At 32.6% G+C, this 52,014-nt stretch overlaps 4 protein-coding genes across 10 annotated transcripts; 1 reads left to right on the plus strand and 3 right to left on the minus strand.

Moving 5' to 3' along the window:
- Positions 1-1,703: 1,703 nt before the first annotated feature.
- On the minus strand, positions 1,704-2,746 carry LOC105778748 (uncharacterized). 2 transcript variants are annotated; one of them, XM_012602507.2, is made up of 4 exons: positions 2,481-2,746; positions 2,216-2,321; positions 2,045-2,097; positions 1,704-1,945 (listed from the first exon to the last, which is right to left on the minus strand). In XM_012602507.2, the coding sequence occupies exons 1-4, from the start codon at positions 2,538-2,540 to the stop codon at positions 1,925-1,927; spliced, it is 240 nt and encodes a 79-aa protein (XP_012457961.1). In that variant the 5' UTR covers positions 2,541-2,746; the 3' UTR covers positions 1,704-1,924. The 2 variants fall into 2 exon arrangements, with proteins under 2 accessions (XP_012457961.1, XP_012457959.1); XM_012602505.2 differs by having other exon boundaries at positions 1,704-1,949; positions 2,481-2,734.
- Positions 2,747-20,183: 17,437 nt separating this feature from the next.
- On the plus strand, positions 20,184-23,062 carry LOC105779643 (phosphoenolpyruvate/phosphate translocator 2, chloroplastic). Of its 2 annotated transcripts, XM_012603488.2 has the most exons (10): positions 20,188-20,682; positions 20,930-21,052; positions 21,131-21,283; positions 21,585-21,670; positions 21,945-22,029; positions 22,128-22,247; positions 22,351-22,428; positions 22,501-22,630; positions 22,717-22,784; positions 22,884-23,062. In XM_012603488.2, exons 1-10 carry the CDS (start codon positions 20,305-20,307, stop codon positions 22,911-22,913), a joined length of 1,251 nt encoding a protein of 416 aa, XP_012458942.1. In that variant the 5' UTR covers positions 20,188-20,304; the 3' UTR covers positions 22,914-23,062. The 2 variants fall into 2 exon arrangements, with proteins under 2 accessions (XP_012458943.1, XP_012458942.1); XM_012603489.2 differs by lacking the exon at positions 21,131-21,283 and having other exon boundaries at positions 20,184-20,682.
- A 603-nt stretch (positions 23,063-23,665) lies between these two features.
- LOC105779642 (DEAD-box ATP-dependent RNA helicase 46) lies at positions 23,666-28,726 on the minus strand. Of its 2 annotated transcripts, XM_012603485.2 has the most exons (10): positions 28,539-28,726; positions 28,080-28,174; positions 27,416-27,762; positions 26,936-27,091; positions 26,718-26,786; positions 25,907-26,176; positions 25,400-25,750; positions 24,994-25,271; positions 24,477-24,866; positions 23,666-24,337 (listed from the first exon to the last, which is right to left on the minus strand). In XM_012603485.2, the coding sequence occupies exons 3-10, from the start codon at positions 27,734-27,736 to the stop codon at positions 24,106-24,108; spliced, it is 2,067 nt and encodes a 688-aa protein (XP_012458939.1). In that variant the 5' UTR covers positions 27,737-27,762; positions 28,080-28,174; positions 28,539-28,726; the 3' UTR covers positions 23,666-24,105. The 2 variants fall into 2 exon arrangements, with proteins under 2 accessions (XP_012458939.1, XP_012458938.1); XM_012603484.2 differs by lacking the exon at positions 28,080-28,174.
- A 10,383-nt stretch (positions 28,727-39,109) lies between these two features.
- Positions 39,110-43,579, minus strand: LOC105780446 (DNA (cytosine-5)-methyltransferase DRM1). Of its 4 annotated transcripts, none has more exons than XM_012604788.2 (12): positions 43,362-43,579; positions 42,932-42,974; positions 42,688-42,825; positions 42,511-42,610; positions 42,381-42,427; positions 42,109-42,208; positions 41,981-42,027; positions 41,665-41,781; positions 41,193-41,409; positions 40,760-40,851; positions 39,870-40,598; positions 39,110-39,667 (listed from the first exon to the last, which is right to left on the minus strand). In XM_012604788.2, coding segments are annotated over exons 1-12 (2,079 nt in total). In that variant the 5' UTR covers positions 43,364-43,579; the 3' UTR covers positions 39,110-39,220. The 4 variants fall into 4 exon arrangements, with proteins under 4 accessions (XP_012460242.1, XP_012460241.1, XP_012460245.1 ...); XM_012604787.2 differs by having other exon boundaries at positions 39,870-40,601; positions 43,362-43,574; XM_012604791.2 differs by having other exon boundaries at positions 41,310-41,409; positions 43,362-43,571.
- Between the last annotated feature and the right edge of the window lie 8,435 nt (positions 43,580-52,014).

A 52,014-nucleotide genomic window follows, 5' to 3' on the forward strand; every position in this document is an offset into this window, starting at 1 on the left:
TCAAATAATTCAATGACCATATTATAATTTTCTAAAGTCGAATGATCAAAACGTAAACTTACTAATAGTTAAATGAATTTAAATATAATTTAAGCAAAATTTTTATTTTTCAACTACAACAATAATACTAAAATTGACATTAAAAGTAAGCACTTGATTAAGCAATAATACAATAAATTCCATGCCTCTATTTAAACATGTATGCTTTAAAATTATAACTTTTATGTTAAGTTTGGTGGAAGTATTATTTCTTATCTATGTTTTAGTACATGAGTGAGTAATAATTCATTTAACTGGTAATATTTAATCATTTTTATAATTTATTTTTAGTAAAAGAAGGAAAAATTTTCGTTATTTTGAAAAGATCTTAATATTTACAATTTTTACTCATATTTCTAATTTCAAGTTTAAAATTGTACTATCTATTTTTTATTTTATATCTCATAAGTAATATATTACATTAATAACCTAAGAAGGCATTGATGGAACCAATCCTTTATAATTCAGGGTGTGTAGTGAGGGGCTGGCCGGAATCCAACTCTTTCTAATCTTTTAAACTTTTATTTTCTTTTACTTTGAAAATTAGTAAAAAATTATAATGGCAAATTTATTTTATCTTCACTCTTCCTTATATAACTTTTGCCTTTGCCTTAGGGGCTGCACTCATCGAGGGAAAGTAGGCATTCCCAACAATTTTTATTTAATCCGTTTAAAATTATAAAATTTTAAATTAATATAATATTATTATTATTGCACAGACTGGTCCGGCTGGTCGGACCAGGAAATGATCAGAATACTTATTCAAAAAAAGACATTAAACTAGTTAACTCAGAAATTGGTAAGGACTGATTGAGTGGTTGAAACGATTAAACCAATTTTTTAATATTTTCATTAAAAATCTATTTTTAAAATTTTTTTACAACTGAATTGAATTAAACTTTATATAGACATGGATATTATAGTATAAATAATAACAACAATGTTATCTTCCAAAATTATAAAAAAAATCTAAAACATTAACTCTTTTCAATAATATTAAGAAATCTGAATACTATTTGAGACCAAAATTGTAGAACATTATAACCTAAATTGTTGACAAATATATACTATATTAGCATTATACATGTAAAAAACTTGGCTCAATTAGATTTGATTTCTATGAAACCCCTATAAAAGGAAGACATTAGACCGATTGGTCAAACAACTTGGATTGAAATCGGTAGAGGTACTAGTTTGAAATAAAGGGTCAGATTAGTTGACTCGTGAACCGATCGGGCCAGCCGAACCGAATTTATCTATTTTTAATAATGTATTCAATTGAACCTGTCGGATTGATCAAATTGGTTGAATCGGGTACCAGTGATCTGATCAGTTTCCCTACCGATCGATTCTGAAAACCTTGAACTTCATTGATGATATATTATAAGTAGAAGGAAGTGTGAAAAAAGAGAGAATAAAAAAATTCTCATGTTTTTTTAATCAATATTGCATTTTGAAAATTCCAAATTTTAAAATGGATTTTGAAATCTAAAATTTAACTCCTATGAAATTGGACTTAGATTTGTGAATTTTTTTTTTTTGTTATCCCAATAAAAATATAAAATTTCTTGACCCAAATCAAGATTTCCAAACAATTATTTATTGAATCATATAGAAATTCCGACCGTAATTTGGAATCCTAGACAAACTTGGAAGATAGTTGGTAAGATTAAGGGAACTTAGCATATTATATATAAAAGGATAAGATATTACAATCTTTATCTGGGTCTAAAATCATTAAAGAAAAAAAGACCCAGTTATATTTTGCAATCTGAAGGCTGAAATAGAGGTCTGTCAAGTTCTTGATCACTTCTATTTAGTTTCTAAGTGATCTTCAGTCATAGAGATTTTGGATCATCTTTCTCAATACTTTCTTCTTCTGAAATTAGCCCTCCTTTGAGTTGAGCTATCTTCATCACACAAAAAAGATTCAGTTAAGTTCACGCCAAAGAACAAATCAAAAACAGAATTTGATTTTAGACTTATTGTTCAAGTACTGCCTTGCCTGGAAATAGTCACGAAAGAAGGCTTTGTTCTCTTTAAGCAACTCTTTCCAAACTGCAAATTAAAGCATCAGCTTAAGCTGGTTCAAAGCAATAACAATTTTGGTCCGCGGTTTCACATTTAAGAGGTGACAATCCCCAAATTCGGGATATTTGTAAAGATACCCTTTTACCTGTTAGGCTGATGATTGGTTCAATCTTAGCATGCTTAGCCAGTGCTTTGACACAGTCATCTCTGCTCATCTGAAGGAGCAAACACCTCTCAATCATATGTTGAACCTACAAAAACAAAATCAACTCGAAGCTTCAAAAACCTGAAATTTTATACTTTTTAAACACAAAAAAGAGGGTCAGAAACAATATGCAAACAAAGCAGAAGATTCTACGAATCCCAAGATGTTGGAGAGAAGGTTACATAATATTGAAAGGTGTTATTACCATTCTAATGTAGTCATGTGGTTGGCAATGCAAACAAGGGAGTTGATGTTTAAGGTACATTTTTTAGAGAGGAGAAAAAAGGCGAAAAAGTGTTAGGTTTTGGGATATTTGTGTTAGATATTCAGGTTAATTTCTACGAGGAAACAAAGGAATAGTAAGAGAAAAAGTGGAGGGAAAAAGTGAAGAAAAAAATGAGAGAAAAAAAGGGTTATATATTATCCATATATAAGTGAAGGGCCAAAAGAGGTTGAGAAATCTTTGAAGGCATAGGGCTCACCTCATCTACAAAGTGATAAGACTTCACACTATTTGAATGGCAGGAATAATTAGATTTGAGTTGGTAAATTTTTATTTTTTACTTCTTGACGTGAACCCATACCAACACTCATAAATCCTCTTGATATTTAACCAATCACCTACTATTTCATTTATATATATATATTCACAACACTCTTCCTATAAAATTTTAAATGATTTATATTTTTATAATTTCATCATTATATTTCTTACTTTTTTTAGATAAAAGTTCTATATTAAGGGTCAAATTGCATCTTACTCTTTTTACCAAGAGTTCTAGTATGATCGACTTACCATGATTGAAAAGACATGGTTTGAACAAAAGACCAAGTATTAAAGATCTCTACTTATTTTATGCCTTATCAAGGACAAATCGGTAAGCAATTTTAATAGTTTATTTTGGTCATACTAACTATAACAGTCTGTTTTTAGTGGAATCGAAACAGTGGTTTCGGAATCACAAATTCGAGTCCGGAAGAAAATTTATTTTAATACTATTTTATGGTCTATCGTTTGATAGGAATATCGTATAAAAATTTTGTTAAGAAAATTTTACCGATTACATGTTTAATTGATAAAAGGACCAAATTGTATAACATGCAAAAGTTAAATTCTAGTAGCTAAAAGGATCAAATAGCTATGGAATTCAAAATTTGAGCTCCTTATATGACAAATAGACCATTAAGAGGAGTTATTAGATAAGTATGATGATTCATCCATAGAAAATTAAATAAAGAAAAGGACTAAATTGGAAAGAGAAATAATAAAAGATGATAAATGATTAAATAATGAAAATATCATCATATTTTATCATCTTTCCCAAATTAAAAAAATGGAAACCCTAGCCATGAGAACTTGAGTTCTAGCAAACTTATTTGGCTCAAATAGGTATGTATTATTGTCCCGTTTTTAATGATTTTTATATTTTCGAGATCATAATAGCTTAATTTAGCTATCTAGGGGACTAATTTGTAAAGTTATCAAAGTACTAGGGTTTTTCCATGGGTGAATATAGTTGAATTATGAAGTTTTATGGTAGAAAATGAAAGGTTGTTGATAGATAAACAACTTTTGTAAAGTGAATTTTGATGATTTAGGGACTAAAATGTAAAGATGGAAAATTTATGGAAAATTTCTAAATTTTGTGAAATACATGGTCTGCTAATGTTATATGTAAAAATCGGTTAGGCTTGGAATAAGGATTAAATTGCATGAATTTCATTTTCTAAGCCTAGGGACGAAATCATAATTAATTAAAAGTATAGGGGAAAAATAGTAATTTTCCAAAGATGTGAATTGGACTGAATTGAATATGAATTGTATTAAATTGATGTTAAATTCATTTTTATATATTCGGATAGATCAAATGCGGAGTTAGATCGTGGAAAAGAGAAAGTAACGGATTAGTAGCTTTTGTGTACACGAACATTGTCGAGGTAAGTTCGTGTAACTAAATTGTATATTTATATGCTTGAATTTAATTGTATGTATGTGATTGTATTATTGCCATGTATATGAAATTAATCACATATCTGACGGTGACTGACAAGTATTAAGTCCCGTTTGAATAAATGAAATTCGATGGATACAGGGTTCCCGAATTGGTTATGGTCCTGCATGTGTTACGGACACACCACAGCTCGAAAAAGCGTCTCGTTATTAGCTCTTATGAGCTTCCCGTTATATGGTTGTTGCGAGCTTCTCGTTAATAACTCTTCGGATCATCCCGATTGGTTGTGATCATGCATGTGTTGTGGACACACCATAGCTTTTATGAGATTCCCGATTAATGGCTCTCCGGAGCTTTCCGATATTGGCTCGCTTGAACTTCCCGATTAAAGGCTCTTTCATGAGCTTCCCGATTAATGTCTTTCCGGAGCTTCCCGATATTGGCTCGTATGAGCTTCCCGTTTACAGCTCTTAGGAGCTTCCTGTTACAAGACTCACTTGAGCTTCTCGTTATATGGCTCGAAAGAGCTTCCCGATTACATGCTCGTATGGGCATACATGAATATGAATTGACGGATTACCGTTTTGTACACTTTTTGTGTACCATTCGTGTATTCATCGAAATTTTAAATGATTCAACGGACAAAATTTTGATATGAAACAATTTAAATTCGAGATGACTTATTACGGAAATATATTTGAAATACATGGATATAATTTATACATGATATCCGAATACATGATGTGAAAAGTACATGTATATGGAAATTTGATTAATGTTGAGCTCATATGTGTTGCTTGATGTTTATATGAAATACATGTCTAACATGGTTGATGAGGATATGTGCTAGGACTTTTGGCCAATTTGCTTTAAGTATGCCTTGAATGTTATTTTTAATGTGATTAAATAGTAAGTTAAATTCCATGTTGTACGAACTTACTAAGCATTAAATGCTTACTTTGTTTTATTTTCCTGTTTTATAGTAATTCGGAAGCTCGTTAGATTGGAAACTTGACGGAGATATCTCACACTATCCATCAGCTCATTTCGGTACATATAGAAAACTAAATTTTGGTTATAATGGCATGTATAGGCTAAATTGAGCCAATGATGGCAGGTATGTATGCTTGGTTGTATCTAGCCATAGGAATGGCTTGAGATGGACATGTTTTTATGTGTATACAAGACCTTAACATGTTTGATATGTGTTTGAAATGGTTGAATGATGGAAGCACGTGGGCATATTGATAAATGGTTTGAGATAGCTTAATCGGTAAAAATATGCATATATGTCAGTATGGTTATTTTGGTAAGCTAGGATACTTGAACATATATGATGTATAAAGCTTGATTTTTGGCTTGAATTGAAAGTCTTGTTATGGCTCATAAGTGTGCAAATTAATACTTTACGTTGAAATAAAAAAAAAGGTAATGAATGTGGCTTGTAATTAGCCTATTTTCGTCCACACCGGCAGAGACATGGACGTGTGTCTATGCCGTGTGTGACACACGGCCTAGCACATGGGTGTGTGATTTGGCTGTGTGTCCCCTGCATCTTCAAAATTTCAAAACAGAATACTCAAAATTTCTCACACGGCCTAGCACACACTCGTATGGATTGACCGTGTGACCCCTGCACCTATTTAATGAAAGTTATTATGTTCACACGGCCTAGCACACGGGCGTGTGACTTGGCTATGTGACCTAAGTCAGAGAGTTACATGGGTACGGATACGGGCTAAGACACGACTGTGTGTCCTATTTTGAATGCCCAGACGGCCTAAGACACGAGCTTGTCTCTTGACCATATGAGACACACGGCCTGGCCACACGGGCGTGTGTCCCGTGCACCTTTGAAAAATTTTGACATTTTGCGAAAAATTCTCTGAGTACCTGGTTTAGTCCCGACTTGTTTCTAATACATATTTTGGGCCTTGAGGGCTCATGTAAAGGACAATATGATTAAATTTGATTAATTTCTGATATGGATGTTAAACGATATGATATGTCTGTAATTGATCTGTAAATCTCGATAATGCTCTGTAACCCTGTTTCGGCGACGGATAAGGATTAGGAATGTTACACTAACCATTAAATTATAAGTCTAAAAAGCCGACTTGTTTAGCAAGTTCATGGATGAATTAAAGAGAGCATTTATTTTGTTAATTAGAGGAAGTTGATTTAGTGAAAAGTTATTTGTAAACAAAATGTTTTCGTGTTTTATTCATAACTAAGCTTTCAAGGGGAAAGACTTAATGAAGAATGATTTTAGTTGACTGTATAAGAGTGGGGTGTCAACTTGGTGAGTAAGTTGAACTTAAATCATGACTTTTATTATTGATTCATAGTGAATTACTCTCTAGGCAAGACCCTCATAGATGTAGGAAAGTGTTTTAATCTATATAATCAAATCTCTTTTGTATTGTTGTTACTTTCCTTTTTCAATTGTTTCTTTTGTTGCAACTTAATTTATAATTGACAAGAAACTTAATACTAACAATTGGTATAAGAGAGAGACACCTAACATATTAGGTGAGGATCATGTTGTTAATTTTTTTAGAGATGGAAGCCAGCTCTATTTCAAGATCTATTATGCTTGATAGCTTAAACTATGCCTACATGAAAGCTTGATGAGGGCATTTATCAAGTTTTTGGATAGAAAGCTTGGAGAGCAGTGCTAACTAGTTAGAAGGCTCCAACTACGGAAGTGTAAAAACTCCCAAGCTAGAAACCAAATGGACTACAAAGGAAGAAAATCAAGCTAATGTTGATTCGAAGGCTCTTAAGGCCATCTTCAATAGTGTAAACTCCCATGAGTTTAAAAGGATATTCAAATGCATTACTACTTATGAAGCTTGGATAATTTTGGAAATAGATCATGAAGGCACAACCATTGTCACACAATCCAAACTTTAGATAATAACGGTAATGTATGAAACTCTCAGAATGCTTGATGGTGAGTCATTATCTGAATTCTATGCAAAACTATTTGATATTTTCTAGCCAGGCTTTTGCTCTTGGTGAAGAGTATTTGGATTCCAAGTTGGTTTACAAGGTTTTGAGGTCTCTCTCTAAATGTTTTGTAATCTAGGTAACTATTATAAAGGAGGCCAAAGACATTGACACAATGAGGACAAATGAACTCATTGGAACCTTACAAACCTTTGAGATTATTTTCTTGGTACAGAATTTCGATGAGGAAAATCTCGAACACACAAATGGAACACGAACAATAACTCAGACAAAAAATGAATCAATAGGACAAGGCTCTAAGGCATGTATCAAGCCATTATCTTTAAGGTTTTATTCGCCCCCACTATGCTCGATGTGCAAATGAGTTTCAAACAAATTAACCTTGAGGATACAATGAAGTATTTGCGTTTTGCACTGACAAAAATAGTTCACTAAGCATTAATCAAAGTATAACAAGAAAATCAATTTCTATTAAGAATTTTTACAGAAATTCCTTATAAAACAATCTAAGAATAGTAGAAGATGGAGGATGTAACAACCCGGTTTTGACCCTAATCGGAACAGTGGTTTCGGGACCAAAAATCTGAATTAGAAAAATATTATTAATATTATTATGTGTGTTTATTTTGTGTGTATGTGATTGTGTGAAATTTTCGTGTTTTAATTTCGTCGTTTAAGTGTCCGATTTAATAAAAGGGCTTAATCGCGTAAAATGAAAATTTAGGGGTTAATTATAAAAGCACCTAATTGTTGTTGTCTTTATAACTTAGAGGTTTTATAATGCAAATAGTCCACTATGTAAGTTAGTGGGTGGCAAAGGACTAATATAACCTTATTATATATGTTTTGTTTATTAATTATTAAAGGTTAAATAAGTAAATTAATAAATAATGTATAGTATAATAAAACAAAACATAAACAAGCCATTATCATCTCTTTTGTTGGCGAATGTTGCAAAGAAAGAAAACATCTATGGCATTTAGGGTTTCGCACTTTTCTAGCTTGATTAAGGTATGAAATTGTTTTGGTTTTGATAATTTTACGTTTTGAGATTGTTGCTTTGAATACTTGAACCCATGTATTAATTTTGTGAATTGTTGATGATTTTGAAATGTGCCATTGATGAATATTTGTGTTTTGTGATGTTTGATGATGAATAATGGAAGATATGTCTTAGATTAACATGTTTTGTCTTGGGATTTTGATGAATTTGAGTATTTAGGGCTAAATTGTGAAAATAAATTTTGAGGGACTAAAATGGGAAATAAATGAAATACATGGACTTGTATGAATACAATGAAGATTCGGCCTAACTATAGTGTTGTGAGATTTTGTGTAATTTGTGTTTTACGCAATAGGGACTAAATTGCAAAAGTGTAAATGTCCGGGGCAAAATGGTAATTTGCCCATTTATGTGTTTTTGGATAAAATTGAATGATTTGATGAATAAGAGGTTAAATTTGAATATGTTTAGATCATGAATGAAGAAAATGTAATTAGATCGGGAAAGTCAAAAGTAATCGAATAGTCGATCGAGTCCGCGGATATCCGAGGTAAGTCTATTAGCTATTTAATGTCATAAAATCAGTATATAGGTATGTATATGTGCTGTATTTTGATGAATTATAATTGAAAATATGTTGGTTGAAATAATTAAAAGTATGAGTGAATTATATGCATTATTGTTACATGTTCGAATCATAGGTATATACTTATATAGTCATTTGAATTTAGTTAAAGTATGAAGGTATATAAGTATATACATGTATAAATTATTAGATTAATCAAAGGTATGTATAAGGTATATGTATATATATAAAAGGGTTCGAATGATTATAAAAGTATATATATATATATAAACTCTTTGATTTGATTTGTGATATGTATGTTATAATTGTATATATATATATATATAGATTCGAATAAGCATGCAAAAATACGTGCATGTGTTGTGTATTGAATTTAGATATGTCATTATATATGTATATACGTGTATAAACCTTTGGAATTAATTTAAGACATGTAATTCATGAGTATATATGTGGTATTGAAAAGTATGTTTATGTGTGAGATGAAAATATATGTATATGCAATATTTGATTGGATATGTTTACATACATGAATAGGTACTTAATCCGAATTTAGGTAGGATATATGTGTAAGATATTATGAAATGCGATGAATCAAGTATATGCGTATATGTTCTTGAAATGAATTTAGGTATGGAACTTATATATGTTTAAGAAAGTTTCGATTATGTGAATTTATTCATGCAAAAGTCTCGAATGGAAATGAATATATGAGGTTGTTAGTTTGAATGACTAATATAAAGTGATCGAATGTAAATCGATTTATTGTCTAGCGTGTGGATGCCGGTGATATAATTCAAAGCTATGTGCCTAGCGTGCTTAATGCTTGGTGAATTAATTCAGACTTTACGTCTAGCATGCTTAATGCCGGTGATACATTTCGGACTATAGGTCTAGCAGGCTATAAGCCGGTGTATCGAATCAGGTTTTAAAACCTAGCAGGCTAAGTGCCGGTGAATCTATTTAAACTATGTGAGAATATGCAATTGATATATCTATGATTTTGGTTATATGAAATCGATGTATACATAAATATTAGGTTTTTATATGCTTGGTGAGTATACATCTACATTCGGTTTTTGCATTTGATTAAACATAATTGTATGCATTTGGTGTATACAAATGATAAAGGCATATGTATATCAGGTATATGCGGTTGTTGAATTTATAAATGCACATGGGGATATGCAGTTGTTAAATATATACATGGAGCCTATGTGTTTGATAATTATTTATGGATGCAATTGGGATATATATATAAATGTACTCATTAATTTGTATATGATGAATATGTATATATATATATCTATTGAATGTATGTATTAGCGATGTACTCGGTATAAATTCATAATGAGTCTATATATATATATAAGTGAATATAATATGTGATTGGTATATATATATATATATATATATACATGTGTATGATCAATTTTATGCACATGATAAGTACATATGTGAATTTGAAAGTATGCAAGTAATAAAGTGTATATACATTCGGTTTTTAATTGTTGATAAATATGTATGCATTTGTCTATAAGTATTTGTTAATTTATATATATTTTTGTTGTTATGCTATAGACTTACTAAGCTATAAAAGCTTACTTTGTTTGTTTTCTATCCATTTGTTTTTTTTTAGATTTTGGAGACGCGTTACGAGCTCGGGGATCATCAGCATAGTCCATCACACTATCGACTTCTTTTGGTATTTTGTTAAATGTTTGAACTCAATCTTATGGCATGTATAGGTTGAGCACGATATTAATTACATTTTGATTGTAAATTATAATAGCTATGCGAAAGTAATTAAATTTTCATGTTGTGATCAGTTTAGTTGCAAAAAAAAAATGGTTGTGTTTGTTCGGTAATGCCTCGTAACCCTAATTCGGTGACGGATACGGGTTAGGGGTGTTACAGAGGAAGAATAGAAAGAACTTTTTGAGAACTTTTTTGGTATATCATCCAAATGAAATCTCACTCTTATTTATAAAAATTTTCATGTCTCTTCATAGAGACTTAACTTTTCAATAGGTGTCTTTTCTAAATAATCACATCTCTTAAATAGATATAACCATTCAAGTAAGACCTTATAAATAAATATAACTATTCAATTAAAATTACTTAAATAGTTATAACTCTTTGTTAAAATAATAAATGATATAACTCTTAATATTTAAGGGACATAGCTCATTACTATGAATAGTCATAGCTCTTGATTAATAACCAAAGGTTATAACTTTTGATTATTTACACCCTTTCATTTATAAGTATTGGAACACTATAAATTTTTGAAAATCTTCCAACAACTCCCTTCATTTTTTGTCTGCATAAGGCCAAATAGATCAATGTGCAAGAGCTCAAATGTTGCTTTGGTCTGAATATGAGTCATCTTTTAATGCTTTTCTTGATGTTGTTTTCCTTTCATACAATTACTACACACTTTAGGAATGATTCCTGAAAGTTTTGGGGTTCTTCGAACTACCTCGTATCTAACTGGTCTCTATAAACCCTCAAAGTGGATATAGCCAAGCTTCTCATGCCATAGCTCCAATTCCGATGTTGCAGCACTATTACAACTAACAAATAGCATCATTTTGTAACAATTATTGGAAGTACGGCCACCCTCCATGATCATTTTATCAGAATCATTAGTAACTATTCATTTTTCTTAATGAAATTCACAAGCATACCTTGGTCACACAATTAAGTCAAGAGGTATCGATACTAAGCATGAAGTATCGATACCTACCTTTAGGTACCGATACCTTCACTTAGTATTGATATTATTTTAGCATTTTTTGTAACATTTTTAAAAGAAAACTTCAATAATATCGATACCCTTGTAAAGCATCGGTACTTTGATATAAAATATCGATACTTCAGTCCAGTATTGATACCATTTTGGAATTTTGTTTTCGAAAACTTGCTTGAAAAACACTTAAGTACCAATACGTTTACCTATGGAATCGATAACTTGAAGCCAAAAAAGTCAAAATCTTGTATTTTTGGACCCCTTTCATGCCCAACTCACCTTAAACACGATTGGTGCTTAAGAGCACCCTATAACCTGCACAAAATCAATACGTATCATACCAAAACACCTTCATTCAACAATTCCCAAATTAATCACCTTTCAAACGTCAATATATCCCATAAACATATCATTTCTAACTTGTAACATTCTCAATCATTCTCATTTTTATAATCATCCAAAATAACCAACTCAATAAAGCACAATTTAGCATTAACCATACCATTTCAATCCATCTACTCAATTATTCATTCAACCTATCATATAAAACATGTCTAAAACATACACCAATAACCATATGCATTCTACCTATCAACTTTAACATTCAATCCTACAATTCCTTATTAAGAATGTAAGTCATACTTTAACCAACTACCAAATGGTTCCATACCAATTCACTTATCATATTACCAATTCACCTATATAAGTATTCCAAACATGGTTAAAACATATCTAAAGCAACAAGGCAGTAGTCATTTATGCCACATTTCCATTCCAAACTTATATAATTCTAACATATCATCTACTAACACTAAAAATATAATCAATTTATACCTACTTCCATGTACCTATTCATATTTGCCATACAATTCATATTTTACGATTTATTCTATTATAAGTCAATATCATCAAAATTATAATTAATCTAAACTAATAGACATTAAATATAATCAAACATACCACAAAATTTACATAGTAGTTCCTTATGAACTTACCTAGCAAAAACAACAACAGTCAAGGTGTTAGGGACTACTCCACAATTTTTTTTTCCGCGAGTATATTCCGGTTTATGTAAATCTCAATTTATACGAAAATTCAACTCAATTTATTAATATCAAATACTTTATAACATCTAATTGTATGTATAGGAAATTTTAATTTTATTTACAAAATTTTCCTAAAATTTCATATTTTATTCAATTTAGTCCCTAAATCGAAATTGTCATAACTTTCACATTTGAGCATCTATTTCGAAACTGATTTCAATTTTATCCTTTTACATATCTATAATATCTATATTCACATAAATTTCATAAAAATTTTGAAATATTTACAATTTAGTCTCTATGTTCAAAACTAACAGTTTTCACTTTACAAACTAGTCCTTTTTCATATCTAAGCATCAAATCTAACCAAATAACACCAATTTCATCAAGAATTCATCAATGGAAACATTTGAAAATTGTAACAGTTTTAAAAATTAATACATGGGTTAACTAAACCAAGCTTCCATGATCACAAAAATATAAAAATTACAAGAAAAAAACGAATCTAAGCTTACCATGCAAAGGTGATTGTAAAAAGCTTGAAATGGCTTCTCTTAATGTTTTCTTTGTTGTTTCGATTTGAAGAAGGAAAGATGAAGACAATCATGTCTTTCTTTTTCACTTTTATTTGTTTATTTGCTTTATAATTTATAATTTATTATATTTTAATTAAAATTATTACATTATTATATAAAACATGCACCTAACCGTCCACTAACTTTCTAAAATGGTTTAATTTTCATTTTAGACTATGATTTAATTACCATTTTAATCCCTTAGCAATTAAAATTCATAGTGATTAACTTTTATACTTTTACAATTTAATCCTTGTTCCTTAATTAAATATTTAAATGCCAAAATTAATGAAACAAACTTCAATAAACCTTTATATTCATCTCGTAAATATTAAATAATAATATTTACAGACTCGATTACCAAAAATGGGGTTTCAAAACCACCGTTTCGACATCACTTATGTTTTAATTAACTTAAACATAACATAGTTAATCTAATCATATTATTAATCAAACTTTGTGGAAGATGTCATCATCATCCACCAACATTCATTGTATAATGATTTATTTACCACTTTAGTCCTTTGGTAATTTAAAAGTTTATAGTGATTGAACTTTTATTATTTAATCTCTATTCCTCAATTAAACCCCAATTCAGTTAAATTGCTTATCAAAATTTTTATTCATCTATACATTAACTCCATAAATATTTCATTAAATATTTACGAACTCGCTTTTATGGAAATAGGGTCACAAAACCATATTTCCAACACCATTGACTTTTGGATCATTACACTTGTACCTTAATTAACTACCAATTAAACAAAATTAATAGACCAAAATTTAATATATTTTTATACTAGCCTCATAAATATTAAATAATATTTACGAATACGGTTTACGAAAATGACATTTCGGAACTGTAATTTCTGACATCACTGGAAACCAGGTCATTGAACTATGTTTATAGACTTGGTATGTAAAATGGCATGGAATGAAGTTGAGATGATATGTTTGATTGGTAAGCTTGAAATATGTATTAATGAATATATGAATTGGTTCAATTTTAAGACATATGAACCATTAAAGTGCAAAATGAACATAAATGTATGAATATAAGGTGAAATGGCATGTTTCTAATTGGTTTGACATAGATAAGGTTTGGTATTTAAATCATTAAATGTTAAAATTAAATGTCATTTGAAATGTTGAGTACAATATTATGTATTGAATTTTTGTTTAAGATTGGATTGAATACTTGTTTAAAGGTTGGATTGAATTTTTGAGTTGTTTAGCATGATTTGGTAAGTTTGAGATCAAGTAAAAGTTATATTTTGTTGATAAAATTGATAGGTATGTTTGGAAGCATTGAAATAGGTATCAAATGGTTCATTTTTACCAAAAACTGAGTCCACATCCCGACAAGCAACCTACCTCATCGCTACATCGACAGACAATGAGTCACGTTGTGTCGTCGAGTGGCTTAAGTACGCAACGTGACAAATTGTTTGGCGACGTCACAACTTGGAGAAGGTGACGTCACAATGTCAACCCTATAAAACTTTACAATTTGGTCTTATTTCAAGCTCGGGTTGACAAAAGCACTTTCATAAGCTCGATTAAGACTTGATTTTGATTATTTAACAACAAAAGAATGTGTTTGACATTAAATTGCATGTGAGTATGAATATTTTACTGTAAATTGATTGTATTTGCTCCTACATCAAATGTAGTATCTTGTAGCTCGGACCCGGCGATCGGGTTGGGCGAGGGATGTTACAATACTTCAAATCAATCTTTTACCTACACGTTAGAAAATAATGCATTAAGCTTGCAAAAGCTTAGTAAGTACAACTAAAATTAATCTTACCTTTACATTAAATAAATATAAACAATATACATTAATATTGTATCAATTAGGTTTAGAATATATTAACATTAGAACTTTCCGTATTATAACTTATTCAATATAACTTAGTTCACTACCATTTCCTTTCAATAATACATAAACTTGTCATATTGTTCATAACTTTATTTTGTCCTTTAATTTTTATTTGATGCCTAATGTAGATTTAACAGAACATGTAGGATATACAAAAATAATACAAGGATGCACCGAAGTGTAATAACAAAAAAAAGTAGCACCGAAGTGCAATACCAAAACAAAATGGCCCAAAAGTGCGTCATCAAAATAGAGTGCACCGAAGTGCATTAACAGAACAGAGTAGCACCAAAGTGCATTAATAGAATAGAGAGCACGCCAAAAGTTTCCTTAATGGCATGTTATCTATATCTTACTTGTTCATATATTGTCTACATGAGCAAATATAACAAAATTAGTCATTGTTATAAAAATTCAATAAACACTATAATAATATAACACACTTTCTTATAATGCTTCATTTCCAACATCAAAATAGTAATTTATCTTACTTTCTATTTTGCATATTTTACAATTTAGTCCTTTTCATTAGTCATATATCACTACATTTAGATATGTTATTTCAAAATTTTAGTACACTTAAACACATTTTGAATATTTTACAATTTAGTTTTTAGCAAACGGAATTTAATAACCACTATAATATCTCTTCAATATCTATTTGTATTTAACTCACTAACACTTAACACTTCATTTATGCTCTTTATCATATTATTTCATTCCACACATAGAATTTTTACACTTTTCAATTTAGTCCTTTTACTTTAATTTCACTGCACTTAATCTATTCACTTTGTTGTTAAGGTTAAATTCATATATTCACTTCTTTCTAATTAATTTCATAATAAACATTAATATTTTCCTATATATATATAATTAAATATTAAAACATTAATATAACTATTTAAATATAAATCACACATAATTTTACTTTTGTAAGGTAAGATTCTTGAAGTACTTACCTCTTTTTTGTTAGAATTTCACTATTTTTGCTTTAGTTTTCTTCCTTCCTCACTTCTTTTACCACATTCATTGTGTTTTCAACGCTTTTATCATTTCCTCTCTTTTTCTACTTCATGAACACATCAAATACATAATCAAAACTCACACTAAAATCACCTTATTATATCTCTCCTTCAATTAAACATGAATTCTATAATTAAAAAAAACTTAAATTTCTTACATTTTCTCTTGATATCAAGCCTTAGCTTGATTTACCCTCTCCTCCAATTTCTATTTTTCTTGAATCCAAATTGATATTCATTTTCACCACAGTCTTATCAAATTTCCCTCTTTGTGGTTATGGAAATTCTTTTAATTTCTAGCTGAAAGGTGAATTTTGATGGAAAGGACCAAATTGCAAAGAAATAAAATTTTTCTTTTCTTCAAGAATGATGGACGTGAGAATGATAGAAAGATGAGTGAATTCCATCATTCTTTTATCCCTTTTACTTAACCATTAATTAAATAATAAAATATCTTATACTAAAATAATAATTTAATAATATTAAATAGTCTTAACCAATCAAAATCCAACACCAAATAGTCCATAATTACCATGATACTACACGATAATTATCCTAATTGGGAAATGACTATTTTACCCATAAAATTTTCTAGAATTTCTTCCTTGAGCCACCACTTGATTTGGTAACATTACAATTTAGTCCCTTATATTTCTCCACTTATTCAACTTAACCTCTGCTTATAAATTTATTTTACACTTCATCTTTTCAATATTTAGAATATTTTCACTTTTGGTCCTTTAAATTTTTGAAATTATACTTTAACCCCTCAATTTTTTCTTAATTCTACTTTGTCCCTATCGCTTTTCACTTCTTTACAATTTAGTCAAAATCTCGGATTTATTTCTCTCAATACACAAGTCTTTTCAATTTCTTCTAATATCCAATTCCCTTCTCTATTAACACTAATAGTTCTTATTTTATTTCCTTCAAAAATTCTAACATATATCATCTTGTACTAGCATTATTCTTAATTTAGGGGGTGTTAGGGATGTTACAAGATTACTGTAGTTTCAAGGTCTATAGCTCAAGAGATGATCATTTTCATAAAGCAATGCAGTTTACTACGGGAAGTTTGAGATTAATTGTTGGGTTTCGTAAAAGTAACTTTGACTTGACTTCCTGAGACCTTTCGACCACCTTTTTGGGTGATTCTCATACCTAAATCATAGACCTTCTGGTCCTCATTGAAAAGATTTTTAAGTCACCAGATTTTGAGGTCTGTAGCCTGAGATATTATCATTTTCGTAAAAGAATGTAGTTCCCTGCAGGCAGTTTGAGTTCAATTGCAAATCAACTTGTCAAAGTTGATCAAAGCACATCCAGATACTAGATTATTGATGTTCTATTTTTCTTAACTATTCGATATGATCCTAGATGCATGAAAAACTTTAAAATTTTGATGCCCAACACACCACATTTTTTCCAACAGATACAAGTCCAAGTATATAGTAAGTTGCAATTAGGCTAAGCCACTATGATTCGTCGTGAAACTAACTAAAAATCTTACTAAGGCAAGTGCACTTATCAATTAATAATATAACTACGGTGAGTAAAGATATCATTCCCACAAAGTCTAGAAGTACTAGTAATTATCGTCATTCTATTATTTAACTAATAAATTTGAGTGATTAATTAAAACTAAAATTAACTAAATTAATTAACTAACAAACACCACAAAGAACAAATTAGGAAAATAAACGATTGATAACCAAGAAGCGAAACAATACCGAGGAAAAAATTCACCTAGGTTTCATCTGTCATTATCAATCTAAATTACTCAAATTCTTTACTTAGTAACTTGATTCGTAGAAATCCCAAAATTATGCTAATATCTCTTTCGAGAGTTAGAGCAATTGAATCTAAATTGATTAATTGAAATTTCTTTCTAATTAAAACTTATATTATCACATTAACTTGTGTTATGGATTCCCCTATTAGATTTGACTCTAATCCAGTAGATTTATGTTGTCCTATTTCTAAGATTGCATGCAACTCCACTCAATTACGCAAGATCTACTCTTAAACACGATCTATTCCTCCCCTGATTTAAGCATATCAAACATGGTTCACTAATCTAGAAATATCAAACCAAGAATTAAGCACACATAATTGAGAATAAGAAACTAAGTCTCTATTGTGTAAAATAAAAATCAAAAGACAGAATCCATCATAGGGTTCATCTCCCTAGGTATTAAAAAATTAATCCATGCTTGAAATGAAAAACATCTAAGATACAATATAACTAAAAGAAATAAACAAGCTCATGATAATCTTCTAAGAAATCAAATGCGAATCTTTAGTCTTGATGGAAGTATGCTTCAGAGTCGGCTTTAATGGTGTTTTTCGAGTTATTTTCTTGAGTACTTTATGATGATTCACTCCTATCTTCTTATTTTTTTCGTAGATACATCTTAGAATGCCCAAAAACCTAAAAAATATGATTTCCTGCAGTTTAGGGTGCAATTTCACAAAATCAGCACGGCCTACCACATGGTCGTGTGGCAGGCCGTATGGAATGGGCCAGCCCATGTAGCTCCTGTAGTTTGCTCTGATTTTTCAGTTTTTGCTCATTTTTTTTGCTCATTTTGCTCTCAAATGCTCTATTAAGCATAAAAACATGAATTTAAAGGATTAGGAGCATGAAATTCACAATTAACATCGAATAATCACCCAAAAATGCATTAAGAATTAGATTAAAACATGTTACTTTTAGCACTTATCACACTACTACAGGTAAAATAACGATGGATACCAAAATTTTGTTTGTGAAGTTCGAAAACTTCCTACTTTACAAGGCCTTACCCAAAGTGTTAATTCACTATACTTCAACAAGTACAAGTTGTGATTTAAGTCTGTCTCACTCACTCACAAAGCAGCAACCTTGCTGCTACTTTCTAGATAGGATCACTTTCCCTTTAAAACTTTAAGCAACCTCAATCCTATACTCTAGATAGAATCACTGTCCCTCTGAGACTTTTCCTTTGAAAACTTATATTAACTTACAATTTTGCACTCAATGAAATATTCCCTATATGAACAAGAAAAGTGCTCCCTATTTATCCAACCAAACTTAAACAAGTCAATCATAAATAAAAGTTAAAGGGGATTGTTGAGTTACAAAATTACAATCACTTATTCCACATAAATAGTCACATATAAAGGTTTTAAATTATCTTCATAATATCATAAATCTTCTCAACGTTTAACTCTAATTATAAGTCGATCTTCTATACAAGGAAACTTGGATTGTATTGAAAGTCTTGGATTTGATCCCTAGTTTGATATTAAAACTAGTATATTAGAATCTCATAAAAATCAAATACTTAGTACATGACATTGAAATATATATACTTAATGTTGAACATACAAGACTTTACAAAATTTGCTTATTTCTCATCATTATATGTAGTCGGCAAGGAAAGTTGTGAGAATGGCTTAGGCTCTTATTATTTTCCATGTTTTCAACTAACCATATTTTACATATATTTGGATGACAATGATCTTTCTTTGAACGCTTGTGAATACGTGAAAAATTCTTTTGATGTGGACTTTATGGAGTCAATTCAAGCAATCCGTTCATACATGTCATAATGTGTTTGAGTTCTATATATAAATATGAACTCAAAAAACATATTTTTCTGAGAAAATATATCAAAATCTTAACAATATATCGTATACTTTTCTGAAGGAGTTCGTACAAAGGTTGAAAATATCATGGGAAATGGATTGTAGGAGATAAATATTGTTGGCAAAAATATGAGGTCCATGTTTAGAGCTCCCTTTCGAGAAACGAGCCCCCATCGCCACATCTTTGTCAAAGCAACTTCAATACACACATACTTTAGGATTCATACCATCCATGCATTTCCTAGCGCCAGCTAATAACACCCACCAAATGAAATCTGAAAAATAAAGAAAACGTTGGATTGGATCTTTACATCTCTCCTCTGTTTTAGTCTACAATTCGACATTATCCCATAATTAATATGAATAACTGAGACATTAAACATGAACCTCGTCTTAAATTTGTGGTGGAAAGTCATCATTTTCAAGTCCTTTGCTGTCATAAATTTTACTCGTAAACATAACTACATGAACTAATGGACTGTGAACAGCAAGACTGGTTAACCTAATTACTTGTCAATTCATGCCCCTTATATTTTGTATTCATATGCAAAGCTTAAAGTCCCCCCAACAACTATGACCTTGCCTTCACTATTGCAACATTCAAGATGCAGAGCACTGCACTTACTCTTTCTCCTTTAACTCCATTGCTGAGACCTTTAAATAAGAACCCAAACCACAGATATGGTTCACTCTGGAACTTGTCTTCATTAAAGCCATTAGTTCTCCTCAGATCCATCAATGGACTTTCATTTCAAAAAGCTTCTCATCTTTCTTCTTGTTCCCGCTTCAATGCTCGTCGAATCAACGAGCCATTCCTCATTTCAGATGGAAGATGTGATGGCTTCAAGGTCAGGGCTACACCGGTTCCTGGAAACGTAGGCGACACAAATGACTCTAGTGGTTTAGCTACGAGCATGCAACTTGGAGCCATGTTTGCCATTTGGTATATTTTGAATATCTACTTCAACATTTTCAACAAGCAGGTTATAAATCCATTTTCATCTCTTTCTGTTTGTGTAATAATGAACTGGGTCTTTCGTTAGACCACTAGTCACTTCTTGAAGCTAAAGATGTAGCTTTTTTTCATTTTCCTCTAGTCCTGTCTGTTTTCTTGGAAACCAAGCTCCCATTGAGATTAAAATGCAATTTAAAGCACTGGGTAGATCTTGAATTTAGCTTTTGATGGTTAAAAGTGGTAGAATATCAAGTGCATTCTTGTTGTTTATGAAGGTTTTAAAGGTGTATACGTTTCCAGCAACAGTTACAGCTTTCCACTTTGGGTGTGGGACTTTGATGATCCTTATAATGTGGGCTTCAAATATTTACCATCGACCAAAGCTTACTCGTTCTCAGGTATTTTTCATAAATTTCAATCACATAGTTCTGTTTCAATTCTGAAAGTAAAGTGCTTTTTTACGAAGCAATTTTCAGCTTGCAGTAATCATTCCATTGGCTATAGTTCACACTCTTGGCAACCTTTTGACAAATGTTAGTATTGGGAGAGTTAATGTCTCCTTCACTCACACCATTAAAGCAATGGAGCCCTTTTTCACAGTCTTATTCTCTGTTCTTTTTCTTGGAGAGGTATGAGTTGTACTGTTTGATTTGATTACTGTTTGAAACCAACAAGTATTTTTTTTCTTTTTCTGAATGTTTGAGGTTCCAATTCTTTCAGCTCTCCAGTTTTTATAGAAATGAGGAGCTTGTTTGTAATTATATTTCAAATATGAATATGGAGATATGATGCTTAAGATTTCTTAAAATATATGGAACAAAATTTTAATAACGCAAATATACTTGTGTGTCATCAACGCTTGACTCTGAAATCTGATAAATTAATACTATCATGTCATTGACTTTGTTTTTAACAATTTCATTTTTGCAGTGGCCTACATTTTGGATAGTGTTCTCCCTCATACCAGTTGTTGGTGGAGTGGCATTAGCATCCTTCACTGAGTCATCTTTTAATTGGTAAGAACTAGGAAGGATTCTCTTAATAACAAAACCCGTAACCCGGGTCTAAGTAAGTGTGCGTTAAATTTTTCGAGTTTTCCCATATAATTGGAGAACTATATCTCTATGCCTATACTTGGACACAAATGTATGATACAACTATTTTGTGAAACTAAAGAGTTGAGGTAACATACATGTTTCTTCATCCCATTCATTAGAGGAACATAGAACTCGGTCTTGGTTGATGTTTGTTTCTTAAACTTGACTAACTGTTCTGTCTGTTCTGAAACAGGATTGGTTTCTGCAGTGCAATGGCTTCCAATGTGACTAACCAATCGCGTAATGTTCTCAGTAAAAAATTCATGGTTAAAAATGAGGTAAAAAAATTGAAACATACCGGCAGGGAATATATACACCTGAATCAGAGTAATACTAACATGTTTTATAATAATAATAATATTAATAATATAAACAGGAGACATTGGACAATATCAATCTTTTCTCAATAATAACCATAATTTCGTTTATGCTATTGGTTCCTGCTGCCATTTTATTGGAAGGGGTCAAGTTCAGTCCTTCATACCTGCAATCTGCTGTAAGTAGTTATATTATATAACATGTGTATAAAGAAGACATGTTGATGTAATCTTAAGAGCTTGACATGATGCTGTTTTTTCTTTCCTTTTACTTGGATTAAGGCAAACCAAGGTTTGAATATTAGAGAGCTATGCATAAGATCTCTTCTGGCTGGATTCTGTTTACACAGTTATCAACAGGTACGTGTATTTTCTGAATGATATGTTATTCAAATTTGGATTTTTTTTTTTCAATATATTGCAAATGAACAGGTGTCGTACATGATATTGCAAATGGTGTCACCAGTGACACATTCAGTGGGGAACTGTGTGAAGAGAGTTGTGGTCATAATTGCATCAGTTATCTTCTTCCAAACGCCTGTTTCACCCATTAACTCCCTAGGTAAAAACTTGGTCATTAGTGCAGTAAACAAAATTTATCTTTATACTTGTAAAATGCTAAGTTTTGACTGGTGGGCATGCATGCAGGCACTACACTGGCTCTTACTGGAGTCTTCTTGTACTCGAAAGCAAAACAGCTGAAGCCAAAGCCCAAGGTTGCATCATAAATCATTGTATCTTTTTTATATCGAGTCATTCAAAAACACAACCTTAAAACTCAATCAACTGAATGTCTTTTTGGTGATGGAGATTAGGGTGGTGAAACTCTTAAGGTTGCAGAATAGAACATGTAGAAGATACAACTGAATAATGTGTTTCCATAGATGAAGAAGATTGATCTACCAATACATCTTTTCTTTAAATGTAAAAATATTACTTCACGCATTAAACAGAATTAGACAAGGACAAAAAATAAGCATCCTTGAATAGTTCATCTTGGCGTTTGGTTACAGTGTACTGTCCATTCAAGATTATCATAACGTAACCCTTCAAGCACTTTATCATCCTTTTTAATTATACAAATTTTACTATAATTTTTATATAATTATGTAAGAGTAAATTTCGCCTAACATTACTACACTATTAATAAATTTATGACTCAACTTCAATAGATTTTAATATGATTTCTGAACAATTCAAAATAAATTTCATTGTTTATATAACCATTTTTTTGCATTGTTTGCACTAACAGACAACTCTCCCCTCTTCTCTTCTACATTTAAATAGCAGACATTTATAATTACATAAAACAGCGAAACAATAATACAAGAACATACAAAATGTTGCAAATTTTACGACTTATTTTTTCAAAAAGTCAAGTCCACCTAACAAATTTGTATTCAATTTCTGCCAAAAAAAGTTTTGAAGAGAAGAGAATACATGATGACATTCAGGTGAAAATCAAGGGGGCAAAACAACTAATAGATTACTTTTCAAATTCAGTAAAAAAAAAAAAAAAAAGAAGACCTAGAACTTAAAATAATCCTGTCTATAAACACTGATTTATAAGACCTTAAACGCATTTTAGTAGAAGAGATTTCACACAACTAATACATTAAAAGATTAAAAGAGATGAAGGTTTGTATCCTTGATACATTACAAACTTTTATTTTACCTTTAAAACTTCTAAAATTTTCCTCCATTCATCTAAAATACTACAAAGTCTAACCCAAAAATCCATCAAATAATCCCTTGTAATTTCAACTTCTGAAACTATATATATATATATATAACTAGAATCGAACTGAGAAAGAAGACGGTACCAGAAAAGCATTACATAACCAACAAATTACTAAATCCAAAGGTCAAAAGAGATCAATGACAGGAGGTACCATGCCTTCCACCTGAGGTCCATTAGCATATACTCGTCTTCCCCTCTCTTGCTGAGTCACCACACCATCTTCCCCGATCACCAGCATAAGGTGACCTTGACCTCTCAAGAATTGGGCTACATGAATTTCAGTGTTCGATTGAATTCTAATTATTTTGAAGTGGCCCACGCTGTTGGGATGGAGACAACCGGTCCCGTTTCATCCCCACCTCAAGAAAACTGCGCGTTGGGGAACGTTGACGTCCAGCACCACTATCATACCTTTCAGCACTACGACTCCAGCTGCGGTCACGGACACCAGTTTTATGGCGATCACCCCAACCTGCAGGACTTCGACTGCGACTTCTTCCCTTGTCATAACTATCACGGAAACCACGACTGCGCCGAATGCATACATAACAAAGGGGTTAATAAACATGGCAGAACGTGAACATACTCCATAGTATCAAGCATACAATAATTCTAAACTCACTAATCAGAAAACCAAAAAATTAAAAAGATAAAGAACACCACATACCTGTCGCGAGACTCACGATCATATCCGCGTCCTCCACTTCTCTCATGCCAGCTAGAGGAAGATGTGGAAATTCCTCGACCACCTCTTCCACCTTCCCTACCACCATATCCTGAACCAGCACGTCCACCACGCCCCTCATCACGGCCACCAGAACTGGGAGCCCAACGTCTAGGCATTCCCCTCCCACCACCACGTGAAGCCATATCACGAAGTTCTGCAGGCACCCGCTGGTTTGCTCCTTCAAGAACCTTGATGAGATCTGACGCATGCTTTGAATCCTGATCACCAAAGAATGTATATGCCAATCCGGTCGCACCTGCCCTCCCTGTCCTCCCAATCCTGTGAACATAATCTTCAACTCCAGTAGGGAAGTCATAGTTGATTACCACCCTGCAATATATATATATTTATAAATGTAACCAAGAAAACATGAAAGACGAAAAGCTTCCTGCAACATAACTCGCTCCTTTGTGCTATAAAAACAATGAAACTGTGTATAAGAAATCCCAACTCCTACCTTATGTCTTTAATGTCTAATCCCCGAGCAGCAACATCGGTTGCAACAAGCACTGGTGACCTCCCGGTGCGAAACTGACTCAGCACGAAGTCTCTGTCAGCCTGAGATTTGTCTCCATGTATAGCAGCAGCTCCAAACTGCCGAGTGAGGTTACGAGCAAGTTGATCACACATCTTCTTAGTTGAGCAAAAAACAATAATCTTGGATCCTGGTTCTTGCGAACGCAGTATCTGCTCCAATCTTCTGTGCTTTTCCATAGGTGATAATACTTCAACATACTGCAACATACCATCAGAACGGTAAATTTCTCAGCAACTAAATGATAGAAGTAACTATTCATTCACAACAAAAACTATTAACTGTCATATTCCCAAAGAAGCTTTAATAGCAATAATTGAGTTCAAACCTGGGTAATAGACTTGTTTGCCACAAGTTCATCAATATTGCCAATATTGACCTGAACAGGATTTACCAGTAGATCTGCTGCAATTTTCCGGACCTCCTTTGGCCATGTTGCTGTGAACATTAGAGTCTGCCTCCGTGTAGGCACTTCTTTCACAATCTTCCGTATTTGAGGTTCAAAACCCATGTCTAACATGCGATCAGCCTCATCTAACACAAGGTAAGAAACTTGATGGAGGCTGATTCTCTTCATCTCCAGAATATCATTTAACCGGCCTGGGGTGGCAACCACAATATCCACTCCTCTCTCAATCTCTCTCAACTGAGGACCCTTTGGTGCCCCCCCATATAAACACTGCGCATACATATGACAATTCACATCAGTAAAACATCACAATTCTACCTTCACCTTCAAAAGGCTTCTATGTCAATATATAATCAGGGGAGCATCATTTCAAAAATTTTGAACATTCTATTGAAATTGGAACATGATAAAAGAATGGCAACATACCGTGCAACTAATTCTTGAAGACTTCCCAAATTTGTGTGCCTCGTCTTGTATCTGTGTAGCCAACTCCCTAGTTGGTGATAAAACTAACACAGTTGGACCCATTTGAGGATCGTTATGGCAACGCTTGAGATGCATAAATCCAGGAAGTAGGTAACCCAATGTTTTCCCAGAACCAGTTTTCGCAATGGCCACTATGTCTCTACCTTGTAGTGCAATAGGCCATGACTGAGCCTGAATGGGAGTCGGAGCAGAAAACCCAGCATTGTGCACCTGTTTAAAGAAAAAAATCCAGCAATCTCTGTGAGCAGAAGTACTGCCCTGAAGACTTATGGTTTTCTTTTAGGAGTTATAGAGCAGTGGCTTATGTCAGAAGAAGCATCATCCCCCATATGCAAGCGGAAAGTGCTTGCTGATGCAAGCTGGAACAGGAGGAGGCCTCTTCTTCTGTTCGGACCGAGTGGCGGAATTAACCATCAGCTACAGCAGTCCAGGCCACGAACTTGGGTCATTCAGTAAGCCCTTCCGAAAAATCGGTCCACCATACAAGGGCGCCCCAAATTATAAGCAAGCCCCCCGCAGAGGGCACCACAGCGTACGACATTAGCCCCTCCAAGGAGCAAATATCGCACCTGCGACAAAAAAGTAAGATGGCAAAAGAATCAACATGTGTCTAATGCTCAACATTGGGACCTTCGCAATCACAGAACTTTCATCAAGAAACATTCAACTTGCATGGTTCAACTACTTACCATATGCAATTTTCAGATCCACCTATGTTACAAAGATTAAAAGGAGAAGCAGAAATGCATACCTCTCTAAGTATCTCAGGAGGGAAACCAGTAGATTCAAATGATGAAAAAGGCGGTGGCACTTCACCTCCCTTGCAAGATTTAAGAGAAAAAAAAAAACAATTTGTCATAAGGGAGAGCAATGCCCCAAGAAAACAGAGATTTTCAGAAGCTAAATTGTCTGAAAGAACAGAAATTACTAAAATGGTTAATAAACCATAATTATCACTTAGATACTCACAGATACTGTTATCTCATGCTGACGACAATAAGCATCACCAAACAAATTACTTTCCCCAGCTGCTGATCCTTGTCCTCTAGCAAAAGATCCCCCAATCACACAGCTGGAAGTCCCATTAGGTGCATTAAGGGAATGAAATGGTCCGCCTCTTGAATTCTATGAAGAATTAAGAACATTAAACTAATTCTAGGAAGGAAAAAATAAATACCATAAATTCCCACTTTGGAGGCTAGAACTTCTCTGTAGTTTTGAGATAGCCAAATAACAAGAATAAATGCAAGGAGCTAGGTATGAAAACATGAACCCAAGTCGTAGAATCAAATGTGACAAAATGAACTGTTTAGCCACCACAAAGATGGACATACATACTACTCAATTCAGTGCTAAACAAGTTAACACAAATGCAGTATTTTGTTAAGACTGACAAGAAAAAACATATCAACAGAAACCTTATCTAGAGGACAGAAGTGGAACCAATACCTGATTACCCCCTAATATTGACTCAAGTTTTGATACAGCATTGCAGCCTCTTCCACGCCGGTCATTTTCCTTCTCAGAGCTATACCTATAACGCCCTTCAGAAGATTGTTGAACCAGAACTGAAGAACCCATAGGCACTGAAGAAGATTTTGGGACAGAATCTATCCCTCTAGGCCTCTCATATTGCGTGACATTTGTTAGCGGATTCCAAAAGTAGAGATAACCAGTTTTTCCATCAACCAGGCCTTTCCATGGTTCGGGAAGAGTAGGGTCAGGCGGAGCATATCGTGGACCACCAGAGGCAGTCGCAGCAGCAGCCATGGCAACAAAAGCAACCTGAAAAAAATCTGCAAGCTCCAAAATTTCCAAATGGCACAAATGAGAAATGCATAAGGAAAGCTTCTTGGATAACCCAATACCATGAGTTTATTTGGGTTTTAGTCTTTTCTATCATTTTAATCATTCATTATTTTTTAATTTTACCAATTACTTTTTCCCTTCTAGCTACAAATTTAGGAAGCGAAAAAGCAAATATATACATATAAAAAATGTAGCAAAAGGAGCAGCACAAAAAGGCATATATATATTCTAAGAAGCATATGAAAGCCTACGCAAAAATAACTTCTGCGCCAAACCAAAGAAAAGAATATAAGAAGCAAGATACCTAATTGTTTAAACAGCCTCTTCCAATAACCAAAACACAGATAGAAAATTAATTCAAAATCTCAAAATTTTCTAATACTGAAATCGAAAAATGTCCTGCAAAAGCATAAAACTGAGATCAATAAATCTTAAAAGTTCAAAAATAATTTAAAAAAAAAATAATTCCAACATCCAGATTCTCATTCAATCAGATCCCAGATTCAGAACAAAGAAGAAAACCCCAATTATTCTAATCATATTTTTATCAGGAAACAATTAAAAGATTCAAAACCCTAACGATAACTAAATCATTTTAACTACAAGAAAATCATTAAAATATTTAAAAAGTGACCAATTAGAATTTAGAACCCTAAAAAATCAAATTTCCCAAAATTTTGAAGGAGATCCAGATCGGAATCTAAAAACTTAAAAGCGAAATTCAGATCCAATAAACTCAGAGAAAATTTAAGAAAATTAGTACCTGACGAAGTCGTTTCGGGGAAGATGAAGCGATAATCGCTCTTCTAATTGAGGTTTTTTAGGAAAAAAAAAGTTCAATTTTTTTGCAGTTCTTTTGTTCCCCTTTTATCTCTCTCACCCTTCTCCCTATTCGCAATGTTTTTCTTAAAACAGCAAAGAAAAAGGGTAGAGAGAGAAAATGGGAAGATGAGGAATAGGAGGAACAGCAAAAGCGTATATTTATAGCCAAATAACAACAATTTTTTCCATTTTAATCTTTATTTTTCGATTCTTTTGACTTGATTAGTTGATTTTCATGATTTTCTTGGGCATTTTACCCAAAAATTTTTTTTTTTTAAATTACCGAAATGGGCCTATTATTTAATTATTTATTGAAATGGTCTATTTTTCGAGAAATTGCGTCTACGTCAGCGTGATGTCAGAGTACGCGTCAGGAAATTGCGGTCACGTCAGCGCGAGTTACTAACGCCACGTAGCGCGTTCCGGGGGACGCGATTTTGCCGTTTTTCCCACATTAGGTTTTTTCGGCTTTTAGGGCTTAGGGTTCAGCTTTTTAGGGGTTTTAGGTCCGAGAAGAAATAATTTTGAGTTGACATTTCTGATCAAATAGTATAAAATCGCTTCTAACAAGATGCTATTTGAGAAGAATTTATGAAATCGCGCCCTCATGAACATGCTTTTGCTACAGTAGGTCATGGATGAAATATTTTTTTTGACGTTTCTGAGCAAATAGTATAAAATCGCTTCTAGCAGGATGCTATTTGAGAATAATTTGTAAAATCGCGCCCTCGTGGACGTGCTTTTGCTACAGTAGGTCATGGATGAAATAATTTTTTTTTTGCCGTTTCTGAGCAAATAGTATAAAATCGCTTCTAGCAGGATGCTATTTGAGAAGAATTTAGAAAATCGCGCCTCGTGGACGCGCTTTTGCTCTGAGAGCATGTTTAATGAGGCTATAAATTAGCGTAAAATGTTCTCGTAATGCATAAGTCACAGCAGAAACAATTTAGAGAGGCTAAAAAGGTTAGAGTTTCAAATATGAGTGAACGTATTAGTGCTGTTATTTACTACGATGGTGAAGTTTGCCACACCGAGAATGGTGTTGTTTTTTTGTCAGAGAATATGGTGCGACTGGTTATTAACCAGAACATAGATTTGATAGAACTTCGTAAAAGAATTAAGCGTAAAATTTTCGGAACGACGCCAATGAAAGTTCTGTCTATCACGTATCGATTTTGTTCTTCTGTTGATCCGGTGACATATGACTCGTTCGACATAAAAGGTACTCGTAGCTTGGAGGCAATGGTGCAGACTCATCTTGCTAGTGGAGCACCTTATATTGAGTTATATATACAATTTACATCGCCAACTGATGTACTTACGACCGGTGTTCGAGATGTATACACGAACCCTGGCTGACACTCGGTTAGCGAGTTACAAAATACTGAACAACCCATGTTCGGTAGCAATGTCAAATGCACATCCCCCGCAAGACACTCTGTCAGTGGATGGGACATGTACGTTGGTGGCTCGATGTTTGATGCTGGAAATACGTACTGGGGAACGGCATCAAGTTCTAGTGGGTGGCAATCTACATCCAATTAGGGACGTTATCAAATGCCTAAAAGAAGGGATGACGTACTCCCTACGACGTCAACCGGTGAGGGGACCTCTTACGCTGCAGATGATTGTGGGTTAGAAGATGACTCCGATGTGGATTCACCTCGAGAGCCCGAGCCGGATGGTGCGGTTGGCTTATTTTTCAACCAAGCCTATTCCAATGTAACTCAAGATGCTTTGGAAGGAGTTCGATGAAGAAGAAAATCCATTATTCGAGCATACTCACCTCCAAATTCACATGCATAATGTCGATCCGTCTGCAGATGATGCTTTAGAGTTTCCAGATCTACCACACCGGTTGCGTGATAGTACAAGTTCGGGGGTAGATTCTGGTGAATTTGAAGTTGGTAATCAGTTTACCAACAATGATAGTTTTATTGGTGCTTTGAAACAACATAGCATCAAAAACGGCGTTAACTACCACGTCGTTAAATCCAAATCTGATAAGTTTGAGGCGAAGTGTGCGGTCCAAGACGGCACATATTCATGGAAAATCTACGCCTCGTTAAGGAAAAGGATAGGGTTGTGGGAGATTAAAAAGTACAAAGGTCCACATACATGTGCTGCAAGTATAGTATTGACGGTTTCTGAACAATACTTTTATTATGCAATGTTGCATTATTTAATGTACTCAGTTTATAGGTGTTTCACAAGATCATCCCAAGATGGATTCAGCTATGTTGGCTAGCTTGATACTGCCCACGGTAAAAGCAGATCCCAGGACTTCAGTGCCGGTGTTAATTGCCAATACACGCCCTCTTACTGCAAGGCTTGGATAGCTAAGCAAAAGGCGTTGGAGAAGATGCATAGTGGGTGAGACGCCTCATATAATGAAATATGGCAGTGGTGTCAGGTGCTAGAGAGATACGTCCCAGGTGCCATCACAGACCTTGAAACGGAACATGCGTACTACAACGGCTGATTGCTACGTGGATGCCAAGTGTTCAAACGCCTGTTTTGGACCTTTAAGCAATGCCGAGACGCATTTCCATATTGTAAGCCGTTGGTACAAATTAACGGTACCTTTATGTTCGGGAGGTATACTCATCGGCTATTGCTTCCAGTGGCACAAGATGGCGGTAGGAGAATTCTTCCAATTGCATTTGCAATAACACCGGGGGAGTCGTCTGATGACTGGGATTTCTTTCTCTCTAGGTTAAGGAGGTATGTGTGCCCCCAACCTGATATCTGTGTTATTTCAGATCGGGGCGCCGGTATACTAGCTGCATTTGATCGACAGGGAAGCTTATGGCAGCGCACACACCATAGATAGCGAACGACGACAAGTGACCAACATGGGTATTTAGTCTATATCTGTGTTATTTCGTTTGTCAATTTGAATTAGTTTTATTGGTAGAAGTGGTATAAATTATTCCTTATGATCTTATATTGGTAGGGTATGAAATAAATAAAGATCGTTTTCACGAGATGTTGGCAATTTTACATTCAATTAACGCAGAAGGGGCAGACTACCTTTGTAACATACGTTTCGAACAGTGGGCACAAGCATACGACAGCGGCCTACGATATGGTCATATGACATCGAACCTGGCTGAATGCATAAATTCTGTTCTTAAAAGAATGTGTCATCTACCGATAACATCGGTTGTGCAAGAGACATATTTTCGTTTGGCGGCGCTATTTCCAAAGCGAGCAGCAAGTTATGCAGGCCAGATGGAGGGAGGCCATGTATGTTGCAGTAAGGTAGTTCAAGAAATTAACAAGGCCAAGGCGAGGGCAAACATCATGTACACAGTGTGTCAAGATCGAGACAATTTATGGTTTCGCGTAACAGAGTTTGACAGACCGCACCAATGTGTTGTTGGCGGGCAATATCGTATACACTCTCGAAATAGGACTTGTGACTGAGGGATGTTTGATGCACTTTGTTATCCATGCGCTCATGTTATTGCAGCTTGTCAGGATCTCCGTCTGGATCCGATGAGTTATGTGGACGAAGTGTACAAGTTAGAAAACATGTTTTCCCACCGGTCCCAGATGAACGTAAGTGGTTGCCCGTATCTATTGCTCCTTTTAAGCTGTTACCGGATAGAGAATTACGTCGCAAACCAAAGGGTCGACCTTGCTCGACTAGAATACGTAACAATATGGATATCCGAGAAACAGCCAGTCAAACGAAGTTGTGCGGATGGCGTAGGAATCCAGGCCATACAAGTCGATCATGCCCTAATCGTAGTAGTTGAATGTAATTGTAAAAAAATTAAGTTTGTGAAATTATTAATTGATAAATTGTATTAATGGTTAGTAAAAATTTCAATTTATATAAAATTATTATTTGTTAGTACGAGTGAAAACATTTTTCCAAATCTAACATTATGTGAATGTAAAATTATTATCCGATAAATTGTATTAATTGTTAGTAAAATTATCAAATTATATAAAATTATTAATTGTTAGTACCAGGAAAAACATTTTTCCAAATCTAACATTATATGAATGTTAAGGGTTAGGGTTTTAAGGGTTTAGGGTTAGGGTTTTAATTTAATTAGGTTAGGGTTTTCAATTTAATTAGGTTAGGGTTTAGGGTATAATTAGATTAGGGTTTTTAATTTAATTAGGTTAGGGTTTTAATTTAATTAGGTTAGGGTTTTCAATTTAATTAGGTTAGGGTTTAGGGTTTAATTAGGTTAGGGTTTTCAATTTAATTAGGTTAGGTTTTCTTTTCAATTTAATTAGGTTAGGATTTTCAATTTAATTAGGTTAGGGTTTTCAATTTAATTAGGATAGAGTTTAGGGTTTAATTAGGTTAGAGTTTTTAATTTAATTAGGTTAGGTTTTTTTCAATTTAATTAGGTTAGGGTTTTTAGGGTTTAATTAGGTTAGGTTTTTAATTTAATTAGGTTAGGGTTTTCAATTTAATTAGGTTAGGGTTTTCAATTTAACTAGGTTAGGGTTTTCAATTGAACTAGGTTAGGGTTTTCAATTTAATTAGATTAGGGATTTCTTTTTAATTTAATTAGGTTAGGGTTTAGGGTTTAATTAGGTTAGGGTTTTCAATTTAATTAGGTTAGGGTTTTCAATTTAATTAGGTTAGGTTTTCTTTTCAATTTAATTAGGTTAGGGTTTAGGGTTTAATTAGGTTAGGGTTTTTAATTTAATTAGGTTAGGATTTTCAATTTAATTAGGTTAGGTTTTCTTTTCAATTTAATTAGGTTAGTAGAATTCTCAAATAATATCAAAATATTCAAAATATTCAAAATATTCAAAAATTTATATTTTATTACATCAAAGAAACTTCTATTTTATTACATCAAATAATATCAAAATAACTCAAAAAAATTTCTATTTTTATTACATCAAATAAACTTCTAAATACTCAAAATATTTGTACAAATAATTTTAAATACGGCAATCAATGTCTATGCCCGGGGGATTTAGTGCCACATGGCGACCGTCGACGGTTACGCGCTGGATTCCTCCTTTCTCTAGCTTCCGGCGGCGGTTGTTGTTCCTCTGGCTGGGATTCTGGTTCTTCCGGTACGGCATCTGGTTGTCGGACTTGGGACGCTGATCCACCTTCAAAGAATAGTGTATGTGGAGGTGTTTGCATCACGAAGGGCGACTGTGTTTGAAACTCATACGTTGCTGGGGATTGGTAAAAATGAGAGCTCTCCGACGGCCCCTCTTGCGATCCCTCGTGCGCCGCTAGCCTATACATCGGCGATCCACTTGGTATAACAAGAAATGGAGCTAAACTGGGCATTTGGCTCCAACCTGCCATAGGACTCGTAAAAGGATACATATAAGGGTTAGGATACATATAAGGGCTAGGAAACACACCTGGCATCATCTGAAAAGGCGGTTGAGTGGGTATCATCGATTGAACTACTGCGTTGGGTGACTGTGTCGGTGCTCTCGTTGGGTCTGGTGATTGCATAGCCGCTGATGATGAGTCGGGTGAATGTCTAAGCCTCGTTGAGGGGCTGCCTTCGTCGTCTTGTCGTCTTGGATTTAGAGACCCGCGCCTTTCCCTTTCGACACGTATTTGCCGCTGCCTCTTTTCTGGCGTCAGTAAATACGGCTTGCCATGGATCCTAAACGATGGCATGTATTCTGGAACGCACGCTAACTCCGGAACGATGATTGGTTCCCGAGTAGGTATATATTCATGCCGATTTTCCCACATTTCCATGTACTCGGACCAGTATCTAGTCCAATCTGTATTCAATAGCCGAAGGTCGATTTTGTGGTGATCGTCAAACACCTCAGGGCCCACGGGAATCGGTTATCTACATCCAAACTGTCGTAGCACTCTGTCTGTCTGGTGCGGCTCCATGGTTGCGTAGTTGATCAACACGACTTTCACGTGCCAAGCGTTCGAATTTTGTAAAAACTCTTCCGAGATTACTGCCCGAATTGCCAGATCCTCGTATGGTGTCCATTGAAACTATATGAACATGATAGAAATATTAGTTATATACATAATACTAAATACTAAATACTAAATATCAATTGACTAGCGAATGTATGGAAATATCTATTTGTAATAATACATACTTGTGCTTCCGACCGTTGGTCCAATAGAAGCCGTATATCTTCAAGAGAGGACGGTAATCCAGCATGACTTGCCGGATGGTTCCACCTAATTAAATAAAATTTTAGTATACTTTTATTTTTAAAAATCTACATAATAATTGTAAAATATAATATAAAATTTACCTCATTATGAGTGGGAATGTATATGGGTGGTCCACTCGAGGATGTAGAAATGGAAAGCGAAACCGTGCCCATGATTGCAGTAGTGACAGGCAACCTCAGATTTTTGCTCTCCTCGGTCGCGTCGCCCCGCACATCTCCCGATATAACATTGCCAAGACGGCAGACCCCAACTAAATTCACCGGCTACTCTAAAATCAACTAGTTTTAGTAGCCATCTTAGATGTACGCGACTCCATGACGTGTCAGGCATCAGATAACCTCCAATTAATTAAAGAATGTATGCCCGAGCATATCGGATTCTTTCAATTTCGGTTGAATCTTCATCCAGATCAGGGAATGTGTCACGTAACCAGCCCATCTCGACCTTACCTCCCTCCATTTTCTCCAGAATAGCGCCCAAAAACTCGTAGCACACCGCCTCCCAATCGCTAGATTGGGCGGACCGATGATTTGGTACCGCCCACCCAAGCAATCCCAATTGCGATCGACATCTTCTAGAGTGATAGTGCACTCTCCACATGGAAGATGGAATGTGTGCCTCTGTTCTCCACCTCTCGATCAACGACCGATTAGTTTTGGTACAACTTGCATCCCTACCATCTGTCGCCACGTGACCCATTTCCCGCAGGTAGTTCTCTACCAACGGTGATGGAGGAGTATGCATATTCCGGATCTTGCATTCCAATACCCGATCTACAGACTTTTATAACAAATAATAAATTAATAATTATCTAAAAATGCATAAATAAAAAATTCTTAAATAATATTTAAAAATTAAATTTAACACTTACCATTTTCATTTGTTCCACCGATATGTGATGCTTATCAAGACGAGTCAATGATCCGGCCATTGATGAAATCGTAGAAATTTTTACGATTTATAAAAATATAAAAAAATTTAAAATTATTTTAACAAAGGAAATTGAGAGGAAATTGAAATTAAATATGGATTTGAGAGAATTTTGGAAGGAAATTGAGAAGAAATTGAAATTAAATATGGATTTGAGAGAATTTTGGAAGGAAATTGAGAGAATTTTGGAAGGAAATTGAGAGGAAATATGAGAGAGGATTAGTTTGTGAAAAATAAAAAAGGGGTGGGGGTATTAATAGTTTTTTTTTTACCGTTGGGGGGGCAACGGTCAAATTTTTGACCGTTGAGCTTTGTTCATCTTGTGAAGCCTAAATTGCGCCACGTCGGTAGCGAGTTCTCGGCGTGGCGCGATTTCTGACGCGATACTCGACATCGCGCTTACGTGGACGCGATTTCCGGGAAAATAGACCATTCCGGTAAATAATTAAATAATGGGCCCATTTCGGTAATTTTTGAAAGAAAGGGCTTTTCTCTGTAAATTGCCCGATTTTCTTGTTATTTTTAGGGTAAATTACACACAGGTTACTAAGTTATTAATAAGTTTATGTTTTAGTTACTCAACTTCAAAATGTTACAAAATGGTTACTAAATTATTCGAAAGTTTTCATTTAAGTTACTAGGCTGATAAAATCGTTGTTGTATGCTCTTCTTTGTTTCGAAAGCGCTCTTTACTCTTCTCTTCTACAATTCAATTTTTTTCATGAAACAATTTTGAAAGTCATAAATCTGTAAATCAAAAACTAAACAACTTTCTTATTTGATCTCCAATACTGACCTTCATATTGACTTGGTTAAGGTGTATTCTTATACCCGTCAATAAGTCCTAATCCCCCATACCAATAGCCGTTTAGAGCTCACTAGTTGAATTTAAAAAAAAAAAAAAACTTAACAACCTAATGACTTAAATAAAAACTTTCAAATAATTTAATAACCATTTCGAAATTTTTGAAGTTTAACTAAAGATTTTATTTGCTAATTGGCCTACTAACCTATTTAATATAAAGAAGTTGATTGTCGACTTTCTCTCTTACATACACCTCGACCATTTCTCTTCTCTTCCCACTAAATTTCTTTTCAAACTCTAAAACAACCTTTGTTATTTTCTACGGAAAAAATGATTGCTTTAAGGTTTTAGAAAGAACACATAATAAGTAATACTGTAAAATTTCTAACTCAATTTATTTAATTTTTTTTTGTTATATTTGCACTAATATTCTTAAGATTATCCGAAATTATTTTTTGTGATTTTTTGAATAGCAAAAAATTTGAATTGTTCATACTCGACATAACCTTAAATTTTCAAAGACTAATAGCGACTTATCGTAAATTGCTTGAAAAGTATGAAGAATATTGATTTATATATGGCATCTATGACGACAAAGTCTATATGATACCAAAGTTGTTTCTGCCTTGTTTGGCAAGACGGAGGCTGAGAATGCATATATTTTATTTTTCATGTGATGGGGTGACTATAACGCTTGAAGACTTTGCTTTAATAATTGACCTTCCAAACAATGGACAAGCGATAATTGGAGTTCGCAACATTGACATGGAGTACGAATATGATCGACGGTCGGATGTTGTCTCGTCTAAGGATAAAGACAATAATAAATTAGATGAAAACTAGGTGAAATACATACGGTGAAGAGGCTTGTCAAACCAATCTCTCTACCGCATGCAATTGTGGAGGAGATGGATTGATATGCTAGAATATAAATGTTTTAGATGATGGTAGAAGGAATCTTCCTCTATTGGAGTCTTTTGAGACTACCAATACATTTAAGTAGGATTTAGTGATTTCGATGTATCTGTATGGGGAACTTTGCATGGTGACATGAAAATTGATCGATGAAATAAATTATTATTGTCTACTTCTACAAACATGGGCATAAATACAAATGTCATGATTAATTTTCACCCTTCTCAATTATAGAAGGTAAAAATATAATCGTATATAATATTTTTAAAAGTACTCAATAACCACTGTTCATAATCTCCTATTGCATGAAAATTTGAATAGATTTAGCTATTACCTGGACAATGTGGTTAAAATATATCATAAATTCTCACACTTTTGTAAATTTGGAATTTAGTCCATATACTTTTATTTTAAAATTTAATCTTTCTATTTTTCAAATTTCAAAATTTAAGTTCAAATGTTAACAATATTAAAATTATTTTATTAAATTCAAATTCATTACAATATTACTTTTTAATTACATGACTATCAAATAATTTTTGGTTTTATCTCAAAATGTAACATCAACAAATTAAAGAAAAATTAACAATGTTACCACCTTGTTACTTTTTTCAAACCTATTGGATTTGGTGTTAATGCCAGAGGTTCCTTCAAGACTTCATGGATTTGGTTGGGGTAATGATCATTTGTTTCTCTATCTGGTCCTTGCCTGTATGTTTCTTTACCTCATTCTTGTTTGTTTGAGACTTTGGAGGAATGATCATTTGTTAATTGAGATCATATTATATACTATTATATGGTGCAGTGGTATAGTATAGTTCAAATAACATTATGCCAAAAACTATCAAGTGCAACAATCAAATGGTTGCCACCATGGTCAGCAAAAAAGATGCTTTTATTGACTTTTGATAGCTATCTGTTTTCCTTGATAATTGTTGCAGTGAAGACAGTTCGTGCGTGGAAAACTTGTTTGGAAAGCTATTCTCTAATATAATTTCTTGAAATATTTGATGTTACAATTTTTATATACTTAAAAAGAAGGTCAGTAGCGAATTCGACATGTTCCCAGAGGAAAAAACTTAGTAACCGATTGGCTAAATAATATCTTACATTCGATAAGCCTCCCAATGAAGTGCCGGGAACTCTCCAACAACGGCACTTAGCCTGTGATTTTACTGATTTTTTGATTTGACATAATAGATTGTTTTTATTCACCCAAAAAAATTTATTTTCTTGTTATTAACTTCTTAACATAGTTGGCCATTCAAAATAAAACTTCTTTAACATATTTTATTTAGTGAAAAATAATCCAACAGTCAGAGACAAAACAGTCACTCTAATTTCAATTCAGTCGCTTAACTTTTGAAATATAACAAATCAGTCCTTTTAACTCTATAGCAGAAAAGTGACATGGCATTTAACAGAGTCCTTGACCGGCCAGCTAGAGGGTTAGCATCAGCCATTTAAGAGTTTAGGGTTTAGGCAGTAAAAGAAGAAGAAAAGGAGGAGGAGGAGAAGAGAAGAAATGGAGATGCCAACTGTGATTCCGGTGTGTTATTGTGGAAGCCTATCTAATCTAAAGATGTCTTGGTCCAATCACAATTTAGGTAGGAGGTTTTTTGGGTGTAAAATGTTGAAGTAATATGTCAAACTTGGAAAAAAAACATTTATTTTCGAACATGAACCAATAAACAGTGTCTAATACGACGAGTAAGCCGGAATGATAAATATATATTTGCTTAAACAGCACTTCATTTCCCTTTTAATTTGATATTAAGAGGAGTTTCGGAAATTATTTCAAATGCAATCTTCTTCAGACAATCATTGATTTCGTGCCATTCATAATACATTTCACCAAATCCAGTATTCGACAGAAATCAAAGAAGAGGGCAGAATCTTTACCTTCGAGTCCGTCTCGATGATATCTATTGCTGCCAGTGAGGTTGTTGCAAGGACTCCCTCCCACCACAAGGTCAAATCCTCCAAAATTTTTAATCAGTTGCTCCAAACGGTCCCCGTTTAGTTCTTGAACATCTTGGATGTCAGTCAAAGTACCTCTCTGGTTTGTTTGTTCCCACCAACTCCTAAGAATATTTCGGTTCACTTCAGCTATTTCCACCGCTACCACATTTTTCAAAGGGATACCGAGTCGGTGGAGAGCAACCTCCGCACCTCCAATCCCAGAGAAAAGAGACAACAGATTGATACCACCGGGGAACTTATCTTTTAAAACCGAAAAGTGATACGCCACTGTGTCAATCTGAAATCAATTCTTCTATAAGCACAATATCTCAACCATGAGAATTTGTGCACATCGGACAGCAATATGAAAGAATTATTTCAAAACTTGGGTAATCACTTGAAATAGTCTAAATACTTTGCATTGCATTCCTGTGTTATAATCAGTATTTGTAAAAAAAAAAAAGTAACAGAACATGAAAAAGATAGGAAGAATCACGCACCTGAAATGAGTTACCAAGTGATTTGTATCTATCTGTCCGACTGATTCCCCCTCCTCTTGTGTGGTTTCTAGGGAATCCCAAAAGCATTTCCACTTCATCAGGTTCAAGTGGAGCAACCTTGTTCCTTCCAACCCAAACCAGATTCCACTTTCTGCATTGTTCGAGAACAAACTTTTGGATGCCCAACAGCGGTTCACCATCAGAATCTTCTAATGCCTTGCGAATCTTATCCGTCAATCTTGCACTTGCTATACAGGTTTGCAAGCAGTTCAATTTCGTTCGCGTGTCCCAGGATGGCCACCATTTCCTTGTTAGTGGAAAAGCTTCATGAATAGTTCGTGGAGGAAATGGAAGAAGGGGAAATCTATTGTCAATTGGCAGATTATGAACATAGCCCCTCTTCCTTGCAGCAGCACAAAAGAACTTTGAATCAACAAACTCAGGCTCCACATCATATAAGAAGCGCGAAATGGTGGTCCAAACACCTTTTGGAGCAAGTGCTACATTCTCGTAGTAGAAGTATGGAGGCCCTAAAGCTGCTTCTGGAAGTACTCTATGAGTGATCTGATCTGGTTCATTGGGGACCCCAAAACCAATCATAGGATTAGGAAGATGAACTACATCATCATCTTCATCAAACCTCTTTTCAAGCTTAAGCTTCTTCTTCCTTAACAACAAATCATAACCCCAGTTTCGCCTCTTCTTGTGACTAGAGCCATTGCTGAATGGCTTCTACAAAATTAGATTGAAAATCATTGGTGAAAGTTTTACAGAAATAGTAAGAAGAAATCTGCAACAAGTTGAAAAAGTAAATAGAAAAGAACAAACTATGAAAGATATAGAAACAGTATTGCAAGTCTGGAGTGTTCGAAAAAAGGAAAGGAAACTACCTTGTCTTCAAGTGGAAAAAGTGCATCAGCAGCCTTTGCAATTTGTGCAGCACATATAAAGTCCGTTAACTCCTCAATTGTGGAGTCTGGACCTGCAACATTTGAAGTTAAGATATAACCTGAATTCTTAACTAAGACCACTCTCTTACAACTTAAAAATGGCCAAGGATAAAACCTAAGTATCGCAAAAACCTTCTATAAAGACAGAAGCCCAAGGGTGCCACCTAAAAGGTTCATAGTTGAACACTCAGAATTCTTTAAAAGGAAGTTGGGGCAATTTTAGTCTGTAAAGCCCAAAGCAACTATGGACTACTGAGACTTGCAACTTGAGTATTTTATAAACAGAATAGTAAAAATGAGAATTGATCTTAACATTCTTCTACGGTAGGATAAAATTGATTGCCAATCATATATGACAGATATGAAAGTTTACCATTTTCAATACAACAATTGAAGAGTCTAGGATCCTTTATACTGTCCAAATGAAACTTTGACATCCTACCAACCATCAACAAGAATATATTGCAAATATGAATAAGATAACACAAACCACATCTCTCCATGGCTACTGAAGCCTCCGCTTCTGAGTACCCCATTTTTGTCAAGTGTAACAATTTTCTCCCCTCCTCAGAACTAGGACTAATAATTTCCTGGAACAAAGAAATATAAATGTAAAAACATACTCAAATCATCTGCAAGTTAACATACATAATCATCAGTAGCCGAACTGTAGCATCTACATAAATACAAATCAAATGGCTAAAGGTCACATTATATTGTCCAAGCAGATACAAAGAAGAAAGGCAAAACCACCTCAAGAATAAAATTTTCATTGGTAAAAGATAATTTTTTTTTTAAATGTCAGAAAATTGAGCAAACAAAATAATCAAAGCAAGTTTAGATACCTCGGTCTCAGAAAAACTATCAAAATCAGAGAAATCATTCAGCAAACTCCCTTCATAATCTGATGAGCAGTTACCAGAGTCAGGATTTTGCTGAACGGGAGCAGTTGTTTCAAGTGCCTGCAAATTTTAAGTAGGTCATTCATCAAAGTACAGAAACAATAAACAATTCTTTGTGAGGTACTCCAACAACTTGCACAGACAAATCTAGTTGAGGAGGATTGGCAAATATCACCTAAGCCACTAAACAAGTAGTTTTGCAATTGCATCGTTATCAAGATTACTATTAAGGGAAACAAGGTTCAGGTGTATAGCTTACTGAATATGTCAATAGAGTCTCCAATATGGAATCTGTATTTCCCTCTCCTGGAAACATAAAGAACAAGATCAGATATAAAGTTGTTGAGGTGAAAACTGACTGCCAAGGAAATGAGAAAGGGTCATTACCATTTTCCTGAACCACTTTGACAACCATTTCTTCAGAAAATCCCATCCCTACAAAATGATCGATCAACTTGGAATTGGAAGAACTAGGTAATGTGCTTGCCTTCATACCAAAAAGGGGAATCAATAATTAATAAAGTAATGATATCTGTAATCTAAAAAAACCAAAAAGTCAGCAGTAAAATTCTGACAAGAGCATGTGAAGCAACTTTCTAGCATCATGACGCATGCAACTAGAAGCATCTTAGAAGAGCATACACAACACAATAACTCACCGAGTACTCAAGGAGGGTTTCAAGTATCAAGTCTGAGTTTTCCTCTCCTGGACACCATTCAAAGCAGAACTATAAGCGAATTCTCAGGTGGAAACTTCTGCTCTAAGTAAAAGAAACCTATAAGCTTAACCTTTTTCTTCAATCACTTTGGCAACCATTTCTCTTGAGAACCCCATTCCGACAAAATGATCAATTATCTTGGAATTGGGAGAATTTCCAGATGAGCCCGCCTTGAGGCAGTAAAAGTTAACAATGAGCATGTACCTTTCCAAAATGCTATTTAAACTAATTACACATGAGCATGTACCTCTGCCGAACCCAAAACAGCTTCTCCACAGGGAGTAGACAAACCCGAAGGGGCCGAGATGGCATAATTATCGATTTCCAGATCATCTTCAGTATCCCAGTCAAAATTATCAGCTTCTCCACCCGAATTATTGTCAACCTACAGAAATTACATGAGCGTTAGCATGCATTATATTAAGCTATAACAATTCTCTTATCTTTTGGTCAGTCGAATAATACAACTAAATCAACAAAAATAATAATACCATTCTTTTGACTTGTAGTATGGGCCAAGAAAAGCTTCTCAACCTGTCAAAAAAACAAAGGAAAATTAGGAAAAAGAATAAAGATTCACAAAAAGGAAATATAAATTGCAGTTATAAATAATTTTTATTCAATATCAAGTCGTTTATAAAAAAATAAAATAAAAATTAGAATAAACAAGATTAGTATATAAATACAGATAAACTGATTGCAAAAATTCAATGCAAATTTTCGACGCTTATATTTCCTAACTGAATAAACTGAGGCCGAGCAAGTAAAATTAAAACGAACGACTAAACAGCTGAAAAAGAAAATCGTTTCTCGGAAACAAACAGAAAGAGCAAAAGAGAAACCATCATTGAAACTATCGAAATCAAGGGAACAAACAGTAATTAATGATTTTATCAATTTGTTCAGTGATGGGAAATTTACATCAACGAATCAAAGACAAAATTGTTAATCTGATCCTGAAATTATCTCAAAGAAATCCGTTAAGTCGATAGTGCAGTTCACAATAGTCGGTGCAGAAAAAGAAGAAGAAGAGAAAAGCTGATGCATGCAAGGAACGAAAATGGAGGAATCAAAGTAGAAGGTTTTGGCTATGGCCGTGGATTTTTTTTTTTTTTTGAATCTTTTCTTAATAAATAATGAGTAAAAAAAAAGGTTAAACTAAGATCTCCCGCCACGCGTCGGTTCGATGAGGGTTTTTTCTTGTTTGAGTTTTGACGTTAACTCTTTTACGCAGTAAAATTTTGCATCTTTTGTTGTCGTTTCGCTGAGCCGGTTGTACGGACCGTTTGTGCTACTGCTACTGTCGTTGTGGTTTTTATTAAATTAATCATTATGAAATTTAAGCAGAAAGACTTTTTGATGGGCAAAACAAAAAAAAAATTAGAAATTTATTAATATATTAAAAGTTAACTAAATTAAATTTCGTAATTTGTACTTACTTTGTATTTAAATTTTTCAGACTTAATTGGTACTTAAATCTGAAAATTATAAATCAATTTAGTATTTTTTAAAGATATTTGACTATCACGGTTACCAAGTTGGTTTCTAAATTTAGGTACCAATTAAGTAAAAAATAAAACATATGTATCAAGCTAGTTATAAATTAATAAGTTTGGATATCTCCATATATATTAATCGTTTACCTAATAAGTCGTTTATTGTAGGTATAAATTATCAACTTTATGTTATGTCAATAAAATTATCAATATAACAATCAATAAAATAAAATAAAATCACTAAAAATAAGTTAATAAAATTGGTATGGGCATAAATTATTTTTATAAAATTTATGAAAAGATAAAAGGAAAAAATCACAATTATGATAAAATTTGTTCCTTTTACAAGAGAACAATTTTAAATCTTTAACTAATGAGTTGGTTTCTCTTAAGACACTTTTTAGATTTAAATTATTTTATAAATTTTATATAAATATATATAAATGTATCTTCTAAAAAGTATTTATTACTTTTAAAGATTTTTTATTTTTTACTAATTATATTATATTAATTAATATGTATATATTCATGTCATGTGAGATTAGCTTAGCCCTTATTCTATTAACAACTTGATCAGACGTGCAATAAAAGAAAGGTCAATGGAATTTGGCCGTGTTTGGGCATCTAAAATGAGTTCCATCAATTTGTGTTTTTATATAAATTAAATTGTATATTTTTACGATAGAAAAAGTACGATTTTATCATTTTAATAATGTATATCTTTATAATTTTAAAGAATTCAATCAAATTTTATTATTTTTAAGGGCTAAAGTGTATTTTTACCTTTACTAATTTAAATTTTAATAAATTATAAATAGTCTAAATGAAAAAAATTCATTTTAAGATCTTGACTCACTGTTGCTTGTCGGTAATTCAATGTTTTTATATATAAATATTACCTTAACAATTTTTTTGAATACTTATGATATCAGCGTTTATTTATTTGAGGAAAAAATATTTAATTTGATTTTTTATTTAAGACAAAATTATTAAGCAGTTATTTAACATTTTCCAAAAACTTAAAACCATTAAAGAAAAAAGAGAACCAAGGTTTATAATGGTGAATGCACATTTTATAATTATTTTCATTTTTAATATAATTTAAAGATATACATCAACTACCTAATTACATTTGTAAACTATTTAACTTTATTAATGTTAAATAAAATAATTATCTTATAAATATGTCATTAATTTTTAATAAATTATATTAGACTTCTCAAACCGAACACGCTCTTAAACTTCTGAGAACAACACGTGAAGTGCTGTCTTTCATCACTTTTTCCTTGTGTCATTGTGCTTAGAACTTTTTGCTTTGGAAAATAAAATATTTAAATAAAAAATAAACAGGGATAAAAATGTAAATTACTAAAAAGTTAATGTAAAAAATAGGTTCAGTATTCGATCAAGTGAAACAATTTCGAGTTAGTAGAACTGACGAGTCTTATTTTATTATCTTAACTCAATTTGAGTTGTTTTGTTCAATTGAAGTCGAGTGAAATTATTTAAATTAAATTAAAAATAAACAAGTCAAAAATTTTTTTTGACAATTAACAAATTTCAAACCATCGCACATAAACATGAGATAATATACATTTGAAAAGTTTTCAAAACAAATTAAGAGAAAATAATATACTTTAGTATGGTAAATTTAATTTCATAATTTACTTGTTTCAGTTTCAAATTTATCATTTTGGAACCTTTTATAATTTAACATCTTTTTACCGTATTTAGAACTTTTTAAATATTTTTATAAAAATTTAGAACTTTTAATATATTTTTTGAAATTTTGAGGACTATTTTAAATAGGAGAGAGCAATTTTCAGTTTCAATCAAAAAATTTGAAAAAACTAACTCATTTGGTTTTTTTATTTCGATTTAGTCGATTGGGACGAGTTGATCAATTTTAACCTAAGTTTAATCAGTTAATTCAGTCGATTGTTGATTTTTGAATCTCGAAACGACCAAAAAATTGATTTATTTTATATTATTTTAAAATTATTTAAAATTATTTATATTTTACAATATATAATAGATAAAATAATTTTATAAACCCAACGTAATAACCCTAAGTCTATGTTTGGATTGGAGGTGAAGAGGGGGAGGGAAAGGAAATTAATATATATAGCAAGTCATTTGTAAGGCGTATCCCCAAAAGGATATCAACAATTGCGGATAACTTAACATTGATCGAACTATGTTTAATAAGGTTCTATTCTTGTGGAGTATCCCCAAAAGGATATCATTTGTAACGCCATTTTGTTGTGGAGTTCCTGATGTGGTTAACTGAGATAATATCTCATTCTCTATGAGTTATCCTAAGAATTCATCTGATAAATACTTTTCACATCGATATGATTGAAGTGTCTTTATATGTAAACCTAATTGTTTCTCCACTTCTGCACGTAACTCTTGAAATTGATCAAAGGTTTCACTCGTGCAGTGAATTAGGTATACATACTCTCATATAAAATAATCATCTATGAGGTTATATAATAGTTGTAACCATCTCATGCATTGACATTTATGGGGTCACAAACATTAGTGTGCACAAGTTCTAAGGGTTGAATAACCCTCCTCCATTTTACATTAAAAGAACACTTGGTCATCTTGGTTAATATGACCAAGTCTCAAATATTAAAGGTACGCCTCATTAAAGTGAGCAATTCTAAGTTTCTTATTCACGACTTCAGTTTCAAACAATGTGTACATCTTGTGTTTGATACAATAGAGATTGTTTTGCATCCATCCATTACAGATGAGAAAATGATTTCTAAAAATTGTAATATTATTATTAAAAGTCACGATCAAGTTGTCTTTAAATAAACAAGCAACTGAAATTAAGTTTCTCTTGAAATTAAGTATATAGAAAATGTTTTTTAAAACAATTTTCCTAAAACTATCAAAATAAATATGTACATCTCTCACTACTTCAACCGTAACACTTGTTTCATCTCCAGTTCATAACGGGAGGCTCTTATTGTTGGAATATTTAGTTTGAAAATTACAGTGGAAAATAGGTTTAAGAGAAAACGAAGAGTTTTAAAAGTTTTTCCAAAAAAAGAATTTGGTTGTGTTATCTAAATTAATAAATTGTAAGACCCCTTAACCCGAATCCGTCGCCAAATTAGGGTTATGAGGCATTACCTAACAAAACACAACTCAAAACAGACATTCAATTGAATTCAAGAACTAGGCAATATAATCTTCTTTATAAAAGTTTTCTAAATCAATTCATATATATATATATATATATATATATATATATATTTTAAATCATTTCATATATACAAATCATGCTTTATTAATACAAAGTTCGAATCATATGAAATTCAAATGCAAGGCCTTCGAATGCCTAAAACATTATCAAACATGCTTTAATCATATCACATTACAATCCTAGTGAACATAACTTTAATATTATTATAACATTCTCATGTCACTATAGTCACTTTAAACATTATTGAACACAAAGAACAAATCATTATATACCAAATTCGCATGCTTTATAATCAATTCAAAGTACATATACCGAACCATTCAAGCATAATAAAGTTGCATACCTTGCCATTACAACTAAATCAAAATAACCAATGTATATTCGAACATATAATCATCTCATACCTAGCATGCATTAAGACATCCTTTAATTCAATTTCATTTATTTAACAATTACCAAACATATCATATACTTAGCCATTTTAATTCATCACAAGATTTTATGCATAAACTATAATAATTTAAAGCATCTTGAACACAAATAACAACCAATATTACACTTATTTCACATGTCCAATTACCATAGTTAGAATACATACACTTAACCAATAAATTAACTACCTATTCGGTCATATAGGAAACCTTATTTACTTCATATTTATATAATCATGCCATACACATATCACATATTTTAACAAGCCAAATATGTTCATACACATAATTCATTATTTACCATTTAGCACCAAACCTTTATAGTCAATATATATACAAATACATTATAAGCTTATAGATACATGTAACATAAATCCAATACTTGTCCATCTAATATCAAATTATTCAAACCAAACACCTATTCATCCTCACTCACAAACCATACCATATAATGCATTTTCAAATAATTTAATTACAAAGCGAATGACCTTAACACATTCATTACTCATACCTAATTTACTTAAGTTAAATTATATCAAATCACCATAACAAAACGTACTAAGCATATCATACATACATATATATATATATATATATATATATATATATATAAAACACATAAGCAAAATCACTTAAACTTAACATTATTTATCTTACTAAAATACATCAAACATACCTCATCTACCTTATTGCCGAAACACATGAACAAAACGTCACCATATATATATAGGCCATACCATGTGAGTACTATCCATATAAGATTAAATCATGACCAAAATAAACTTAAGCCATAATTAAACCAAAACCGAACACAAGCAAGGAAATTAAGCTATTTTCGCATGGCTTTTATACAAACAATTTCGAATTAAACTAACTCCAAAGCTAGCCTATACATGCCATTGTTTTCAACGAAAAAAATTCAGCTTATAAAATACCAAGGTTAGTCGATAGTGTGATAGACTTTGCTGACGATTCCCGAGCTCGTAACTTGACTCCAAAATCTATAAAACAGAGGTAAACAAGAACACACCCAGTAAGCTATTTAAGCTTAGTAAGTCATAAGCAAAAGAATCATGAATTCATATACACAATTTATTCATAGTAAATAATGATAAATTATCATAATCTCTTTTTTTTTTTTATAATTTCAATATCAAATCATGTATACTTTGTACCAACTTTCTTTTGATCAAATACTCATTTATGTATATTAACATATTTTGTCTTCACCTTATGCAATATATTAACATCACAAGGCCGAATTTGTATATAATCACATAAACTTGCATATAATTCACATTAACATGTATCATTATATCAATAATTCTATCATTCAACTTACCTTACTTTCATAACTTAGTATATGTACATACCTGAACCTTTTTATTTGATTTCACATTCGATCTTCACTTAACATTGCCTGTTGAACCGTTCGGAATTAAAAAGGATACGCGGATAGTAGGAAGGCTCGTACAATGCCAATGTCCCAGACGTGGTATTACATGAAAACACATATCGGAAATCCTATGTTATGACATATGTATCCTAACTATTCCTAGGGTTCGTACGGGGCTTTCGGACAACATATCTCGATCAAATTGAACGCGAAATAAAATTTCCTAGCTTATCACACATTCGACCAATACACATATATATCCACAAAATTCAATTCAACAAATAACATTTATACATTTGCAAATTTAACAACATTTATGTGCTTATAGACTTACCTCGGATATCGACGGATGGAATAATTGACTATTCGTTTATTTTTTTCCCCGATCCAATTCCGTTTTCTTTGGTTCTTGATCTAAACATATTCAAATTCAACCCTTTTATTCATCAAATCATTCAATTTAAGCCAAAAACACATAAATAGGAAAATTACCATTTTACCCCTACATTTTACACTTTTTACAATTTAGTCCTTATTGCATAAAACTCAAAATACACAAAATTTGCATATATCATGCGAGGGCTGAATATTCATAGGCTCCATACAAGTCCATATATTTCATTTTTTCACATTTTAGTCCCTTTAAATATTATTTTTACAATTTAACCCTAATTACTCAAATTCACCAAAAATCCAAAGACAAAACATATTAATCTAACACATATATTTCATAATTCATCAACAATCATCATAAAACTCAAACTCATCAATGGCACATTTCAAAATCTTTATCAAAATAAAAAATCCAAGCATGGGTCTTGAAGTATTCGAAGTAACGATTACAAATACGTAAAAATTATCAAAAACCGAACAAAAACTTACCTTGAATCAAGCTTCAAAGATGGCCGAATAGCTAGGTTTTTCTTCTTTTCTTTTCTTTAGTTTCGGTTAATAGATAAAGAAATAAAAGATGATAATGGCTTTTATTTGTTTTATTATAACATTATAATATAATATAATATAATATAATATAATATAACCTTTATAAATAATATAAAAACTATATATTATAAACATAATGTCATCCACTATATTTTCAATGGTCAAATTGCAACATAAAACCTCCATATTAAAATAACAACCACTATTCGGCCCTTTTAGAAATAACTACTAAATTTTCATTTTACGCGATTTAATCACTTTATTTATTCAGACACTCAAACGACAAAATTAAAGTACGAAATTTTCACACAAGTAAATTCACACATAATAAACACATAAAATAATTTTAAAATATTTTCTAACTCGGATTCTTGGTTCCGAAACTATCGTTCTGATTAGGGTCAAAATCAGGCTGTTTCATAAATACTTAATCAAAATTTATACATTTTTTATTTGTCTAGGATTAACGCTTTTGTAACACCCCAAACCCGTATCCATCGCCGAATTAAGGTTACGAGGTATTACAGAACAAGACATAGTTTATCACGATCATTTATTAAAATTCTTGCATGAAATTATAATGACTTCTTTACAATAGTTATCAAATTCAGACAGCAACCGTTCACTCATTCATATATGTCAAATTCATATATATATATATAAAGCACATAACCAAATAATTCAAACAGGCATTATTAGTCATATCACCTTATTCTTTAGTATACATCTATTTCAATGACTAATTATTATACGAACCATTTTATATACTTACGCATTTTCACATAGCAAGTTGAAACTAATTTTATTATATCATTTATTAGTTAACCAAATATGAATCATTAGTAAACATTAACAAATAGTTAAATATAATCTTTATACATTACCAATTATCAAAATTTCATGCTTATCAAAATGAACCAAATCTATAGCCGAATAATTTATCTCACCTAATGATCAAATAAAATTGTCATCATTTACAAAAACAACTTACAAGACAATTTACACATAAAAACATAAGTCATTGACAAGCATTTATATTAGGTAATCATAGGAAACATGTCTTGTTTTGAACAATTTTGATTTGCAACATTCATACATCATTAATTCGCAAATATTTGGACAATAGTAAAAACATTTGGACAACATTGACTTGTACCAAAAATAGACAACATTTACGCACTAATTTGGGCAGCATTAATATCATTCAGACAGCATAGATTTGTACAAAAAATGGACATCATTTACGCACTAATTTGGACAGCATTAATAACATTAGGACATCATAGATTTGTACAAAAAATGGACAGCGTTAATACATGCAAAGCAACCACATTTGGACAACATTATAACATGTAAAAACAACCACATTTGGATATCATTGTAATATGCAAAACAACCACACTTTAATACCTTTGAAACACATTTATAGCACAATAGAGTAGCCCTATTCAGTCTCTATTAAGACAATTATAAACAAGCATTTAAACACATTCAAGCATAACTTAATAACCATATTCAAACATTAAGAAGCAAAATCTGCAAGCATATTTGAACATCCTTATTATCACACAAGATATACCATATAGCATACTTCCAAAATGAACTAATTACATGGCCTAATAAACACAAATATTATCATCATTATCAAGCCATTTTCGCATGGCTAATTTCATATCTCAAAACATATCCTATTGACACTAGCTTATACATGCCATATATCATATATACATAACTCAAAAGTACCAAATAGATGGTTGGATAGTGTGACGTAGTCTCTGATTATTCCCGAATCCGAGCTAGCCTTGAATTCACTATACAACACAGGAAAACAAACAAGGTAAGCTACAAAGCTTAGTAAGTTCGCACTAAATATACTCAACAATTCATAAAACACAAATCATCAATTTGAACAAATTAATGTATAAATCATGATAATATCAAACCTTTCATAAGCTTATTCATATACTTATATGCAAAGTCTTAACCTTTTCTATTTGAACCTCATACTTACATGTATATACCTGTATAAATTCATAACGAACTCATACTTTCTCGTAACACTATCGAATACTCAATATTTCGCACACTA

This window comes from Gossypium raimondii, chromosome 4 (genome assembly GCF_025698545.1).
Source record: "Gossypium raimondii isolate GPD5lz chromosome 4, ASM2569854v1, whole genome shotgun sequence".
NCBI classification, from domain to species: domain Eukaryota; kingdom Viridiplantae; phylum Streptophyta; class Magnoliopsida; order Malvales; family Malvaceae; genus Gossypium; species Gossypium raimondii.

Excerpts from the sequence above, each read along its gene's own strand:
- LOC105778748 (XM_012602505.2), bottom strand. The coding sequence starts at position 2,540 with ATGTACCTTAAACATCAACTCCCTTGTTTGCATTGCCAACCACATGAC. Across the intron at positions 2,322-2,480 it reads CACATGACTACATTAGAATG|GTTCAACATATGATTGAGAG; the intron begins GTAATAACACCT and ends TTGTTTTTGTAG. Across the intron at positions 1,950-2,044 it reads TCTTTCGTGACTATTTCCAG|ATAGCTCAACTCAAAGGAGG; the intron begins GCAAGGCAGTAC and ends TGTGTGATGAAG.
- LOC105779643 (XM_012603488.2), top strand. The coding sequence starts at position 20,305 with ATGCAGAGCACTGCACTTACTCTTTCTCCTTTAACTCCATTGCTGAGA. Across the intron at positions 20,683-20,929 it reads TCAACATTTTCAACAAGCAG|GTTTTAAAGGTGTATACGTT; the intron begins GTTATAAATCCA and ends TTGTTTATGAAG. Across the intron at positions 22,429-22,500 it reads GTTTACACAGTTATCAACAG|GTGTCGTACATGATATTGCA; the intron begins GTACGTGTATTT and ends GCAAATGAACAG.
- LOC105779642 (XM_012603484.2), bottom strand. The coding sequence starts at position 27,736 with ATGGCTGCTGCTGCGACTGCCTCTGGTGGTCCACGATATGCTCCGCCT. Across the intron at positions 26,177-26,717 it reads CTCCTGAGATACTTAGAGAG|GTGCACAATGCTGGGTTTTC; the intron begins GTATGCATTTCT and ends TTCTTTAAACAG. Across the intron at positions 25,751-25,906 it reads CTTCAAGAATTAGTTGCACG|TGTTTATATGGGGGGGCACC; the intron begins GTATGTTGCCAT and ends ATGTATGCGCAG.
- LOC105780446 (XM_012604787.2), bottom strand. Across the intron at positions 42,826-42,931 it reads TACTACAAGTCAAAAGAATG|GTTGACAATAATTCGGGTGG; the intron begins GTATTATTATTT and ends TAATTTCTGTAG. Across the intron at positions 41,410-41,664 it reads ATAGTTTTTCTGAGACCGAG|GAAATTATTAGTCCTAGTTC; the intron begins GTATCTAAACTT and ends TCTTTGTTCCAG.